General features: G+C 47.6%; 1 protein-coding gene across 1 annotated transcript; it reads left to right on the plus strand.

The window, feature by feature from the left end:
• Nucleotides 1-405: 405 nt before the first annotated feature.
• Nucleotides 406-15465, plus strand: LOC117010282 (serine/threonine-protein kinase PAK 1-like). Its single transcript, XM_033084587.1, has 18 exons — nt 406-443; nt 1402-1521; nt 4479-4617; nt 4774-4967; nt 5891-6018; nt 6217-6383; nt 7192-7263; nt 7539-7661; nt 7932-8054; nt 8638-8800; nt 9662-9725; nt 10515-10563; nt 11048-11157; nt 12101-12218; nt 12974-13073; nt 13499-13695; nt 14041-14175; nt 15349-15465. The coding sequence occupies exons 1-18, from the start codon at nt 406-408 to the stop codon at nt 15391-15393; spliced, it is 2085 nt and encodes a 694-aa protein (XP_032940478.1). The 3' UTR covers nt 15394-15465.
• Nucleotides 15466-62300: the final 46835 nt, after the last annotated feature.

Raw genomic sequence — 62300 nt, forward strand, 5'->3', positions numbered from 1 at the left:
CAGTTTGCACCCTGACAAGGGAGTTTTTTCTTGTTGCCTGCTGTTCTAAAGTGTGTGGGTCTGTCAGGTGTCCTTTTTTCCCTGCAGTGGTACAGCCTGCCGACACGTACCCGTGTTTTTTCTTTTTCTTGTTTTGGTGAACAGTCTGCAGACTTGTGCAGGTGTCTTTTGTTTTTCCCTTTTCCTTGTACAGTCCACACATTACAGCAGGTGTCCTTTTATTTCTGTCTTTTCTTGCACTGTCCGTGGACCGTGCGAGTTTTCTTTTTTCCATCTTTTTATTGCACAGTCTGGGAACTTGTGCAAGTGGGTTTTTTTTCCCAATTTTGTTTCCTGATCTACGATCTTCAGCAGCTCTGCTCAAACAATGGAGAGAGTCTGTGGAGCAGTCCGCGGAGCCATCTCATGTGTGACTTCTCGGAAAGTTTTTCGTCGTTTGACAGGTAAATTGAACTATTTTCCTTGGGGTAGCACGTTGAAATAAAAATCTCATAAAGCTGCCATAAGTTTGGTAAAGCCCTGGCCAACAGCTTCAGCTAAAAAGGCAGTGTCTTCTGCTCAGTAGGGTGTGGAGAACTTCCCAAATGCAGACTGGGAGAGATATTGAGGCATCCTTCTACAAACTGTGCAGTTCTCACAACTACTGAGGGAAAGCCCCTTTTTTTCTGCATTGCATCATTATATGATGTGTCTGTATGACTGCACCCTCTCTGTGTGCTACCAGAGTGATTGGCTTTGTGCTGAAGGTCAAACTGCCGAGCACTTCCTGTGTGTGCTGCTGAACCCGGAGCTGGGCCTGTGCTGTGTCCAAACAGAACCACAAGTTCTAACATGGGTTAGCTGCTTTAGCTGTAGGGTGGACAACGAGCTGCAATGAAGGCACTGACTGCTAAGGAACAATTTGCATTTTCTCGGCCAGGTTTCTTGTTCCTTAGTGGCAAAGCCAAGCAACAGGTAGACGCAGCCCAGGGTATTGCCCTGTAGCCTTGCTGGCTGTGCAAAAGAATTGTTGCTCCTGGAGGGATGGTGTGAAAGGCAAATGCTCTCTGTTTGGGTGGCCTTGTGTTCTGTGGGATTCCTCAGCACAGACAGTTTCTAACAGCACCTGGTTTGTTTTCCCTTTCCCCTGGCAGGTCGTCTCAATCGTGGAAGGAGTCAAGTCCACAGTTTGGTGAGTAGGACAGGCACCCTTAAAAATCCTGGGGTCTGAGAATTGTGGAGCAAGCAGTCCTGTCCAACATTAGTCCCATCATCCCACTTGAATTGTTTTTAACGATTCAGTGTCCTGCTTGTATCCAAATTCATGACTTCTCTTTACGACAGCTAAGGACAGGGCTCAGGAGAAATAAGGTTCTAGATGACAGGTTACTCCCTGTCCCTCACACTGCTGTCTGTCTGCAGAGCGCCATACCAGCAGCAGAACCTCCTCTGGCTGGATCTCTTCCTCCAGAGCCTAAAAGGGAGCCACAGGACAACAAACGTCCACGGGCTGTCAGTCCAGGGCCTGAGCATCCAGAAGCAGTAAGTGGCAGCTTTGGCTGGTCCAGTGCAAAGCTTTGGTGTAGGGCAGAGCTGCACGTCTCTGCTCAGGCAGCTCTTGCCCTTTGTGGCTGAAGATGCTGAGGGCTGGAGTCCTGCTGTGACCTAGCGCTCCAGCACAGCCACTAACACGTGGGATATGGGATCTAAACTTTCACATGCATCATTTTCCTGGCATTCTGACAGGCACTGTGAACTTCCCTTGGTGCTAGATAAGCAGTAGCACGTTGTCCTTGTATGATACTGGTATGAAAGTGAGCCCCTTTGTGCACAGAGTCTGTGCAGAGTCCCTGTTGTCAGCAGAGAGAGCAGTCCCAAGGCACAGTTCACAGCCTTGTGGGGTACAGAGGAGCCATTGCTGCCTGCAGGGAGCTGCCCCTCTCCACACACTGTCTAGGCACCTACACTCAGTGCTTCAATGACACTCTTAAGTCTGACATGACCCAAGTTTGCTGAGAAGAATCCAGTGTAGCTCTGCATGGCAGAGGCAAGGTCTGTCTCTGAAGGGCTGGAATGCTGTTCCTATTGGCTGCTCTCTAAGGCCTGAAATGCTGAGGGGAAGCCAGTTGACCAGAGCTGAGAAGGGAAATGTTCCCTACTTCTATTCACTTAGAGAGTAACTCAAGATTTATTTACTTACTTCCATCAACCTCCCAAACACAGCAGTTTTCACCATCAGGTGTGCTGTATCTCTGCTTGTTGCTTCTGCCAGCTCTCAGGAGCCAACTTCTCTGCTCCTTATTGCATCTTTGTGCTTTTCCCCTGCCCATTCCTTACAGGTCCCAACAAGAGAGCTTCTTCTCAATCACGACTCCTCGGCCCAGGCAGGACAGACAGAGTGGCAGGAGAGCACGGATAGAGCGCTCTGTGCCCGGGAGTTCAGGTGTGTGCTGAGCTTTGTCGCTTTCTCCTGGCAGGGTTGGCCATTGCTGGGCTTTAGGAGGCCCAGCATCAAAGAACAAATTTCACTTTCTCATCATCTGACTCGCTCAGCACAGAGAGGGGAAGGAAGGCAGCCCATGGGCAGGTCTGGTTGCTGACTGAGCCGCAGCAAAGCTACCTCCTGGGTCTCACTTCTCAAACCTTGACAAAAAGCATTCCAAACTGTGCCAGGGTAGAAGCAAGGGAGGCTCAGGCTGGGCCTCAAGAGAAGCACTGCAATAATGCAGCAGAGCAAGATTGTCAGAGAACTTGTGCAGATTCCAGCTCTGGAAATTTGGAAACCCCCGCTGGATAGAGCCTTGAGCAGCCTGGCCAGATGCCATAGTTGATCCCAAGCGCTTGGAGCTGAAGACAGGTCTAGAAGCTTCCTGGGGTCCCTGCCAACATAAATCATCTTGGGATCCTTTGATTATTGGATTGGAGATTTATACCTACCTCCACTAAAAGCTTGCAGGCTCATTCCTTGTTGCACCACAGAAAGCAAGGGTAATTGTGGCAGTACTCATTAAGACTTAGCAGGGGTGTCTTAGCCTAAAAAGAACACTTGCAAGTCCAACATCTGCTGTATCAGAGAGGAGTGTGTTAAGCTGAAAGTACCTGAGCTTTCTGGAAAAGTTTTGTAGCTTCTGGAAACCTGCTTGACTTTCTTACTGGTGACTGTCACCTACACAAAAGACAGAGAGATGCTGGTTTAGGGAAGGAATTCCAGCATTCCCTTGAGGTGGAACTAGAGGGCTGTTGGAAGTTCCTGACACTGCCCTGTGTGGGACATGGTATGTACAGTAAATTCACGAATACAAGCCGCACTGAGTATAAGCCGCATCTCTGGGTGTTGGCAAATATTTCGGTTTTTGTCCATAGATAAGTCGCACCCGAATATAAGCCGCTTTGTCGCTCGCAGCGAGGACCCGCGTGCAATTAGTAACAGAACCGCGGGAGGGCGGGGTTTACTGGCTGAGCTAAGGCTGTGCAGGCTCGGCCCGCTAGGGGCCGCTGACGGGGCCAGGTGGCCCAGCCCGGTGCTGCCGCTCGGGGCCGGCCGCCGCTGCCACTGGGCTCGGTCACCCCGGGTCGGCGCTGCCCCGCGGTGGCAGGCAGGGACGGAGCTTCCCCCGCTCCTACGGCAGCGGCGGCGGGCGGGGACGGAGCTTTCCCGCGCCCGTGGCGCCGGCAGCGGGCGCGGACAAAGCACCCCGCCTCCTCCCCGAGCCGCGGCAATGGTGGCGCGCGCTTCCCGCCCCCCCCCCGAGCCGCGGCAATGGCGGCGTGGGGCTCCCGCCGACTCCCCGAGACACGGCAATGGCGGCGCGCACTTCCCCCCCCTCTCCCCGGGCCGCGGCAATGGCTGCGCAGGGCTCCCGTCGGCTCCCGGAGCCGCGGCAATGGCGGCGCCCCACCCAACGTCGGCTCCCCAGGCCGCGGCAATGGCGGCGCGGCCCCCCCGAGCCGCGGCAATGGCGGCGCCCTCCCCTGTCGGCTCCCCGGAGCCGCGGCAATGGCGGCGTGGCCCCCCCGCGTCCTCCCGGAGCCGCGGCAATGGCGGCGCCCCCCCCCCGTCGGCTCCCCGGGCCGCGGCAATGGCGGCGCCCCCCCCCGTCAGCTCCCCGGGCCGCGGCAATGGCGGCGCCCCCCCCCCCCCCCCCCCCCTCCCCTGGGCTGCGGCAGAGGAGGGAAGAAGAGAGCTCTCCCGCCTCTCTCCCTGCCCCCCGTGCTGCCTGCAGGGAGCCAGGGCAACACGGTAACACTGTAACAATTGCGAAATGCCGGCTTTTACTGGCCGGTGCTTGGCTCTGCACTCTGGCTGGCACGTCTGGGGTTGTAAATGTCAGAAAATTATTAATATATTAGCCGCACCCGACTATTAGCCGCACTTCCGGGTTTCCACCAAAATTTTTGTCAAATTGCTGCGGCTTGCATTCGTGAAATTACTGTAGTCCTGCTTTTGCAAGGAGACTGTGTTGCTATTAATGGTTTACTTGTCTGTCCCCTTGTTGTAGATGGAATGAGTGGACTGGATTTGAGAGGAAGTGGCACTCCTCACTAAAGAGAGCATGTGAAGTGGCAGCAGAAGCAGCAGAGAAATCGCAGCCCCAGAGGGATGCACTAAAGGAAGAGGCTCCTCTGGCAGTGCCAAAGGTTTGTTCACCTTATTCCTAGGCAGCATCTGTGGGAGAGGGAGTTGTCCCAGCAAGACCACCCTGAATGCTGCTTCTGGCAGCAAGCTAAGACCAAGACTGTGTTGCTGTTATTGTTGTTGTTCCTCTTGAAAAATGGTGCCCCCCGTGCTTCCAGGTTTACCACTCGCAGCAGCCAGCACCCAGGGTTCTGGAGAAGCTGCTGCAGGAGCTTTCTCGCCAGGGGCACAAACTGTCCCAGGTGTGCCGAGACAAGGCGGTGCTGGCACAAGAGAACGCTGCCCTGGAAGCTCGACTGGCAGCCACAGAGCGCGACCTACGAGGCCTTTCCGAGCAGCTGGTAGAGGCCAGGTAAAGGCAGGAGGAGACCCTGGGTGGGACATTACTGAAGGTCTGTAATTACAAAGGTGGTAAGCGTTACATCAGGATTTACTCCCCCCTGTGTGCTCTCCAAATGCTTCTCAGAGAGGTGATGAGACATGAGTTAAAACAAAAGGATACTGTGATTGACCTAAATGTTATTGTTGTGACCACTCAAGCTCTCAAGTCTCTTTTGGGGGCTGGCTTGGGACCCTTTCCACATCCCCAAGCCACATGAAAAGCAAGATGCTTTAGTTAGCCTGACATAATATACCAAGTGTTGTTAATGACATTCCAGTAGTTTAATTGGCAAGACACCTTCCCACTAGCAGGATAAGTCTTGTTCAGATAAAAACCTGCAGCTGGTTTCTTACTGATGCTTCTAGAGGGAGGAACTTACATATAAGGTTCAGGGCATTCTTTCAGCGCATACTTCACTTCTACTTAGAGAGCATGTGGCAAACAAAATCTCTCTACCTGCACTATGAATGGCATTAAATATTGACGAGTCAGGCAGGAGAACACTGTGTTCTGTCCACCTGCAGATTGACTTGGAAGTGCTGATGAGCTCAGGGCTGTGAGCAGAGGCTGGGCTTATGCTCATTGGAAGAGACTTTGTGGGTACAGCCCCCCATATCCATGTGGGATATGTCAGGCAAGAGCAATTTGAGCTATGGCTTCTGAGATGATACTCAACTGGGCTTTCTGTGCTGGGTTAGGTGATGAGGAAAGGCTGCCCAATCACCCGGAGGGGCCTGATTTACTATTTGAAGAGGTAGAAATAGTCTTGCTGTATCTGAGTTTCCATGCAAGCCATTTTCCATACTCAGGTGTAGAGATCTCAAGGCACAACCTCATGGAAAACCTGTTCCTGTGTGCCAGGAACAATTTCTCTTCATCTTCATGCCTTTTAGGTCAGAGAAGGAGAGCCTGCAATGCAGCCTGCTGGAAGCTCAGCAGCACGTGTTGGAGCTGGAGATGGCCAGGAACCATCTCGAAGGCCAACTTCACTCAGCCACGCAGGCCAAGGAGTTGATCCTCGGTGAGAGCCTCATGTGCTTTGTTTCTGGTGATTTTCCTGCCTTGTGCAGTTGCTCCAAAGCCAGCTCTCTCCACAGGGCTTCCAAGAAGTAACGGAGTTGGGGGCTGGTCCCTTCTTGCCTGAAACTGAAAGGGCTTGAAGTCACCAGAGTCCTCTGTTAGTGTAGTGTCTGACTTTTTCCATTTGTCATGTTTGCAGAGGATGTGAAGGGCCTTCAGCGTGAGCTGCAAGCGGTAAAATCATCCAGCAAGCAGCAACGCAAGGAAATGTCTGGACAGTTCCACTCGATGGAAAAGCAGTGTACCAAGGCTCTCAGACTGTGGCACTGTGCTCAGGAAGAGGAAAAGAGGAATCTGGGAATACTGGTAGGAAAGAATACATCTCTGAATTTTTCAGGCAAGCTTGGTGGTTTAGCTTAGAAGAAGAGAAGCCTAAATATGTGGCATGGCTGCAAGCCTCTGCTGTAGGCCACGCATTGCTGGGCCAGGCAGCAGAGGCTTCAAGGGCTCCTACTTGAGAAGAGCCTGAGAAGCCCCAGAGGATGATGCTGGGACAGTAAATGCAGCCACAATTTAAGGATGGGCATAAGCCAAGTTGCTCAGGATGCTGGGTGGTCGCCACGCAAAGCATTGCCGCCAAGAGTCTGGATCATGCCCACACCTTCGTGCCATGGAGCAGACTGCTGAGCTTTCTTCCAACTGCAGTCCCAGAGCCTGGTTCCTTGTTTTCTGTCCTTCCACAATGGACAGAGGTCTTCCCTTTAGGTTTGCATATGCCACAGGCCTCATGTTGCTGGTGTTTCAGCTGGTGGCCTGTCGTGGCGCATAGGGCATCAGGGTGCTGGCCTCCTCCTCAGCCTGCAGTCCACCTGCAGCTTTTCCTTGATGAAAGGACATGGGGATGTTGAGCAGAGAGCCTCTGAGAACAGAAATCCTGAGGAAAGAGGGGTCAGCAAACAGGACACCAAGAGTGCAGGGAAGCAAGGTGACATGTCCTTTCCTTTTACTTGCTGACCATACTTCTGAGTTTCTGATTGGGACCAGAGTGCTGGAGGCCACAAATTCACTACTGTGCACTATTCCTGGTGGGGTTAGGGGTGGGAAGAAACGTGAATTTTCATTTTGGGGAGCCTGACTGGGACATAATCTAGAAGTGTCTCCTTCCCCCCCTCAGGAGACCCAGCTTGAACAACAGCGTTTGGAGGCACAGGAGCTGCTGGAGCAACGCGAGAAGTCCCTGGCAGAGGTACAGAGGGAGCAGGAGAAAAGCCTGCTGGAGATGAAGCAGGAAGTTGCCAGCATGCAGCCTAAATAAGAAAAGCTACAAAGCAGAACCAGTCAAGAGGCAAATGGGCACTGCTTGTCTGGACACTGTCTGGGTGGGATTGTCTCTTAGCTGACCCTTTACAAACATGAGAGCGAGTAGAAAATGTGTTTTGAATCTGTGAACACATCAGTCTGGGCTGCCACACAAGTAGTTTGTGGGAAGTTTCAAGCTGTCTTCTCTTCATTTCTGTGCAGCTGCAGAGCCAGAATGTTGAGCTTTTATGCAAGCTGCGCCGGCTGCAGCAAAAGCTCAAGCAAAGCCAGCAGTTTGTAGAGCTCCTGACGCAGGAGCTGAAAGAGGAGCAAGAGAATGGGCAGGTGAGCCTGACGAGCCAGGTAGCAGAGGGAAGGGCAATAAGAGGAGCGTGAACTGTAGATCTCAGGAAAGGGCAGGAAAGGCCTACTGCAGACACTGGAATCACAGAGCCTGGCAGGCTCCAGCGGTGAGAACCAGTAAGAAGAGTTAGGATGGAAGGGTTAGAGCTGGGCAGAGAGGCAGAAAGAAGTGGCTGAATGCAGGTGCTTTGGAGACTGGAAAAGAAGAAAGCTGAGCACAATTGCAGATGACAGTAAGATTTTGCTTGACAGAATATCAGGAACAAGCTACTGGCAGCTCAGAGAAAGATGAAGGCAATGGAGAAAAGGCACCAAAAAGAAATAGAAAGGATGCAAGTGATGCAGCAGCAGCACAGGCTGGCTGAAGAAAAGCAGGTGGGTGAGGGGCAGTAGGCACTGCAGTCATGGAAAAAGTGGTCTCTCCTCTTCCAGTCTTTCCCCTGCATAGCAGCAGGTGGATGGGAGCAACACCTCTGGCTGCCATGCTCTGTGGTCTCCATCGCAGCTGATTGGAAGGACACTTGCTGGGCTGCTGAACCTCAGCTGCTGCCCTGGCCTGGTGCTAGTGATGTGGCCTGTGTCCAACAATCCTCGGAATGTATTTCTGCTGGTCTCTTAGTGCTTGCTTTGTTTTTGGGGTTTATTTTTTATGTCTTTGGTCTGGTGCACATGGTGACCCACGCAGATTCTGAACAAGCTGTCCCTGTCCATTGTGAATGCTGTCCTCAGAATGGGATGAAATTGAAAGTTATTGTTTCCCTTTCACAGTCTCTCATACGGCTGCTTGGGACAAGCTGGAGTCTCTGGCTGCTTAGTGGGGTTTGACTTGAGGTGGAAGAGTTGACAGCACAGCTTACAGCCTAACACAAATGTTTTTCCTAAGGGCTTACCTATGAAATGTGCTCTCTAAGGCATATCTACCAGCCACCTTTCTGTCACAAACAAATTTCTTTCCCAGATGGATGCGGGCCATGCCATTGAAGCTGCCCCAGCAGCAGCATCCTTCAAAGAAGTCTCCTCTCCTCAGCCTGAAAACCTGAGCACCAGCAGCTCTCCCAGCTCAAGCCAGGAATCAGAGCAGCTGCACCAGGAGGGAAAGAAGCAGTGCCTGCAGCTGCTGAGTACGTCCTGTGCATTTCTTGTGCCATCAGGCAGTGTCTTGTGGTTGTGCCTCAGCATGAGCTGTGCCACATGTTCCTCTCCTGACTTTGGTGTCAGACAGACTCAAAACATTTTGGGCTCCCTACAGAAGCTGTTGCTGTGTTGTGTTGCTGAGTCCAGTACTAGTGACTGCTGCACCTCAGGCTAAAGACAAGCAGCGTAATTCTTCACTGAAAGGGGAATGAGCAAAGATGTCTTCAGAACTGAGCCTGCTCATGAATCAAGATGGTCCTAATTCTAATAACCATTGCTCTTGGTTATTGCACGAGCTGCTGTTCTTTAAAAATATCAAGGCAATTTTTAGGCAAACTGCTGAGACGTAGACCCCCTCCTCTCCTGGAAATCCCTTTGCAATATCCTTTCTGCTCTTCAAAAAGCAGCTGGTGATAAAAATCCATTCCAGGTCTCAGGGTGCAATTAATGCTTGGAAATATGAAACCATTTCCTGAACCTCAAAAGGGAGGGTGTATTCCCAAGAAAAGGAAGGCTCATGATTTTTCAGCTCTCCTTCCTGTTTGTACATGACTACCACCTGCCTTGGTGCCTGTTCTTTTCTGATCTCTGTTTGCTCTGATGCTTTCTCCATGGGCTAAGTTTCCTCTCAGGGTAACCCTTCAAAGGAGGGTAGGGAATCTGACTCTGTGCAGGCCACTTGTGCTACAGAGCTGCTTTCTTGCCTGGGCTATTATGGTTGTTGCTGTGGTTGTTAGCCAACTGCCCATAAATTGCTCAGAGTCCCGGAGAGCGGAGATGAGTTTCAGGGCTCCTGGAAGTCAGTGTCTCTGTTTTGAAGGTGGCTTCTTGCATTTTGTTTCTTTCAGGGCGTGTTGTCAGTGTGGGAAATCCAGAAAAGAAATACACTGGATGTGAAATTATTGGCAGTGGGTGAGTGCAGCCATGCTTACTTCTACAGAATCATACAGGGCCAGGTATTTTGCTGCTGTAATATCAAGTGGGAAGTGAGGCAAGCTGCAAGTGTCTTTGGACCGTGGCTGTAAATTTTCCATGCCTCACTACTGATCTCTGGGCATCATCACAGATAACTGAAAGGTCACAATGTCATGCCTGCCTCAAGGAGCAGGACCTGGAAGCCCTCCTATCCTCAAGTGTGTGGTACCAGTTTGTTTACTTTCCTAGGAGACATGGTTTTGTATGGTTCAAATAATACAGCCACAATAATGGAGGGAGAAAAGACTGAGGGGAAGCAGCTTCCCACCTGATAGCTGTCACATTACAGCTCTCAGTAGCATTTCGTTCCAATATTTTGTGGAAAACAGTATATAGCACTCAGAACCATAAGAAAGGGTGTTGTCTGAGTTTTGTAGATAGAATCAAAAGACAGGAGTGAAAGGCCCAACAGGATTGTGTGTTTCAGTGCCTGGAAATGCATGACGCATGCACAGAGAAAAAGCAAATGGCAAAGAATACTCCTGCCTCCATAATATAGTGTGTACAGTAGGGATTTTTAGTAGCCCTTCTTCCTCCTGTTGGGCCCAGCTTATCCCCTGAGCATGCTGCATGCCAGAGGGCTGCTGGGCTGCTGTGCTATTGGCTGAAGAGTAGATGAGCCCTGGTGTTTGAGAGACACTGCAGGCAGCAGAGAGCTCCTGCCTGGGCTGCCGTTTGCTCCTCAGCACTGAACAGCTTCTCTGTTCTTGCCACTTCTGTTTCTAGGAGTTTTGGAACAGTTTATAAGGCTTTTGATGCTGCCACAGGACGAGCGGTAAGTGCCAACAGCCCATGAAGATTTTGCAGCACTTGAGCGCTTTCCCTTGTGATTTTATCTGTGTCCAGAGATTGTAAGTTTATTTTGAGTCATCTTGGAGTTCTTTTTTGGTCACTATTTTCTCCATAATCAGTGTGTATATTCTTAGGCCCGCAATGAAGAATGGCAACAATTTTTTAAACCTGTCAAAGCTAGTAATAATGCTAATTTATTTTCAGCAGTTTGAATTCCTTATCACAACAAATCAAAGAGCGTAATTGAACAAAATAGTGTTTGTCTTGCAAGATGTCTGTAAATAATAATAATATTGATAAACAAAGGCCATTTGAGAAGTGTGTGTGTGCAGAGGGTGTTGTTAGCGCTTTGTGGTTGATGTTTAGAGTCCCTTTTAACTGAGGTCACAAGGCATTCTGGCCCATGAGCTGGAAGAGAAAGAGGCTCTTGTAATGTCTGTCCCTAATGGCTTTCAATGTTGTTGTAGGTGGCCATAAAACAAATTGATCTTCAGCACCAGGGCTGCGAGTATGTATTGAGAGAACTCCTGGTCATGAGGGCAAAGAAGAACCCCAATATTATTACCTACCTGGAAAGGTAAGTAGTTCTGGTCTTTTTCTGGAAATGTTTGTTTCCGTACTTGCAAGGCAGAGCTTTAAAAGCTCTTTACTGACTGACAGAAAATTGGCCTTTCTATTAACATCAATCCACTCCTGTATGAGGCTCAGGGGGAGATTGCATTTTGTCTGCATTCATGGTTCCTGGCAGAGATAGCTTGAGGATCGTTCTCTTGCTAAGCCAGCAGCCTGTATGTTCACTGGCTGCATGTTGTTGTGTTGCTCTGGGGAGTGATTTGTTCCAAGTGTTGGAGGAGGAGTACTGAGAAATATCAGAAAATCAGAGAACCACAGAATGACTAGGTTGGAAGAGACCATCAAGATCATCAAGTCCTATCCATGCCCTAACACCTCCACTAGACCATGGCACCACGTGTCCTCTCCATCTGTTGGTTGCTGCATGGTGAAAGGACATGAGTAAAGAAATGAGTCCTCTTGCACTGTTCCCACTGTTTTCCATTGCCTTGCATGCCAAAAGACTAGGCTAGCAGATACATTATTTGCCACGTTGGAAATCGTTGTTCCCATTTGTGACTGACCTTTATGCAAGCTTTTCCAAAGGGTGTCCACAGTGCTGCACACCCACGTGTCCTGTGTAAAAGCTGTGACAGCTGTGTCTCCTTGCTGCTGAAGATGATGAAGCTGTTGCTTGGATATGTCTGCTTCCAGATTCATCATTTCCATCACAAAACTGACTTTTTTTCCCTGCTTGCCACCTAAGCCATCTCCTTCTATGCAGATGTGCTTTCCTTGTTTAGACAGCACAGATTGCAAGCACTGGGTAGCCTAGGTGGAGAGTGTCTTCATTTTATTCCATCTTCATTTACCAGTGACCTGGAAACAAAACTCAACTCTAGACTTTTCTTTCATACAGCAATTTAACCGTGCACATTCAACCCCACACTGTTGTTTTCATCTTGCAGCTACCTTGTAAATGGGGATGTCTGGCTGGTGCTGGAGTACATGGATGGAGGCTCTTTAGCTAATGTGGTCAGCGAGAAAAGGATGCTTGTAGGACACATAGCAACTGTGTGTCGGGAGGTAAGGTATCTTTCTTGGGCATTGGGTGGCATGGACGGGCTCATTCTGTGAATGTGCTGCTAAGTGAGTGATTCCATGTTCAGGGCTTTCTTTCTGTGCTGCTCTTATGTTTCAGAGAAGAGCGATCATCTGCACTGGACTGCCTGCCAGTGTTCCTGCACTTACTGTAGTCTGTTCTTTACTCTTATCTGCTGTTCTTGAACTCTCTTTTCATTATCTGCCTGTAACTGCAAAGAAGGCAATGCAGAAAGGTTCTGGATGTGTCCCAGTTTTAAACCAACAGCAAAGCCAAAGAGAGACTCATGTGTCACAGGTCTCAGTTTCAAAGGATGGCATGGCACCCACCATGGTGCTTGCTGCTGACAACTAACAGATGAGCTGCTTCAGGCCTTGTCATCCAGTCTCCCACCCAACAGTGGTGCCCTAGGTACCCGACACAGGGACTTTTCCTCATTTGAAATGCCATTGTTTGTCCTCAGGATGGGGAGAGTGCATCTGCTCCAGCAGCGATCATTCTGACTGGCTTTGCAGGGGACAGTCTCCTGAAATGACATGATGTTTCCCCCTCAGAAACTAATTATGCCTTCCCTTGGAAAGATCCTGCTCTTCTAGAGCTACAGTAGCAAGCTCTTCCTCTTGCCAACACTCACTGTTCCTGTGCGATTTGGGAATCTTTTGGAGCAGTTTCCTTTATAGCGTGTGATGAAATCATGTCAGGCTAACTTTTGTCCTCCTGTTTCTTTTTTCTCTCTCAGTGCCTGCAAGGTCTGGCTTTCCTTCATGCCAACAAGGTGATCCACAGAGACATCAAAAGCGACAACATCCTTCTGGGCCGGGATGGCTCCGTCAAGTTGGGTGGGTGTTCTTGCTCAGGCGCCGCGCTCCGGGGAGGTGGTGTGGGGCTGCTGTGGAGGGGCTGCCAGGAGCCCGGCAGTGCTGCTGCTGAGAGTGCACAGGGCACTGCTGCAAGGTCAGGGAGCAGCTGCAAGGTGCTGAGAGGTCTAGAGAGGAAACAAGGTGTGAGGAATAGCTTTGCTTTATGTGTGCTCCTTGCAGAAGGAGGCAGTTCCAGTGGAAACCTTCAGGTGAGTGAGGGAAAGCCATGGTGTGAGTCCTGTTGGGTTGTTAAGTGAACAATTGCCCATGTCCTTGGCTGCAGTCCTGAGGAAAGCGAGCACAGCTGCTTTTGCAGCTCGATTCAGCACTGCTTTCTGAGCCTTAGAGTGAGGGACTCTTTTCCTTGGTTTCCTACTTGAAGCATTGATTGTTTTTCTCCTCAGCTGATTTTGGCCTCTGTGCTGTGCTCACCCCTGAGCGGAGTCAACGCAAGTCGACGATCGGGACCACGTGCTGGATGGCACCCGAAGTTGTCCGAGGAGAGCCATACGGTCCCAAAGTGGACACCTGGTCCCTTGGCATCGTAGGAATAGAAATGGCCAAAGGAAGGTCTCCTTATGTTTGGAAAACCAGGGAAAGGGTAAGGGCCAAATATGCTCAGATACCAATGTCTTTCTGGTCCATCACCATTAGACAAAATCCCATTCCCACAGCTTGAACTGGTTCCACAAGGACCCACTTGTAAAAATGTCCCTGGGGCATTTATCTGAGGGGCCCACATCAAGTTCCAAGGCAAGACCCATTGGAGGATGGAATAGCTGGGGCTTCACTGGGGCTTTTCTCCTTTTGGGAGGGAAGGCTCATCTCTTACCGTCTGCAAGGCAAGAAATCACCACTGCAGGCTGCAGCTTAAATTGTGGCCTCTAGGTGAGCACTTCAGGATATGGAAGGATCACACAGAGTCTTGTGTTTCCTTTTCCTTCAGGCTAAATATCTGATAGCCAAACGAGGGGCACCAGATCTGCACAAGCTCAGGCTCCCCTCTGGCTTGTGTGAATTTCTGGGCTGCTGCCTGCAGATGGATGTGGACAGGCGAGGCTCTGCCCAGGAACTGCTGCAGGTACAATGCAAAGGGGCTGCAGGCCAAACAGCTGCTCTCCGTCAGGCTTTGCTCCTCGGCCAAACTCCAGGGCATCAGATGGGCTCCCCATAGTAATGTCTGCTCTGGGTGCATTTAAATGAAAACCAAGTAGGATCCAATACTGCTTGAGGGTAGAAGGGACCAGTGAAGAGCATTTGGTCCAAACCCCCTGCCTCTGCCATGGACATCTTCAAGTAGATCAGGTTGCTCAGAGCTGCATGCAACATGTCCTTGAATGTTGCCAAGTATGGTGCACATGCCAGCTCTCTGGGAAACCTGTGCCAGTGTTTCAGCATACTTGTGGTAAAGAGTTTCCTCCTTTGAGTCAATCTAAATGAACCCTCTTTTAGCTTAAGACCATTTGCCCTTGTCCTCCTGCAATTGGCCCTGTTCACAGATGTATCTCCATCTTTCTCAGAAGCCCCTTCAAACACTGAAAGGTCACCAAAGGCCTTGCCCTTCTGCAAGCCAAGCAAGCCAATTCTCACAGCCTTTCTGCAGTGGTCAGCTCTCTCCTTGTGGTCCTTTCTGAGGCCCGCTTTTGCTCTTGAGTGGTGTGTTCAGGTTTAGCTAGTAGCAAAGGACCTGAAGTGTTGTAGTGCTGGGGACGAAGGCCTGCAGTGGGGCTTGACGAGCAGAGCAGAAGCAGTCCCTGCCAAGCTGTTCTGGATTGGTGTGTGGGAAGGGAGAGGCAGTGTTGGGCTGACTGTGAGCATCCATGAGCACCCATCTTGTTCCTCCTGTCCCACTCTTAGAGGTTTCTGTCAGCCAAACAGGGACAGCTGAGCAGGATTGCTGCCAGTCCCTGTGCTGCCTGGCCCACTCAAGTCGATGAGAACCACTGCAGGTTTGCTGCCAGGTTTTGTGGCAGACAGGGAGCTGGTGTGCGGGCCACTTCCTTGGCTGCCCCTGCTGTGGAGGAAGATGCCAGCCAGCACAGGAGGGTGGAGGGGCTTGCCAAGGCAGACACTGCTCTTCCTGCAAGCCAGAGCTGAGTCCATCTATGCTCTGCTGCTGTCTGTGTCTCTGTATATTTCTGGGTGCTAGAGGAATACATCCTTCTGGCCCTGTCAGAGGATGAGTTTGGAAAATCATAACTCCTTTTCCTTTGTCTCTTTAAAATTGGTTTCGTTTCTTTTTCCCTTTGGGCAGCATCCATTTCTCAAATTAGCGGAGCCTCTGTCCAGCCTCTTCTGAAGCCAGATTGCTATTATCCGTGCAGCAAAGTAATGCAGGAAGCAGATGAGTTGACCAGGACACTTCAGCACTACTTTCTCCAACATCAGCTCACAGTCAGACTTAGAATAAAAGTCCTAGATATCCCCAAGCCTGTTGTAAGACTCCCTTCCTTATTTTCCCGGGAATACTGAGCTACATTCACTTCTGAATTGGCCATTCTTGCTTAAAGATGGAAAGTCCCTCCTGTGGGTGTTTTGCGTGATTTGAAATTGGGAATGGTCTCTTTCCTTTAGTATAAACTCCAACTTACACTGTATTTTGAACACCGCCCACTGGGCCAGGTTTTCCTAGCCGTGGACTTCTGCACGAGGAAGAAAATGCAATTGCATTTCCAGTCAAAAGGTAATGAAGAATCTCCCTTTTCCCCATTGGCTGAGGAACTTGCAATGCACAGACTTCCCAAATCACCTATTGTTATTGATGACAATAGAATATAAGCTTTTGCATTCACAGATTAGCTTTTTGCATTACAAGTATTTTGAGGTGGTAGAATTTATACTGACTTATAGATGCTTTTGTTCAGTATAATCTGTCAGTTTATATATACAGTGTAGAGTTTATATCAATAGGACAGTGATAAATATATTGTCGGTTTTATCAAAATGTTAAATTAGAGACTAAAATACCTCTATGTAACTACAGTAATTTCACCACTATAAGGCGCACCATTTTGACTAAATTTTTCCTCCGAACCCGGAAGTGTGCCTTATAGTCCGGTGCGCCTTATATAATGGACATAGTTGCGAAATTTGCCAAACTGGAAGTGTGAGCTGCAATGGGAGGCGGTGCCGTGGGAGCGCCGAGTCCTGAGGTGGGGACGGGAGCAGGCGGCCGCGGCCGGCAGGAGCTGCAAGGGGAGAGAGGGAGCTGCCACCGGCCCCGGCCCAGGCGTGGGCAGAACAAGAAGCCAGGCGGCGCCACCTCAGGTGCAGGGGTGGGGTAACGAGAAGCCCGTCGGTGCCAGCCCCGGTCTGGGTGCGGGGAAAATGAGAACCCGGGCAGCCCTGACCCGGGTGCGGGGGCGAATGAGAATTGCGACCCCCATCAGCCCCGAGCAGAGCGAAGCCTCTGCGGCCGCCGAAAAGTGACAACAAGTGGTGCAGCCACGGGGAAGCAGGGAGAAGCGGCGTGGCCACCGCAACCACCACGTGAAAATGGCGAGAAGCGGTAGCCCTGCCGCCGACCGTGAGGTAGCAGCGACAAGTGCCGCCGCTGCTGGCCGGGGGGAAGACAGGAAGCATCGCGGCGGTGTGGTGTGAGCCGGGAGCCATGCCAGCTGGTGCCGGGGGTGGGCAAGAGTGCCGAGACCCGCTGCATAGGGAGGGCACCTGGGGCTACATTTAAAGGCTACACCAATCCTTAAAAAATGTTTGCAAATTGAGCACCTGCCAGTAATTCGTTACTTTGTTGCTCACCGCGTGGCTACTCGCTACAAAAAAAAAGTGTGCGCCTTATAGTCCAGTGCACCTTATATGATCTACAAAGTTGTGAAATTTCCAACTCCCGCAGGGGGTGCGCCTTATAGTCCGGTGCGCCTTATGGTCATGAAATTACTGGAACTTAGAGAATAGCGTAAAGCAATTATTTTTCTTACATCTGCCAACTGCCTCTCCAAGTGATAACAGCGGCAGAAACCAGAGCATAAGCATCCAAGAAGGATTTATCAACTCCTCGCTATCAGGGAGTATGAAACAACAGGGTGGAAACATGGGAAGAAATAAAATATACTGACCTCATATACAGAATTTCACCTACTGTGACAAACAAATCTCACGACTTAGAATTTTAAAATTTTAAGAAGGGATAAAAGCAGGGAGAAACATATCCAGCACTTGAGGTAGTTTTGGCAATTAGCCAAAGAACACACTAAAACATCATTCACTATATTCTGTTACATTTGTGGGGGTACATGCATATTCATGAATTTATACATGATTCAAACATTCCTTTGAGTTTTTGATGTTCCAGGAGTTCTCATTTGATTTTAACCTCTGACCTGTTTGTAGGACATTCTGTAGATTAGGTCAGTAGATTTTATTTCTTCCTGTGTTTCCATCCTGTTGTTTCATACTCCCTGATAGAGAGGAGTCAATACATCTTTCCTGGATGTTTGATATTGTCATCTATAATACCCACTCTCTGCCCCCCTCTAATATGCCTTCCCCTTTTGTTATAGAGAAGAAAGAAAAAAACTATTCATTAGTCTCTTAGGCCTTTGTTCATTCAGGAATTTAATGTGGCTTTGGCTGAGCAGTAGTCCCTGTTGATTAGTAACACCTTTTAGAACTATGACCCTCTTCTGATACTTCTCTATCTATAATTTCCTTGCCCTATCTACATGCAGATTCACATGGTCTCTTTGTAAAAGCACATTCATCTTATTCCTTCCACTTACAATGCAAAGCCCTCCTGCAGCCAACTCTTGTCAATGTAGACTCACCAAGAAGTTCTTGCAATGGAAAGAAACTCCTCAGACTCGGTGTCGGGAGTGGCGGGGGAAGGTTTGTCCTTTGGAGACCTTAGAAATTAACAAAGTTTTGGTTACAATTTCATGAGGACAAAGTCCTCGAAGCAAAAGCAAACCATTTATTATTATGAATCCGCTGAGTTACATGTGCACCTCCCTCCCCCACAGTGGAACACACACCTCCTTCAGCAAAATGGCCACATTTTATATCCTCTCACAGCCTGGCCTCTTTCCCATTTCCTGGGTACCTGGGAACTTACATTCTGTCCTGACCACCTACTTTTCTGTCCCCTCCTCTGTCATCCCACCTCCCTCTCCATCAAGTCTACAATCCTGCCCCTCTCCCAGCTCACAGCAACACCCAACAAACCCACCTGAACAAGTCCAACCCAAACACAAGAACTTTCACAACCAACAACTTTCAGTATTTAACTTAGTAGCTTTTTGGCTTCAGCAAAGTATCACCCATCTCTCACAACCATTTGAAGTCTTGCAGGGCAGCTGCTTGGGCTCTGGGGATGGACACAAATGATGTATATCCAAGCCTTGAAAGTTCATTCATGAGCTTCATGACAGACCAAGGAGACTGAAGGGTCCTTGTGTCAGGGGAGACATTCCCATCTGAGAATATTTTTAAATGCTTTCGTTTCGTTTTTTTTCTTCCACAGAAATATTACCACCATCTTTTGCTTCCAGAGAATCTTTTCCTTCTTTTTGGAGAACTTCCCTCTGCTGCCCTCCCAAATCATGCCGCTTCCCAGGATTTGTTCCCAAACTGAGGAGTAGCCCATGGCCTCCATCCTCCAACTGGAATTTGAGGAAGCACAGAGGTTGCTGTTGCTGGAGAGGAGTTTCTCTTTCCTCCCTGCTTTCCCTTTGCAACAGGTTTACCTGTGTGTTCTTTTGATAAAGGGAGGTTTAAAGACTGAAGGAGTTCTGTTGCAAACTGCTCCATCCTCAAGGTCTTCTGTGGGCGTCCTTCTGTGGACAAAAGCCCTCTTAGTGTGAACTCCCAGTGGGCAGTCTAAGGAAGGAGGTTGATATTTCAGGGTTGCCACTGCTCAATGCAGTTGGTTTCTAGAGGAGCCCAGAGCTGGCAGTGGATACTTTTCTCACCTGCCTGCAGAAAAGGAATGTGGATCATGGCAATTTTGTTCGAGGAGGTGGCGACCAGGCGTGGTCTCCAAGAGTGTTCTCAGGGCTGGCAGAGAAGCAGGGGGTGAGGTTTCTGGCAGGAGCAGCAGCCCCTGGGTCACACTGCAGGGAAGCCCAGCAGGGAGAGGTGTGAGGTGTGAGAAAGGTTGTTTCTTTCTGTGCAAATCAGTGATTTTTTCCTCTTTCAAAGTAAAAAATGGGCAGAATCTCGGGTCTTGTGCTAAACAGCAAACACATGGATAGAGACACCAGCTGAAGGAATAGTGTAAATAACTATAACACAGGAGTGTAAGAAAAAACAGAAAAGGATATGCTAAGCAATGCACCTCATCATTATTACATAAGCCTGTCTCGAATGAATAAGAAAGACACATCATGCAACATCCTCATAATTTGCTCTTCACTCGGATCCACACATCAGCTGGGGGAAGCTGTCCCAGCAAAGCCCTGGACAGCCAGGGCTGGGAGCTGGGAAAGCCTGTGCTGCCTCCACCTTTGCCAGCCACAAGGTTTCCAGTTGCACTGTTTATAATGCTGAATAACCAATCTCACAGAACTTCCAGTGTGGGGACACCTGACTTCATTCTTCTCTTGGTTTTCTCTCAAAGCCTGCCCAGGGCTCCAGCAGAAACCACGGGACTTCTCTTGGATCCTTCACCCACAAACAAGGCCAGGTGGGACTTTCTCCAGATTCTAAATGCTGAAAGGTAAAGACATGTTCTGCCAATGAGTTGATACATAAATCATAATGCTAATAGTACTTATTCAATGAGCGGATGCATAGATCAGATACACATATCATTTGGTGGGAAGGTTTCTCAAGAGGTCAACTTTGGCTCAGGGCCTGGTGTTGAAGCCTCAGTCAGGGCCTGTTGCTCAGGTCTTAATCCTTCAGTGTTTTGTGGTGCAAATTAGCACCATGTAGAACTGGGAACAAACCAGTCCCTTTTTAGCACATTTCAGACAGGGAACAGAATGAGCCCTGCAAGGCCAGGCTAGGCCCAAGTGCATAAGGCCAGCACACTACATTTGCCCACAGGCAGCTGACCAGACATAGAAGGCCACTCCTGCCCAGGGCCTTAGGGGCCTGAAGCTGCCTCCTGGCTGTGCAGCTCTGCAGAGCCCAAGGTGTGCAGGGTCCAGGGCAGCCAGGGCAGCCCAGATGCCTTAGAGCACAAGGAGTGGCCCAGAGAAGCTGCAGCCTTTTCTTTTGTAACGACTTCCCCGAGTCTTGTCATTAATCCATAGCATCTGAAATATTTTGCTTTCCTCTTGAAAATCCAAACACAGCTATTTGAGAAAAGTGACTGACATAAATTCTGCTGGTGCTGCTGCTTTTGTCTGCAGGTCAGGGCAACTTAGCAACCTCCCACGATTCACACCATGGCTTTCCCTCATTCACCTGAAGGTTTCCACTGGAACTGCCTCCTTCTGCAAGGAGCACACATAAAGCAAAGCTACTCCTCACACCTTGTTTCCTCTCTAGACCTCTCAGCACCTTGCAGCTGCTCCCTGACCTTGCAGCAGTGCCCTGTGCACTCTCAGCAGCAGCACTGCCGGGCTCCTGGCAGCCCCTCCACAGCAGCCCCACACCACCTCCCCGGAGCGCGGCGCCTGACCAAGAACACCCACCCAACTTGACAGAGCCATCCCGGCCCAGAAGGATGTTGTCGCTTTTGATGTCTCTGTGGATCACCTGGTTGGCATGAAGGAAAGCCAGGCCTTGCAGGCACTGGGAGAGAAAAAAGAAACAGGAGGACAAAAGTTAGCCTGACATGATTTCATCACACGCTGTAAAGGAAACTGTTTGGAAGATTCCCAAATCTCACAGGAACAGTGAGTGCTTGCAAGAGGAGCAGCTTGCTACTGCAACCCTATGAGAGCAGGATCTTTCCAAGGGAAGGTATAATCATTTCTGAGGGGGAAACATCAGTCATTGCAGGAGACTGTCCCCTGCAAAGCCACTCAGAATGTTGGCTGCTGCAGCAAATGCACTCTCTCCATCCTGAGGAGAAACAACAGCTTTCCAAACAGGAAACGTCCCTGCCTCAAGTACCAAGGGGATCAGTGACGGGTGGGAGACTGAAGGACAAGGGTCAAAGTAGCTCATTTGTCAGTGTCCCCTGGATTGCAGCTGTGCCGGGGCCCAGCGGAGACATCAAAAGGGATGGACCTCGAATGGACACCCAGAAGTTCAGTGAAGACATCGATGTGAACAAATGTGTGGACTACAGTTGGGTCAGGGGACGAGGGACATAGTATAGCCACCTTCGCTGCTGAGTTTTAATATACAGGTCCTAGTTTAGGCTAGGGGCGTCCCAGCATGTAATCCGCCTAAGGTGGGAGAAAAGAAGATGGAGAGTCATATGTCCAAAGTAGAGAAGAACACTTACGATTTATTTTGAGAAAAAACAGCAAAGATTTCTCTAAAAAAGAGCTGAAGCTGCTGGTGAGGTGGATTTGTAGCAACTTCCCTGACACCTCAGTCGATGAAATGGAGGAAATTAAGTTCTGGAATGCGGTGGGGGCTAAGCTCTATCGGCTTTCAGTAAAGAGGGACTCCGATGCACCCTGCGTGTTTCCTGTCTACCACCTTATCCTTGAAACCCTGCATCAATCAAAGTGTCAATTACCTGCTTCGTTGGATTCTTCTAACCCTGCACCTAACCCTGCTTCCAAGCGTTGTCCTGCTCACCCCACTAACAGCACCGCGTACCCCACTGGCTGCCCCGCTGAGAATGGCGGCCATTTGAAATGGAAAGTAACACCCGCTGTGGGAGCTGGAATGTCTCGGGTATCCCCGCCTCTAACTCCCCCCACTGGTCCACCCACTACCCTCAGGGGCCGCCCACTCCTGCCCCTGCCGGAACTGCCACCAAATGCCGCGCCTCCCAGAATGAGACCGCAACTACCCTTGAGGCACTTCCGGAACAGCCCACCTCCAAAATGGCGGCTCCCATCTCCAAAGCCTGCAAGCCTTACCGGCAGCCTAATACTAATTCTGATGCTCCTGTCCCAGGTTACTCCTCTTCCTCTGAAGAGTAGCTCTACTGACTCTGAGGAGTTTCCACCTTGCCTTCTAACTCCCAAAAATCCCTGGGAGAAAATCCGGAAAGCAGCTGTAAAAGAAGGTACTCCAGGCTTTGCTTTTTCATTTCCATCAATCAACAGAGAAGCAGCCTTTCAGGAATTCCATTGGGAAGTCTTGCCACAGGGGATGAAGAACAGCCCCACAATATGTCAATGGTTTGTGGCCAAGATACTAACTCCTGTTTGCAAAGTTCCTTTGAAGGTATTAATTCATCATTATAGGGATGACATCCTCTTAGCTGCTCAAGATGCTACAACACTGGACAGCGCAGTAAAGGACACCATCTCAGCAGTCCAAAGGGCTGGATTAACTCTTTTGGAAGAGAAGATTTAGCAAATGCAGCCCTGGAAGTATTTGGCTTATAAAATCTCATCCCAAACCATAAAGCCACAATTGCTCTGACTGGAGGAGAACCCACAAACTCTGCACGACATGCAAAGGTTACTTGGTGTTATTACCGGGTGAGACCCTTGCTGGGGATTACAAACCAAGGCTTGCAGCTGTTGTTTGATCTCCTGAAAGGAGATTCTGCCCCAAACTCCCTGAGATACCTCACAGAAGAAGCAAGGCACACATTAAACAAGGTGTCTTTTGCTATACAAACTCACCAAGCACACCGGATGGACCCTATGTTACCTTTCTTATTAGTGGTTCTTGGGAGGGGTCCTCAACTTCACGCCTTAATTTTTCAGTGGGATTCTAAATTATCTGATCCTTGATTAATTTTAGAACGGATTTTCCTATCCTACCAACCCAAAAAGACCATCACTACCAAGCCAGAAATAATAGCCCAGTTACTTATTAAGGCTAGAACACGTTTGTTATCTTTATCTGGAAAAGACTTTTCAGTCATATTTTCTGCCTTTGAATTCTTCCTATTTAAATTGGCTTCTGCAACAATTGGAACACCTCCAAATTGCCCTAATAAACTTCTCTGGACAGCTTTTTATCCATTCTCCTAAGAACAGGACAAGTTCTAAGCTCTGATTTCAATTTGTTTTCTAAACTCTTCAAGAGTGATGAGCCACTTAAAGCCCTCACTATATTTATGGATGGGTCAGGAAAATCTCATAAATCTGTCATTATGTGGCAGGACCCTATAACAGGTGAGTGGCTGTCAGATGTTGAAATTGTTGAAGGCTGACCACAGATTGTTGAATTGGCAGCAGTAGTAAGGGCATTCTCTAAATTTGCAGACCCCATTAATATTGGTACTGACTCAGCATATGTTGCAGGAATCATGGAAAGAGCTGAAAATTCGTTGCTGAAAGACATTGCCAATGAACACTTACATTCTTTACTTAAAAATTTGATCTTTCTTCTCTCCCAAAGACAGCACCCTTACTTCATTATGCATATCAGTTCCCACACTACCCTTCCGGCGCCACTGACACAAGGTAACAACCGAGCTGACACACTTGCCACGGTGACACAAGTAACAGAACCTAACACACTTGAACGGGCAAAGCTTAGCCATGCATGTGTTCATCAAAATGCTCCAGCTTGACATAGAATGTTTGATATTACCAAGGAGCAAGCCAAAGCATTTGTAACCATGTGCTCTAGTTGCCAAAAACTTTCCTTACCAGCTATTGGAGCAGGGATCAACCCTAGGGAACTCTACTGTTTACAATTATGGCAAACAGACATCAAACACCACCCTTCATTCGCTCCCTTCAAATACATTCATCTTTCTATAGATACCTTTTCAGGTGCTATCTTTGCCTCCGCTAACACCAAAGAAACAACCGCACATGCTATTAAATATTTTCTTCAAGCATTTGCAATCCTAGGTATCCATCAAGAAATCAAAACCAATAATGGGCCAGCTTACACTTCACATAAAATAGAACAATTTTTCGATCAGTGGGGAGTCATCCATGCCACTGGCATCCCTCACTCCCCCACGGGCCAATCTATAGTTGAAAGAACCCATGGTTCCCTTAAAAGTCTTTTAGATAAACAAAAAGGGAGAGTAGAGATCTTATCTAACACAGAAAGGTTGACTAAATCCTTATATGTCTTCAATTTTTTGAATCATTCATTTATGGAACCGAACCCTCCAATTATCCCTCATTTTTCTAATACAACACAGGCTCAGCTAAAAGAAAGACCACCAGTGTTGGTAAAAGACCCTGAAACAAATCAAACCTTGGGACCATTTCAGTTCATAACTTGGGGGAAGGGATATGGTTGTGTCTCCACAGATGAAGGTCCTTGGTGGATGTCAGCCAAAACCATCAAACCTTACCTACAGCCTTTAAAGGAAGATCCACCAGGAAGTTCCAGTATTCCAACTCCTAACAGCGAGCCTGCAACTACTACTCCTCGTGATTGACCATTTCACAGTTCCTTTCCGCAAGTCATCCTTGGAACCATGACCCCCAAAGGACTCTTAAGTATCGCACTTGCTTTCTTTAATGTCCTGCGCTATGTCAGCAGCAAAATTGTCCAACAGTCAGGACAAAATATCTGGATTACTCACTCTAGCTAACATAACACACCAAGAGACTTCATGTTTATGTGTTGCCACCCCAAATAACCCCTTTTCAACATGCCTGGTAGGTCTACCAACACGAGTGGCCAGTAAATGGAAAGGCCATCAGTAATACGCAAAGTAACAGTCCCAATAGTAAGCTAAAATGCAATCCTGTAGATTTTTGGCACTCGCAGGCTCTCAATCTTCCACATGCGCCATTAGAGCCTCAAGAACTGCAACTATTTGGCTCAGTTAAAATGGATTACTGCATTACCTTTCACTACAAAAAGAGAGTTCAGTCGGTAAGATCTAATGGTGGTAAGCCCCAAATTGTAAAAACAGATGAACCAGCATTGTGGGATGTTTCCCCTCATCATCCAGGGTATAAAAATGAGAGCCTATGGTGCAATTATACCTCACGACATCCATCCAAACCAAGTGATGCCCCTCTGCAGTTACCTCCAGGCTTGTTTCTTGTTTGTGGGGACAGACCATGGCCTGCCATTCCATCTCGCAATAAAGGTAGACCACGTAGCCTTGGTAGGCTTACTTTACTAACTCCCAATGTAACAACACTAATTGGCAATGGTAAAAATAGGAAAAACTGTTTTGCACATCACTTCCAATCTGATTGTAACAGCAAATTAGAATTTTGGAATAGAGGACAAAGGAGAGCTGCCTCTGCTCTTGTACCTTGGGTAGCTGCTGCACAAGCAGTGACCCAGTTGGGAAGATTGGGATGTTGGTTAAGTAAACAAACCAACGCTACTTCTATTGCTCTAAGTGACCTTTTAACAGATGTGGACAGCATAAGACACACAACATTACAAAATAGAGCTGCCATAGATTTCTTGCTGTTGGCACAAGGACACGGATGCCAAGACTTCAAAGGCATGTGTTGCATGAACCTTTCAGACCATAGTGAGTCTATACACAAAATTATTCAAGTCCTTAAAGAAGAAGTCAAAGAGTTACAAATTAATGATGACACATCTGGTTTAATGGACTCTTTAAAAGTTGGGGAATCAAAGGGTGGTTGCTGTCTGTTATGAAGACCGGGGTATTTATCTTCCTAAGTGTTGTTGTTACACTGTTAGTTGTTCCTTGTCTGTTTGGATGTTTTTACAATGTTTCACAGAAATCATTTAGTTGTATTTCTATAATTAAACAAAAAGGGGGGGATATAAGAGTCATTACCAAGGAACACCTGTACCCTACCCGTCGTCCTTGGAAGGCATCAGTTAAAGTTGTAGCAATCCCGATGAAAAAGTTCCAAGGGATTATGGGATTGCCTGTGTTAATGTCTCAAAAATATTCCCGACCCTCATTTCCCAGTTATCATTACCACACCCAGTTTCCAGAATATTCCCCATTCCTTGTTTCCCCATTGGTCCCTACCTTCCCTAACCCCAGCTCTGCATAATTTTCTCCTCTACCCATTGGTCCCTGACCTCGACTCCAACTACTTTCCTGCTTCCCTTTTATACCCTGGACCACCGCACATCTTTTGTCCTCAGCCATTGACCCTTATACAGACATGGTCTGTATAAACATTTGTTTTTGCCATTATAAAAGTTCACGTGTTACTACTCGTGGTTGTTGCACCTGCTCTTCGCTTATTTTCACCACTCCTACCACGATATCACAAAAACCCTGAACCCTAAAAAGAATTGTTGGGGACGACCCTCACCCCCCGAGCGTGGGTGCCATGCCATCCTTTGAAACTGAGACCTGTGACACATGAGTCTTTCTTTGGCTTTGCTGTTGGTTTAAAAGTGGAACTCATCCAGAACCTTTGCCTTCTTTGCACCTAGAGGCAGATAATGAAAAGAGAGTTCAACAATGGCAGATAAGAGTAAAAAAGAGATTGTAGTAAGGGGAGGAACACCGGCAGGTAGTCCAGTGCAGATGATCGCTCTTCTCTGGAGCACAAGAGCAGCACAGAAAGAAAGCTCTGGACATGGAATCACTCACTTAGCAGTGCTTTCACAGAATGAGCCTGTCCATGCCACCCAAAGCACAAGTAGGATCCCTTATCTCCCGACACACAATTGCTATGTGTCCTACAGCCATTCTGTTCTTCCTGACCACCTCAGCTAAAGAGCCTCCATCCATGTACTCCAGCACCAACCAGACATCCCCATTTGCAAGGCAGCAGAAAGATGAAAACAACAGTGTGGGGAAGAATGTGCACATTTAGATTGCCGTATCGACGAAAAGCCTAGAATTGGGTTTTGTTTCCAGGTCACTGGTAAATGAAGATGGAATAAAATGAAGATATGCTGCACAAAGCTTATCCAGCGCTTGCATCTGTGCTGTCTAAATGAGGAAGGCACATCTGCACAGAAGGAGACGCTTAGGTGGCAAGCAGGGGAAAAAGTCAGTTTTGTAATGGCAAGGATAAATCTGGAAGTGGACACATCCCAGCAACTGCTTCATTGTTTTCATACAAAAATTCCATCCACCATTAACTCCAGCAACGAGACGCAGTTTTCACAGTTTTTACCCAGTGCATGTGGGTGTGGAACACACTTTGGAAAACCTTGCATAAAGGTCAGTCAGCAAACGTGAACAACAATTTCAAATCTGGCCAATGACATTTCTCCTAGCCTAGTCTTTTGGCATGCAAGGCAATGGAAAATAGTTGGAGCAGTGCAAAAGGAATCATTTCCCTGATACATTCTCAGCAGTCCTCCTCTGACACGTGGAAAAAATCACTCCCCAAAGCAGCACAGGAACATGCAGCCAGTAAACACACAGGCTGCTGGCTTAGTAAGAGAGTCAGGCTTCTGAGAACAATCCTCAAGCTATCTCTGCCAGGAACCATGAATGTGGATAAAATGCAATCTCTTCCCATTCCTCATACAGGGTGGATTGATGTTAATAGAAAGATCAATATCTGCTCGTGAGTAAAGAGCTTTTAAACCTTGGCTTTGCAAGTATGGAAACAAACATTTCCAGAAAAAGACCAGAACTACTTACCTTTCCAGGTAGGTAATAATATTGGGGTTCTTCTTTGCCCTCATGACCAGAAATTCTTTCAACACCTCCTCGCAGCTCTGGTGCTGAAGAGCAATTTGTTTTATGGCCACCTACAACAACGTTGAAATCCATTAGGGACAGACATTACAAGAACCTCTTTCTGTGTGTGCTTGTGGGGCAGAATGCCTTGTGACCTCGGTTAAAAGGGACTCTAAACATCAACCCCAAAGTACTAATAACACTCCCTGCACACACAGACTTCTCAAATGGCCTTTGTTTATCCCCACTTTTATCATTTACACATGTTTTGCTAACCAAAATCTATTTTGCTCAATGTTGCACAATTTTACTCTTGGTTGTGAAAAGGAATTGTAACAGCTGAAAATAAATTAGCCTTACTAGGGATTTTGATCAGCGCTTCAGAAAATGCTGCCATTCCTGATTGTGTGCCAAAGTAAATACACACATACACTATGGAGAAAATGCTGTCCAAAAAAGAACTCCAAGGTGACTCAAAATAAACTTGCAATCCTAGCACATCCTAACTTCTTCACTTTGGAGTCTGCATCTCTGAACAACATTCTTGAACATGGTTTAGAGTTGTAATTATTTAGTGAGTATATAAATGCAGAATCCTTTCTGTGCTACACTATGGATACACCCCAAGTTATAAGCAGGGTTTAGGGCTTTCGAGCACCTTGTAGGCCTCCCTCCAAGTGCAGCTCCTGAGCACAGCATAGCTGGTGGATAAAAGAACTGCCAGGAAGATGGAGTTGTGTTTGCTGAGAGGCAGAAATGAGAATTAAGGGCTCTGAACTTTTAGCCCCAAAGAGCACTGGGACTCTCCAAGACACCACCATTTGTCCTGTCCAGTACAAACAGCATCTCTGTAAAGGGATGTCATTGACATGGGACGAACACAAGGCTCTAATATTTAAGGCTCGTCATCAGCTTCCTCTCATCAATCTGTGTGTGTTTGTGTGTACTAGGTTCCCTACGACTGAAACGCAAAACTGCACTCCAGACAGAATCTCTCTAGCTTTAGGTCTTGCATTATGTTTCCAACTGAAGCACATGATGGAAAACAATGGGAAATGCTATCTGTGTCTGAACCTGGGATTAAGAGGAATTGGGTCAAAATGTTGGCTTTTTCCAGGAGCTAATCTATGCATATTTCTCTAGTATATCCAAGCAGGCATATCCTTCTCTGAAGGATGGCACTGCCATTCTTTCATTCATCAAGGTAGGTAGGAAGGACAAAGCCTGTCCAAATTGCATTTTGCAGCCCGCCTCTAGGCAGGCTGCTTCTGCAGGACAGCCTTTGCAGCCAAGACAGGCAGCCCAAATCTCTAGCCACAGATATCCTCACATGGGAAAGTGCTCAAGAGCTGCAAAATCTTCATGGGCTGTTGGCACTTACCACTCGTCCTGTGGCAGCCTCAAAAGCCTTATAAACTGTTCCAAAACACCTACAAACAGAAGTGGCAAGAACAGAGAAGCTGGTCAGTGCTGAGGAGCAAAAGGCAGCCCAGGCAGGAGCTCTCTGCTGCCTGCAGTGTCTCTCAAACACCAGGGTTCATCTACTCTTCAGCCAATAGCACAGCAGCCCAGCAGCCCTCTGCCATGCAGCATGCCCAAGGGATAAGCTGGGCCCAAGAAGTCAGTAAAGGGGCTTCTACAAATCTCAACTGTACACACTAGATTATGGAGGCACAGGTTTTGTTGCCTATTCTTTTTGTGTCTGTGATAGTCTCACACCTTTCCAAGCACTGAAACACACAGTCCTGTTGGGGCTTCTCACCACTCTCTTTTGATTCTATAAACCAAACCCAGGCAAAACCACACAGTCATTCGTATGGTCCTGACCACTGAATATTATTTTCCACAAAATATTGGAAAGAAATGCTACTGAGAGCTGTTACCTGACATCTCGGATATCAGGTGGAAAGTCACTCCTCTCTCCGTGTTTTCTTCCTCCGTTAGAGTGGTCATATTTCTTTGAATTGTACAAAACCATGTCTCCCAAGAAAAGAAGCAAACTGCTGCCACGCACTTGAGGGATAGGACGACTTGCAGGTCCTGCTCCTTGAGGCAGGCAAGACATTGTCAGCTTCCAGTTATTTTTGATGATGTCCAGCGATTAGTACTGAGGCAGGGACAATCTACCAGGGCCAGGGTCCGAAGATTCTTGCAGCTGGCCTGACTTCCCACTTGATATTACAGCAGCAAAATACCTGGCCCATGGTTCTGTAGAAGCAAGCGTGGCTGCGCTCACCCACTGCCAATACGTTTCCACCCAGTGTATTCCTTTCCTGGATTTCTCATGCACACATCATGCCCCGAAAGAGACAATATTCAAGAAAAAAATTTAAAACAGCGATTGAGGTCAGGGCTTTGTATTCCAAGAGTATTTACTGGCTGGGTATTTGCTGTGAGAAAGTGCCTGGTACCCGAGGAACATGCAGCAGAGGGCCTGAAGGCTTGTTCCTGGAAATTGCCTGCAGGGCACTTTTATCTGACTGTGCCACATAGATGTGCCTCTGATGCATTTCCTAACCATTCAACTAACATATCAAAGAGGGACGGTAAAAAATTACCCTCTTTTCCTTCTTTTGCTGCATTTGAAAAGACCTCTTCCTCTCTGATTCCTAAGGATTTTTCTAAGAACATAATTTTATAACTTTTATGGCATACTGAAAAGACCCCTTCCTCTGTTATTTACACTCTATTCAAGAAGGCCAGACTAATGTAAACATAGAATTCCTATCCAAATGAACTGCAGAAGGACTTGTAGAAGTACTAACAGTCATTAATCCAGCACCAGCAGGAATGCAGCTTCTCAGTCACTCAATTCCTCTGAAGTATTTTGTGTCCAATGACTGGTGACAAGTCAGGATTTTAGAGGCAATCTAGGAAGCCAGCTCTTCTGGGCATTTTGGCCAGAGTAGCACACACACGTTCACTGGGTCATTTGCTGTGTTGCAGCCTTCTGCTGCTCAGGAAACAATCCCTGCTTTTGCCTTTCCTGCCCAGGGAAGCACAGGCAAAGCCCACCCAGTCCCAGCTGCCCCCAAAGGCAAAAGGAGTGACCCAAGTGATCCGTGGCTGCCTCCAAGAACACGAACAGCTTCTGTTGGGAGCCCAAAATGTCTGTCTGACACCAAAGTCAGAAGGAGGAAAATGTGGCACAGCTCATGCTGAGGCACAGATACAACACACTGCTTGATTGCACAAGAAATGCACAGGACGTACTCAGCAGCTGCAGGTACTGCTTCTTTCCCTCCTGGTGAAGCTGTTCTGCCTCCTGCCTTGAGCTGGCCAATCTGCTGGTGCTCAGATTTTCAGGCTGAGGAGAGGAGGCTTCTTTGGAGGATGCTGCTGATGGGGCACCTTCAATGCCACAGCCCACATTCAGTTGGGACAAAGAAAGGTGGCTGGCAGATATGCCTTAGAAAGCACATTTCAAAGGTAAACCCTTAGGAACAACATTTGCGTTAGACTGCAAGTTGAGCTGTCAACTCTTCCACCTCAAGTCAAACCCCACCAAGCAGCCAGAGACTCCAGTTTGCCACAACCAGCCGTATGAGAGACTGTGAAAGGGAAACAACAACTTTCAATTTCATCCCATTCTGAGGACAGCATGGACCATGGACAGGGACAGCTTGTTCAGAGTCTGCGTGGCTCACCATGTGCACTGTAGGAAAGCCTAAATAAACAAAGCAAGCACTAAGAGGCCAGCAGAAATACATTCCGAGGATATCTGGCTCACCAATAAAAGCAGGAGCCCCACTGGTCAGGCAGCACCTGAGATTCAGAGGCGCAGCAAGTGTCCTTCTGACCAGCTGCAATGGAAACCACAGAGCATGGCAGCCAGAGGCATTGCCCCCACGCACCTGCTACCATGTAGGAGAAAGGTGAGAAGAGGAGAGACCACTTGTTCCATGACTGCAGTGCCTACTGCCACGTCACTCACCTGCTTTTCTTCAGCCAGCCTGTGCTGAAGCTGCAACTCTTGCATCCTTTCTATTTCTTCCATCTGAACTCCTCTTCATGGTGCTCACCAATGGAGCCTGCCAGGCTCTGTGCTTCCACCACCAGCTAAGAGACAATCCCACCCAGACAATGTCCAGATAAGCAGTGCCCATTTGCCTCTTGTCTGGTTCTGCTTTGCACCTTTTCTTATTGAGTCTGCATGCTGGCATTTTCCCACTTCACCTCCAGCAGGCTTTTCTCCTGCTCCCTCTGTACCTCCGCCAGGGACTTTTCCCGTTTCTGCAGCAGTTCCTGTGCCTCCAAACGCTGTTGTTCAAGCTGGCTCTATTGATGAGGAGAAGAAGACACTTCTAGATTAAGACCCAGTCATGCTCCCCAAAGGAAAAAACAGACGTTTGTTCCCTCCACAATCCCCCACCTGAAGAGTGCACAGTAGTGACTTTGTGACTCCAGCACTCCTGTTCTAATCAGAAACTAAGGAGTAGGGTCAGCAGGCGGAAGAAAATGACATGCCATCTTCCTTCCCCTCGCTGTTGGCTGCCTTTTTCCTGGTCCCTCTCTCCTCACGATTTCTGTTCTCAGAGGCTCTCTGCTCAAAGTCCCCATGTCGTTTGATCATGGAAAAGCTGCAGGAGGACTGCAGGCTGAGGAGGAGGCCAGCACCCCAGAGCCATACTTCCAAGACAGGACACAAGCTGAAATGGTAGCAACATGGGATGTCTTGCATCTGCCTCAAGCCCAAAGGGAAGACCTTTGTCCATTGTGGAAGGACAGAAAACAAGGAACCCAGGCGCTGGGACTGCATTTGGCACCAAGCTCAGCAGTCTGCTGCATGGCACGAGGCTGTGGGAAGACCCTGCCCCTTGGCTACCATGCTTTGCGTGGCGACCACACAGCCTCCTGGGCAACTTGGCTTATGCCCACCTTGAAAACATGACTGCATTTACTGTCCCACCATCATCATATGGGGCTTCTCAGGCTCTCAAGTAAGAGCCATTGAAGCCTCTGCTGCCTGGCCCAGAATCGTGTGGCCAACAGCAGAGGCTTGCAGCCATGTCACATACTCAGGCTGCTCTTCTGCTAAGCTAACCCACCAAGCTTGCCTGAAAAATTCAGGGATGTATTCTTTCCTACCAGTATTTCAGATTCCTCTTTTCCTCTTCCTGAGTACAGTGCAACGGTCTGAGAGCCTTGGTACACTGCTCTTCTACCCAGCGGAGCTGTTCAGTCATTTCTTTGCATGTCTGCTTGCTAGAGGATCTCAGAGCATGAAGTTCACGCTTAAGGCCCTTCACATGCTCTGCAAACATGACAAATGGAAACAGTCTGGCACTGCACAAGCAGAGGACTCTGCTGACCTTAAGCCCTTTCAGTTTCAGACAAGGAGGGACTAGGCCCCAGCTCCTTCACTCCTCGGAAGCCCTGCAGACAGAGCTGGCTTTGGAGCAACTGCACAAGGCAGGACAATAACTAAAAACAAAGCACATGAGGCTCTCACCGAGGATCAAATCCTTGGCCGGCATGGCTGAGTGAACTTGGCCTCCCAGACACCTCCTGGCCATCTCCAGCTCCAAGACGTGCTGCTGAGCCTCCAGCAGGCTGCATTGCAGGCTCTCCTTCTGTGACCTACAAGTTGTGAAGAAGAGGAGAAATTGTTGCTGGCACACAGTGGCAGATTTTCCAGAGTTTGTGCCACAAGATTCCCATACCTGAATATGGAATATGGCTTGCACGGAAACTCAGATACAGCAAGACTCTTTCTACCACTTCAAGTAGCAAAGCAGGGCCCTCCAGGTCATCGGGCAGCCTTTCCTCATCACCTTACCCTGCACAGAAAGCCCAGTTGAGTTTGATACGAGCAGAAAAAGCTCAAATTGCTCTTGCCTGACATATCCCACATGGGAGCTGTGCCCGCGAAGTCTCTCCCTGTGAGCAAAAGCCCAGCCTCTGCTCACAGCCCTGAGCTCATCAGCACTTCCAAGTCACTCTGCAGGTGGACAGAACACAGTGTTCTCCTGCCTGACCCATCAATGTTTAATGCCATTCTTAGTGTACATAGATATACTTCATTTGCCAGATGCTCCCTAACTAAATGCAACTGAAGAAATGCACCCAACAAAAAGTGAAATCTCCAGCTTCTAGAAGCATGAGAAAGAAACCAGAATTTGCTTCTTATCTGAACAGGAACTATCCGTGAACAAGTGCAGGTATTGTGCTGTTGAAATCACTGGGAGTTCATCGACACTTGTGTCCTTTATTTATGGGTAACTTAGCCTGCAGTGCCCAAATGTCTTGGTCCTGTTTCAAAATGGACAGGGACCAGCCAAAGGAATGCTGACATGTCACAGAAGTGAGTGGACAAGTGAACAAGAATTAGTGCTCAGCAAGTATCCCCAGAGACTGTCCAGAAGTTACAAGATATTTCCCTTTTGCTCCTGCTGCTGCTGCTTCAACTGTGAGGTGGAAATTTTAATTTGGCAGCCATTTGCCCTGCCCTTGTGCATTTCATTGCTCTGCATAAGGCCTTGGCTGCCAGGGCTCCATGTTTCCTGGACATGCAAGTAAGAACCTCAAATGCCAGAAAGCAAAGGATCATTAGAGTTAAATGTATTCCCTGTGCTTCTCTGTTCCATGTTTTCCTGTGATGGAAAGGATTCTGGACCTTAGAGCGAAGGGGTAGATTGTGCCTTCAGTGCTATTTCTGTATCTTTCTGGGAACCTCAGAATTTTGTCTTCATATCTGAGGAACTCAGCCCAGAAAGTAATACTTCCTTTCTGCTTTTATTGGGGGATTTAAGGTATTTTGTTTCATTGGTTGGTTGGTTGGACTTTGTTGTTTTGGCTTTTTTCTGTCGTGGAAAACATCTCTTTATAACATCAGTGGAGCCTGCCCCCGGCCTGGCTGACCGGATCCTGTGAGCAAAGGCACTGCAGGAAGCCTGGAGAGGAGGCACTGGTGCTTGAAGAGGCTTTGTGCCCTGCCAGCTCAGCGCAGCCCTGGCAATCAAAACTCCCGAAATCCTGCACTCCATGGCAAGATTCCGTTCCTGGCAGCCTGCGCTCAAGCTGGCCATGCCCTGGCTCTGTCCATGCCCTGGCGCTGTGCGCTGCGCACGCACAGGCCCGGCTGTGGCCCCGCGCTCCTTCGCACCTGCCCGAGGCTCTCCCCCATCACAGAGGGGCCCCGCCCCGCCCCCGGCGCCCCCTGGCGGCTGCCGCGCCTCGCCCGCCCCGCGCAGGCGCGTTCCCTTCCCATGGCGCCCCCCAGCGGCAGCCGCCCCTCACTGCGGGCACGGAGCAGGGATCGGGCCCTGCTGCTCCTCCTGTCACTTGGCTCCCTTCTTTTCCACAGCAAAGGAGGCTTCAAAGGAAGCCTTTTCCTACCGTCTCCCTCTGCTTTCCTTTGTGGGGTTCGAAGCTCTGTCCTGCAGGCGGCCCTGCTGTGTCCATAAGTGCTGCCGCAGGAAAAGGCCCCTTCGTTCTCCCACCAGTTGTCATTGCTGGCTCAAAAGCATCGCCCAGCTCTGGTGGCAGGAACAGCCCACGGCACAGTGGGTGCCATCCCTGCCCAGCTGGGGCTCTCTGGCAGACTACCAGCAGCAGCATTTGCCTTGGCTTCGCCTGGGAAGGCCGAGGCCTGTGTAAATCCGCAGGTTTTCAGGCTGCATCAGCTCCTGCTGCTGGGTGAATTCTGCTGGCTTGGACTGCTTCCAAAAGGTTATCAAGGCAGCAGTATGGACATACGCTATACAGAGCAACCACAACACCATCCAAAAATCATGCAAAGCTGTGAGGGTTTGTGTGGCAATATTGGGACTGTCATGCTAATTGTTCCTCCTCCAGTGCTTCTGTGCAATGCCAGTGCTGGGCCATTTTCCTCTGCAAGCAGTCACCCCCAGCTTCATTCCCTGGCTGCTGTTTCCTTTGCAAAGGACACTTACCCAAATTACTGAGTTCCACTACAGAGGATGAAACAGCAGCCCATGCTGTTGCACAGGAAGGAATGGTCTGTTCTCCGCTTCACTGTGCTGGGAGAAACCACTTTTACTAAGACGTAGGACATAGAAAGAAGAGGGAAAAAATGGTTGGAAACTCTTGGGGTGGGTGCAGGCTGCTAGAGCTTTCTGTTCCTTTCCTTTGAGGAAACAGCTGTGGTCTGTGAATGGTGGACACAAAACAGTTAGCGTGGCTCTGGGGACTGTTATGTAAGCTGTGCTTGCTGGAACCTATTCCCCAAACTCTAGCCTAGAGGAAATGAGGGCCACCCACCAACATTTTAAAGCTTCATGAGCATGACACTAGCGAGATGCAAAGGTGGTGTTTGTAGATCCAAATGTGGTGTCTCTAGATCCAGAGACATTCTGATCTAATCAAGCATTCCTTAGAATTGTCCTGACTTTCAGTCTGACACACACAGAGAATTTGCATCAGCACAACATGAAGCCTCCCAGATGTCACCTTTGGAGTCTGACCAGCTGCTCTCTCCACTACACTTTGGGCTGGTGCCAGGGGTGTTCCTGGAGAAAGCCCTTCCAAAACTGCTGCACATGGCTGCAAAACCAGGCAAACATCAAAAGCCCAGATCATTCTCCATCTTTTTTAGTGTTTGACTTGGAAAAGAAACACATGTATGTTTTCCAGGCACTTTCTGTTAGTGCTCCTAAAAGAATTTTTATGAGGGACAAGAAAACCATTTTGAAGGGGAGAGTTGAGGAGGGGGAAGGAAGCTTCTGAACTTTGGAAGGGTTGTGGTTGCTCTGTTTTCCTGAGCCTTCCTTGCTAAGGTGTGCCCACCAGCTGAGCTATTTGGTCTCTGCCTTGTAACTTTCTCTTTTCAGTGGGACTTGCCCATTTTGGTGCACCCGTTTCCTCCTGCCACAACCTTTCAAATTGTCCCACATTGGCTTTTAACATTCTTTTCCTTCTTCCTATGCATGCAGTAGTGTCAGAGCTCTGTGGCTCCCAGATATGTGCCCAGGGAAGCTCCTAGAGGTGAGTCACAGTCCCAAATGCTTTCTTTGAAGTGCCTTAATTCTGCAGCAGCAGTGTGCTTTGTGTGCAGCAGGCTGGTTACTTGGCTTTTTCTCCCCACTTATTTGTCGTTCTTCCCTCAGAGAGGCCTACACTTTGATGGTCGATATTAGCCATGCAGTAAATGGGTGGGAATGAAAGGCATTCCGATTTAGAGAACTCCCTCGGTCATTAGCAGAAGCACAATTTCATCCACAGGAATTTAAGAAACTATTCTTGATTTTAGTCACAAGCAGTGGTGACCTAAGGGCACATTTCCTTTGGTTTCCTCACATCCTTGTTCTTTCTCAGTGTTCATTTTGGCATACAGGGTGAACGAGCTTGGTGCCTGTTTTGTGTGACTCTTGGGTCCTTTGAGCTATGGATTACAGACTGCAAAGGGGTTTTCTTCTGCTTTGGCACAGAGGAGAACTTTCTGGGCTTTGGCGTTAGCTGTGGAGCAGGTTTGGTTGCCATGCATAAATGGAACAGACCAACGCAGAGCGGTGGCTATTGTGATGTCAGCGGAGGGCTGCCACGTCACAGCATTGTCAGCAGCAGGTTGCCCTGAAGCACACAAGGCCTCAGCGTTCAGAGCAGCTCTTGGCGTGCTCGTGGCTGGAGGATCCTCTACTGAGGCGCCTTCAGGCAACAGTTTGCACCGTGAGAAGGCAGTCTTTTCTTATTGCCTGCTGTTCTCAAGTGTGTGGACCTGATCTACGATCTTGAGCTGCGCTGTTGAAACAATGGAGAGAGTCTGTGGAGCAGTCCGCAGAGCCTTTTCTCATGTGACTTCTCAGAAAGCTTTTCGTCGTTTGACAGGTAAATAGGAATATTTTCCTTGGGACAGCACATTGAAACAAAAATCTCATAAAACTGCAATAAGCTTGGTAAAGCCCCGGCCAACAACTTCAACTAAAAAGGCGGTGTCTCCTGCTCAGCAGGGTGTGGAGAATTTCCCAAATGTAGGCATCCTTCTACAAACCGTGTGGTTCTCACAACAACTGAGGGAAAGCACCTTTTTATCTGCATTGCATCATTAAATGATGTGTCTGTATCACTGCACCCTCTCTGTGTGCTACCAGAGTGATTGGCTTTGTGCTGAAGGGCAAACTGCCGAGCACTTTGTGTGTGTGCTGCTGAACCCGGAGCTGGGCCTGTGCTGTGTCCAAACAGAACCACAAGTTCTAACATGGGTTAGCTGCTTTAGCTGTAGGGTGGACAATGAGCTGCAATGAAGGCACTGACTGCTAAGGAACAATTTGCATTTTCTCGGCCAGGTTTCTTGTTCCTTAGTGTCAAAACTGAGCAACAGGTAGACGCAGTCCAGGGTATTGCCCTGTAGTCTTGCTGACTGTGCTAAAGAATTGTTGCTCCTGGCGGGATGCTGTGAAAGGCAAATGCTCTCTGCTTGGGTGGCCTTGTGTTCTGTGGGACTCCTTGGAACAGTTAGTTTCTAACAGCACCTGGTTTGTTTTCCCTTTCCTTTGGCAGGTCGTCTCAATCGTGGAAGGAGTCAAGTCCACGGTTTGGTGAGTGGGATGGGCACCCTTAGAAATCCTGGGGTCTGAGAATTGTGGAGCAAGCTGTGGGCTTGGCCTTTTACATTAGAGTGTCATCCTGACAGGCTTGAAGAAAATCCAGATCAGTGTCTGCATGAGTATTAGAAAAAGGATTCCATTGGTTTCCTCCTTTTCCACTGAAGATGTTTTAATTCATAAAAGTCAACTTTTGCAGGAGAGCTGATGGTAGCCTGGCTAAGATATCACCTTCAGAAGCATACGCAGTCCTGTCCAAAATTAGTCTCATCATCCCACTTGAATTGATTTTAACGATTCAGTGTCCCGCTTGTATCCAAATTCATGACTTCTCTTTACGACAGCTGGGGACAGGGCTCAGGAGAAATAAGGTTCTAGATGACAGGTTACTCCCTGTCCCTCACACTGCTCTCTGTCTGCAGAGCACCACACCAGCAGCAGAACCTCCTCTGGCTGGCTCTCTTCCTCCAGAACCTAAAAGGGAGCCACAGGACAACAAATGTCCATGGGCTGTCAGTCCAGGGCCTGAGCATCCAGAAGCAGTAAGTGGCAGCTTTGGCTGGTCCAGTGCAAAGCTTTGGTGCAGGGCAGAGCTGCAGGTTTCTGCTCAGGCAGCTCTTGCCCTTTGTGGCTAAAGATGCTGAGGGCTGGAGTCCTGCCGTGACCTAGCACTCCAGCACAGCCACTGACACGTGGGAAATGGGATCTAAACTATCACATGCAGGCATCATTTCCCTGGCATTCTGACAGGCACTGTGAACTTCCCTTGGTGCTAGATAAGCAGTAGCACGATGTCCTTGTATGATACTGGTATGAAAGTGAGCCCCTTTGTGCACAGAGTCTGTGCAGAGTCCCTGTTGTCAGCAGAGAGAGCAGTCCCAAGGCACAGTTCACATCCTTGTGGGGTACAGAGGAGCCATTGCTGCCTGAAGGGAGCTGCCCCTCTCCACACACTGTCGAGGCACCTACACTCAGTGCTTCAATGACACTCTTAACTCTGACATGACCCAAGTTTGCTGAGAAGAATCCAGTGCAGCTCTGCATGGCAGAGGCAAGGTCTGTCTCTGAAGGGCTGGAATGCTGTTCCTATTGGCTGCTCTTTAAAGCCTGAAATGCTGAGGGGAAGCCAGTTGACCAGAGCTGAGCAGGGAAATGTACCCTACTAATATTCACTTAGACAGTAACTCAAGAGTTATTTACTTACTGCCATCAACCTCCCACAAAAAGCAGTTTTCACCATCAGGTGAGCTGTATCTCTGCTTGCTGCTTCTGCCAGCTCTCAGGAGCCAACTTCTCTGCTCCTTATTGCATCTTTGTGCTTTTTCCCTGCCCATTCCTTACAGGTCCCAAAAGGAGAGCTTCTTCCTAGTCAGGACTCCTCGGCCCAGGCAGGACAGACAGAGCAGCAGGAGACCACGGATAGAGCGCTCTGTGCCCGAGAGTTCAGGTGTGTGCTGAGCTTTGTCGCTTTCTCCTAGCAGGGTGGAACTAGAGGGCTGTTGGAAGTTCCTGACACAGCCCTGTGTGGGACATGGTATGTAGTCCTGCTTTTGCAAGGAGACTGTGTTGCTAATAATGGTTTGCTCGTCTGTCCCCTTGTTGTAGATGGAATGAGTGGACTGGATTTGAGAGGAAGTGGCACTCCTCACTAAAGAGAGCGTGTGAAGTGGCAGCAGAGCCAGCAGAGAAATCACAACCCCAGAGGGATGCACTAAAGGAAGAGGTTCCTCTGGCAGTGCCAAAGGTTTGCTCAACTTATTCCTAGGCAGCATCTGTGGGAGAGGGAGTTGTCCCAGTAAGACCACCCTGAATGCTGCTTCTGGCAGCAAGCTAAGACCAAGACTGTGTTGCTGTTATTGCTGTTGTTCCTCTTGAAAAATGGTGCCCCCCATGCTTCCAGGTTTGCCGCCCGCAGCAGCCAGCACCCAGGGTTCTGGAGAAGCTGCTGCAGGAGCTCTCTCGCCAGGGGCACAAACTGTCCCAGGTGTGCCGAGACAAGGCGGTGCTGGCACAAGAGAACGCTGCCCTGGAAGCCCGACTGGCAGCCACAGAGCGTGACCTACGAGGCCTTTCCGAGCAGCTGGTAGAGGCCAGGTAAAGGCAGGAGGAGACCCTGGGTGGGACATTACTGAAGGTGTGTAATTACAAAGGTGGTAAACGTTACATCAGGATTTACTGCCTCCTGTGTGCTCTCCAAATGCTTCTCAGAGAGGTGATGAGACATGAGTTAAAACAAAAGGATACTCTGACTGACCTGAATGTTATTGTTTTGACCACTCAAGCTCTCAAGTCTCTTTTGGGGGCTGGCTTGGGACCCTTAGCACATCCTCAAGGCATATGAAATGCAAGGTGGCTTAGTTAGCCTTACATAATGTATCAAGTGTTGTTAATGACATTCCAGTAGTTTAATTGGCAGGATACCTGTCCCACTAGCAGGATAGGTCTTGTTCAGATAAAAACCTGCAGCTGGTTTCTTACTCATGCTTTTGGATGGAGGATCTTACGTATAAGGTTCAGGGCATTCTTTCAGCGCATACTTTACTTTTACTTAGAGATCATGTGGCAAATGAAATATCTCTACCTTCATTATGAATGGTATTAAATATTGATGACTCAGGCAGGAGAACACTGTGTTCTGTCCACCTGCAGAGTGACTTGGAAGTGCTGATGAGCACAGGGCTGTGAGCAGAGGCTGGGCTTTTGCTCATTGGCAGAGACTTTGCACAGCAACCCATGTGGGATATGTCAGGCAAGAGCAATTTGAGCTTTGGCTTCTGACATGAAACTCAACCGGACTTTCTGTGCTGGGTTAGGTGATGAGGAAAGGCTGCCCAATGACCTGGAGGGGCCTGCTTTGCTATTTGAAGAGGTAGAAATAGTCTTGCTGTATCTGAGTTTCCTTGCAAGCCATTTTCCATACTCAGGTGTAGAGATCTCAAGGCACAACCTCATGGAAAACCTGTCCCTGTGTGCCAGGAACAATTTCTCTTCATCTTCATGCCTTGTAGGTCAGAGAAGGAGAGCCTGCAATGCAGCCTGCTGGAGGCTCAGCAGCATGTCTTGGAGCTGGAGATGGCCAGGAGGTGTCTGGAAGGCCAAGTTCACTCAGCCATGCAGGCCAAGGAGTTGATCCTCGGTGAGAGCCTCATGTGCTTTGTTTTTAGTTATTGTCCTGCTTGTGCAGTTTCTCCAAAGCCAGCTCTATCTGCTGGGCTTCCGAGAAGTGAAGGAGTTGGGGACTGGTCCCTTCTTATCTGAAACTGAAAGGGCTTGAAGTCACCAGAGTGCTTTGTTAGTGTAGTGTCTGACTTTTTCCATTTGTCATGTTTGCAGAGGATGTGAAGGGCCTTCAGCGTGAGCTGCAAGCTGTAAAATCTTCCAACAAACAGCAACGCAAGGAAATGTCTGGTCAGCTCCGCTGGTTGGAAGAGCAGTTTACCAAGGCTCTCAGACTGTGGCACTGTGCTCAGGAAGAGGAAAAGAGGAAGCTGAAAACACTGGTAGGAAAGAATACATCCCTGAAATTTTCAGGCAAGCTTGGTGGTTTAGCTTAGAAGAAGAGAAGCCTAAATATGTGGCATGGCTGCAAGCCTCTGCTGTAGGCCACACGATTCTGGGCAGGCAGCAGAGGCTTCAAGGGCTCGTACTTGAGAGCCTGAGAAACCCCAGAGGATGATGCTGGGACAGTAAATGCAGCCACAATTTGAGGATGGGCATAAGCCAAGTTGCCCTGGAGGCTGGGTGGTCGCCACACAAAGCATTGCAGCCAAGAGTCTGGATCATGTCCACACCTTTGTGCCATGCAGCAGACTGCTGACCTTGCTTCCATTTGCAGTCCCAGAGCCTGGTTCCTTGTTATCTGTCCTTCCACAATGGACAGAGTTCTTCCCTTTGGGTTTGCATATGCCACAGGCCTCATGTTGCTGATGTTTCAGCTGGTGGCCTGTCGTGGCACATAGGGCATCAGGGTGCTGGCCTCCTCCTCAGCCTGCAGTCCACCTGCACCTTTTCCTTGATGAAAGGACGTGGGGACGTTGAGCAGAGAGCCTCTGAGAACAGAAATCCTGAGGAAAGAGGGGCCAGCAAGCAGGACACCAAGAGTGTGGTGAAGGAAGGTGACATGTCCTTTCCTTTCACTTGCTGACCATCCTTCTTAGTTTCTGACTGGGACCAGAGTGCTGGAGGCCACAAAGTCACTACTGTGCACTATTCCTGGTGGGGTTAGGGGTTGGAAGAAACGTCCATTTTCTGTTTCGGGAGCCTGACTGGGACTTTATCCGGAAGTGTCTCCTTCCCCTCAGGAGACCCAGCTTGAACAACAGCGTTTGGAGGCACAGGAGCTGCTGGAGCAACGCGAGAAGTCCCTGGCAGAGGTACAGAGGGAGCAGGAGAAAAGCCTGCTGGAGATGAAGCAGGAAGTTGCCAGCATGCAGCCTAAATAAGAAAAGCTACAAAGCAGAACCAGTCAAGAGGCAAATGGGCACTGCTTGTCTGGACACTGTCTGGGTGGGATTGTCTCTTAGCTGACTCTTTACAAACATGAGAGCGAGAAGAAAATGTGCTTTGAAACTGTGAGCACATCAGTCTTGGCTGCCACACAAGTAGTTTGTGGGAAATTTCAAGCTGTCTTCTCTTCATTTCTGTGCAGCTGCAGAGCCAGAATGTTGAGCTTTTATGCAAGCTGCGCCGGCTGCAGCAAAAGCTCAAGCAAAGCCAGCAGTTTGTAGAGCTCCTGACGCAGGAGCTGAAAGAGGAGCAAGAGAATGGGCAGGTGAGCCTGACGAGCCAGGTAGCAGAGGGAAGGGCAATAAGAGTAGTGTGAACTGTAGATCTCAGGAAAGAGCAGGAAAGGCCTACTGCAGACACTGGAAGCACAGAGCCTGGCAGGCTCCAGCGGTGAGAACCAGGAAGGAGGGTTAGGATGGAAGGGTTAGAGCTGGGCAGAGACGCAGAAAGAAGTGGCTGAATGCAGGTGCTTTGGAGACTGGAAAAGAAGAAAGCTGAGCATAATTGCAGATGACAGTAAGATTTTGCTTGACAGAATATGAGGAACAAGCTGCTGGCAGCTCAGAGAAAGATGAAGGCAATGGAGAAGAGGCACCAAAAAGAAATAGAAAGGATGCAAGAGATGCAGCTGCAGCACAGGCTGGCTGAAGAAAAGCAGGTGAGTGAGGGGCAGTAGGCACTGCAATCATTTAACAAGTGGTCTCTCCTCTTCCAGACTTTCCCCTGCATAGCAGCAGGTGGATGGGAGCAACACCTCTGGCTGCCATGCTCTGTGGTCTCCATCGCAGCTGATTGGAAGGACACTTGCTGGGCTGCTGAACCTCAGCTGCTGCCCTGGCCTGGTGCTAGTGCTGTGGCCCGTGTCCAGCAATCCTCGGAATGTATTTCTGCTGACCTCTTAGTGCTTGCTTTGTTTTTGGGGTTTATTTTTTATGTCTTTGGTCTGGTGCACATGGTGACCCACGCAGATTCTGAACAAGCTGTCCCTGTCCATTGTGAATGCTGTCCTCAGAATGGATGAAATTGAAAGTTGTTGTTTCCCTTTTAAAGACTCTCATAGGGCTGGTTGTGACAAGGTGGAGTCTCTGGCTGCTTAGTGGGGTTTGACTTGAGGTGGAAGAGTTGACAGCACAGCTTGCAGCCTAACACAAATGTTGCTCCTAAGGGCTTACCTATGAAATGTGCTCTCTAAGGCATATCTGCCAGCCACCTTTCTGTCACAAACAAATTTCTTTCCCAGATGGATGCGGGCCATGCCATTGAAGCTCCCCCAGCAGCAGCATCCTTCAAAGAAGCCTCCTCTCCTCAACCTGAAAACCTGAGCACCAGCAGCTCTCCCAGCTCAAGCCAGGAATCAGAGCAGCGGCACCAGGAGGGAAAGAAGCAGTGCCTGCAGCTGCTGAGTACGTCCTGTGCATTTCTTGTGCCATCAGGCAGTGTCTTGTGGCTGTGCCTCAGCATGAGCTGTGCCACATGTTCCTCTCCTGACTTTGGTGTCAGACAGATGCAAAACATTTTGGGCTCCCTACAGAAGCTGTTGCTGTTTTGTTGTGTTGCCGAGTCCAGTACTAGTGACTGCTGCACCTCAGGCTAGAGACAAGCAGTGTAATTCTTCACTGAAAGGGGAATGAGCAAAGATGTCTTCAGAACTGAGCCTGCTCGTGAATCAAGAGGGTCCTAATTCTAATAGCCATTGCTCTTGGTTATTGCACGAGCTGCTGTTCTTTAAAAATATCAAGGCAATTTTTAGGCAAACTGCTGAGAGGTAGACCCCCTCCTCTTCCGGAAATCCCTTTGCAATATCCTTTCTGCTCTTCAAAAAGCAACTGGTGATAAAAATCCATTCCAGGTCTCAGGGTGCAATTAATGCTTGGAAATATGAAACCATTTCCTGAACATCAAAAGGGAGGGTGTATTCCCAAGAAAAGGAAGGCTCATGATTTTTCAGCTCTCCTTCCTGTTTGTACATGACTACCACCTGCCTTGGTGCCTGTTCTTTTCTGATCTCTGTTTGCTCTGATGCTTTCTCCATGGGCTAAGTTTCCTCTCAGGGTAACCCTTCAAAGGAGGGTGGGGAATCTGACTCTGTGCAGGCCACTTGTGCTACAGATCTGCTTTCTTGCCTGGGCTATTATGGTTGTTGCTGTGGTTGTTAGCCAACTGCCCATAAATTGCTCAGAGTCCCGGAGAGCGGAGATGAGTTTCAGGGCTCCTGGAAGTCAGTGTCTCTGTTTTGAAGGTGGCTTCTTGCATTTTGTTTCTTTCAGGGCGTGTTGTCAGTGTGGGAAATCCAGAAAAGAAATACACTGGATGTGAAATTATTGGCAGTGGGTGAGTGCAGCCATGCTTACTTCTACAGAATCATACAGGGCCAGGTATTTTGCTGCTGTAATATCAAGTAGGAAGTCAGGCAAGCTGCAAGTATCTTTGGACCATGGCTGTAAATTTTCCATGCCTCACTACTGATGTCTGGGCATCATCAAAGATAACTGAAAGGTCATGCCTGCCTCAAGGAGCAGGACCTGGAAGCCCTCCTATCCCTCAAGTGTGTGGTAGCAGTTTGTTTACTTTCCTAGGAGACATGGTTTTGTATGGTTCAAATAATACAGTCACAATAATGGAGGGAGAAAAGACTGAGGGGGAGCAGCTTCCCACCTGATAGCTGTCACATAACAGCTCTCAGTAGCATTTCTTTCCAATATTTTGTGGAAAACAATATTTAGCACTCAGGACCATAAGAAAGGGTGTTGTCTGTGTTTTGTAGAAAGAATCAAAAGACAGGAGTGAAAGGCCCAACGGGATTGTGTGTTTCAGTGCCTGGAAATGCATGACACATGCACAGACAAAAAGCAAATGGCAAAGAATACTCCTGCGTCCATAATGTAATGTGTAGAGTAGAGATTTGTAGTAGCCCTTCTTCCTCCTGTTGGGCCCAGCTTATTCCTTGGGCATGTTGCATGGCAGAGGGCTGCTGGGCTGCTGTGCTATTGGCTGAAGAGCAGATGAACCCTGGTGTTTGAGAGACACTGCAGGCAGCAGAGAGCTCCTGCCTGGGCTGCCTTTTGCTCCTCAGCACTGAACAGCTTCTCTGTTCTTGCCACTTTTGTTTCTAGGAGTTTTGGAACAGTTTATAAGGCTTTTGATACTGCCACAGGACGAGCGGTAAGTGCCAACAGCCCATGAAGATTTTGCAGCACTTGAGCGCTTTCCCTTGTGATTTTATGTGTGGCCTGAGTTTGTAAGTTTATTTTGAGTCATCTTGGAGTTCTTTTCTGGGCATAATTTTCTCCATAATCAATGTTTATATTCTTAGGCCCACAATGAAAAATGGCAACAGTTTTTGAAACCTGTCAAAGCTACTAGTAATGCTAATTTATTTTCAGAAATTTGAATTCCTTATCACAACAAATCAAAGAGCGTAATTGAACAAAATAGTGTTTGTCTTGCAAGATGTGTGTAAATAATAATAGTATTGATAAACAAAGGCCATTTGAGAAGTGTGTGTGTGCAGAGGGTGTTGTTAGCGCTTTGTGGTTGATGTTTAGAGTCCCTTTTAATGGGGTCACAAGGTATTCTGGCCCATGAGCTGGAAGAGAAAGAGGCTCTTGTAAGGTCTGTCCCTAATGGCTTTCAACGTCGTTGTAGGTGGCCATAAAACAAATTGATCTTCAGCACCAGGGCTGCGAGTATGTATTGAGAGAACTCCTGGTCATGAGGGCAAAGAAGAACCCCAATATTATTACCTACCTGGAAAGGTAAGTAGTTCTGGTCTTTTTCTGGAAATGTTTGTTTCCATACTCGCAAGGCAGAGCTTTAAAAGCTCTTTACTGACTGACAGAAAATTGGCCTTTCTATTAACATCAATCCACTCCTGTAAGAGGCTCAGGGGGAGATCGCATTTTGTCTGCATTCATGGTTCCTGGCAGAGATAGCTTGAGGATCGTTCTCTTGCTAAGCCAGCAGCCTGTATGTTCACTGGCTGCATGTTGTTGTGTTGCTCTGGGGAGTGATTTGTTCCAAGTGTCGGAGGAGGAGTGCTGAGAAATATCAGAAAATCAGAGAACCGCAGAATGACTAGGTTGGAAGAGACCTTCAAGATCATCAAGTCCAAATCATGCCCTAACATCTCCACTAGACCATGGCACCAAGTGTCCTCTCCATCTGTTGGTTGCTGCTTGATGAAAGGACATGAGAAAAGAAATGAGTCCTCTTGCACTGTTCCCACTGTTTTCCATTGCCTTGCATGCCAAAAGACTAGGCTAGCAGATACATTATTTGCCAGGTTGAAAATTGTTGTTCCCATTTGTGACTGACCTTTATGCAAGATTTTCCAAAGGGTGTCCACAGTGCTGCACACCCACGTGTCGTGTGTAAAAGCTGTGACAGCTGTGTCTCCTTGCTGCTGAAGATGATGAAGCGGTTGCTTGGATGTGTCTGCTTCCAGATTCATCATTTCCATCACAAAACTGACTTTTTCCCCTGCTTGCCACCTAAGCCATCTCCTTCTATGCAGATGTGCTTTCCTCATTTAGACAGCACAGATTTCAAGCACTGGATAGCCTAGGTGGAGAGTGTCTTCATTTTATTCCATCTTCATTTATCAGTGGCCTGGAAACAAAACTCAGCTCTAGACTTTTCTTTCGTACAGCAATTTAACTGTGCACATTCAACCCCACACTGTTGTTTTCATCTTGCAGCTACCTTGTAAATGGGGATGTCTGGCTGGTGCTGGAGTACATGGATGGAGGCTCTTTAGCTGAGGTGGTCAGCCGGAAAAGGATGGCTACAGGACACATAGCAACTGTGTGTCGGGAGGTAAGGGATCCTTCTTGGGCATTGGGTGGCATGGACAGGCTCATTCTGTAAAAGCGCTGCTAAGTGCGTGATTCCATGTCCAGAGCTTTCTTTCTGTGCTGTTCTTGTGCTTCAGAGAAGAGCGATCATCTGCACTGGACTGCCTGCCAGTGTTTCTGCCCTTACTGTAGTCAGTCCTTTACTCTTATCTGCTGTTCTTGAACTCTCTTTTCATTATCTGCCTGTAAGTGCAAACAAGTCAATGCAGAAAGGTTCTGGATGTGTCCCAGTTTTAAACCAACAGCAAAGCCAAAGAGAGACTCATGTGTCACAGGTCTCAGTTTCAAAGGATGGCATGGCACCCACCATGGTGCTTGCTGCTGACAATTAACAGATGAGCTACGTCAGCCCTTGTCATCCAGTCTCCCACCCAAAAGTGGTGCCCTAGGTACCCGACACAGGGACTTTTCCTATTTTGAAAAGCCGTTGTTTGTCCTCAGGATGGGGAGAGTGCATCCGCTGCAGCAGCGATCATTCTGACTGGCTTTGAAGGGGACAGGCTCCTGAAACGACTGATGTTTCCCCCTCAGAAACGATTATGCCTTCCCTTGGACAGATCCTGCTCTTCTAGGGTTACAGCAGCAAGCTCCTCCTCTTGCCAGCACACACTGTTCCTGTGCGATTTGGGAATCTTCCAGAGCGGTTTCTTTGAGAGCGTGTCATGAAATCATGTCAGGCTAATTTTTGTCCTCCTGTTTCTTTTTTCTCTCCCAGTGCCTCCAAGGCCTGGCTTTCCTTCATGCCAATAAGGTGATCCACAGAGACATCAAAAGCGACAACATCCTTCTGGGCCGGGATGGCTCCGTCAAGTTGGGTGGGTGTTCTTGCTCAGGTGCCGCGCTCCGGGGAGGCAGTGTGGGGCTGCTGTGGAGGGGCTGCCAGGAGCTCGGCAGTGCTGCTGCTGAGAGTGCACAGGGCACTGCTGCAAGCTCAGGGAGCAGCTGCAAGGTGCTGAGAGGTCTAGAGAGGAAATAAAGTGTGAGGAGTAGCTTTGCTTTGTGTGTGCTCCTTGCAGAAGGAGGCAGTTCCAGTGGAAACCTTCAGGTGAGTGAGGGAAAGCCGTGGTGTGAGTTCTGTTGGGTTGTTAAGTGAGCAATTGCCCATGTCCTTGGCTGCAGTCCTGAGGAAAGTGAGCACAGCTGCTTTTGCAGCTTGATTCAGCCCTGCTTTCTGAGCCTTAGAGTGAGGGACTCTTTTCCTTGGTTTCCTACTTGAAGCAGTGTTTGTTTTTCTCCTCAGCTGATTTTGGCCTCTGTGCTGTGCTCACCCCTGAGCGGAGTCAACGGAAGTCGACGATTGGGACCACGTGCTGGATGGCACCTGAAGTTGTCCGAGGAGAGCCATACGGTCCCAAAGTGGACACCTGGTCCCTTGGCATCGTAGGAATAGAAATGGCCAAAGGAAGGCCTCCTTATGTTTGGAAAACCAGGGAAAGGGTAAGGGTCAAATATGCTCAGATATCAGTATCATTTTGGTCCATCAGAATTAGACAAAATCCCATTCCCACAGCTTGAACTGGTTCCACAAGGACCCACTTGTAAAAATGTCCCTGGGGCATTTATCTGGGGGGCACACATCAAGTTCCAAGGCAAGACCCATTGGAGGATGGAATAGCTGGGGCTTCACTGGGGCTTTTCTCCTTTTGGGAGGGAAGGCTCATCTCTTACCGTCTGCAAGGCAAGAAATCACCACTGCAGACTGCAGCTTAAATTGTGGCCTCTAGGTGAGCACTTCAGGACATGGAAAAAATCACACAGAGTCTCGTGTTTCCTATTCCTTCAGGCTAAATATCTGATAGCCAAACGAGGGGCACCAGATCTGCACAAGCTCAGGCTCCCCTCCGGCTTGTGTGAATTTCTGGGCTGCTGCCTGCAGATGGATGTGGACAGGCGAGGCTCTGCCCAGGAACTGCTGCAGGTACAATGCAAAGGGGCTGCAGGCCAAATAGCTGCTCTCCGTCAGGCTTTGCTCCTTGGCCAAACTCCAGGGCATCAGATGGGCTCCCCATAGTAATGTCTGCTCTGGGTACATTTAAATGAAAACCCAGTAGGATCCAATACTTGTTGAGGGTAGAAGGGACCAGTGAAGAGCATTTGGTCCAAACCTCCTGCCTCTGCCAAGGACATCTTCAAGTAGATCAGGTTGCTCAGGGCCGCATCCAACATGTCCTTGAATGTTGTCAAGTATGGTGCACATGCCAGCTCTCTGGGAAACCTGTGCCAGTGTTTCAGCACTCTCCTGGTAAAGAGTTTCTTCCTTCGTGCCAATTTGAATCTACTCTCTTTTACCTTAAGACCATTTGCCCTTGTCCTCCTCCAATTGGCCCTACTCACAGATGTATCCCCATCTTTCTCAGAAGCCCCTTCAAACACTGAAAGGTCACCAAAGGCCTTGCCCTTCTGCAAGCCAAGCAAGACAATTCGCACAGCCTTTCTGCAGTGGTCAGCTCTCTCCTTGTGGTCCTTTCTGAGGCCCGCTTTTGCTCTTGAGTGGTGTGTTCAGGTTTAGCTAGTAGCAAAGGATCTGAAGTGTTGTAGTGCTGGGGACGAAGGCCTGCAGTGGGGCTTGACGAGCAGAGCAGAAGCAGTCCCTGCCAAGCTGTTCTGGATTGGTATGTTGGAAGGGGGAGGCAGTGTTGGGCTGACTGTGAGCATCCATGAGCAGCCAGCTTGTCCCTCCTGCCCCACTCCTAGAGGTTTCTGCCAGCCAAACAGGGACAGCTGAGCAGGATTGCTGCCAGCCCCTGTGCTGCGTGGCCCACTCAAGTCAATGAGAACCACTGCAGGTTTGCTGCCAGGTTTTGTGGCAGACAGGGAGCTGGTGAGCGGGCCACTTCCTTGGCTGCTCCTGCTGTGGAGGAAGATGCCAGGCGGCACAGGAGGGTTGAGGGGCATGCCAAGGCAGACACTGCTCTTCCTGCAAGCCAGAACTGAGTCCCTCTGTGCTCTGCTGCTTGTGTCTGTGTTTTTCTGGGTGCTAGAGGAATGCATCCTTCTGACCCTGTCAGAAGCTCAGTTTGAAAAACGATGGTTCCTTTTCCCTTTCTCTCTTTTAAATTGGTTTCTTTTGCTTCTTTTTCCCTTTGGGCAGCATCCATTTCTCAAATTAGTGGAGCCTCTGTCCAGCCTCTTCTGAAAGCTAGATTGCTGTTATCCGTGCAGCAAAGTAATGCAGGAAGCAGAGAACATGACCAGGAGCACTTCAGTACTACTTTCTGCAACATCAGCTCGCAGCCAGACATAGAATAAAAGTCCTAGATATCCCCAAGCCTGTTGTAAGATTTCCATCCTTGTCACCCCGGGAATGCTGTTCTACGTTCCTTTCTGAATTGTCCATCCTTTCTTAAAGATGGAAAGTCCCTGTTGTGGATGTTCTGGTAAGGTTTGAAATTGGGAATGGTCTATTTAATATAAACTCCAACCTACACTGCCCTTGGAATACTGTCCACTGGCCAGGTTTTTCCTAGCTGTGGACTTCTGCATGTGGAAGAAAGTGCAATTGCATTTCCAGCCAAAAGTTAAGGAAGAGCACAGCAGCCAAAACATCCTTGGACATACAGGCTTTCAGCTGTGCACATAGAGGCTTTTGATTCCTGCCTGGTGCAGTGGGCACGTCTGCTCTGTGGCTGCTCCTACTTCCCAGGTGGCCATGGCTAACAGGTACGAGTTCCTGCAAATGGAACCAAAGAAGGTGAGCACATCTGCTGGCTCTACAGGAGAGTGGAGAGGAAAGTGCCTGGTAGGTGCCTGGCCAACGAGGGAAGGCACCTGCTGGAGCTGCTCTTTGTCAGCAGACAATGACTGGTGGGTGACACCACGCTTGGGGACAGTCTGGGGCTCAGCAATCATGAAAAGTCTCTGGGCTTGACTGGCTTTGTCCCTCCTTCTGTGCCTTCTCTTGTCCCTGTGGTTGGTGGCTGCTCCCCAGGGCTGTGTAGCTGCGTGGCACAGCTCAAGTGCAGCAGAGCCTCATTTGTCTGCCCTTAGAGCTGGCTGCTCACCGCAGCCTTCTCAATCTGAAAGCTCAGTCTGGAGGATGAGTTCCCCCTGTGGCTGGTCTTGGCGGCCAGGGCCTGTCATCTGCTGTCCCAGGTGGCATTGAGGGCTGCGTGGTGCCTCAGGCTGGTGTGACCCTACTGCAAACAACAGGAGGCAGTGACAGGTGGTTGTTTCCAAAGTCACGTCCTTCAGGGGCGGTGTGCTCTGTGTGTGTCCTTTGTTCAGCCTAGATCCAGAGCCAGGGATCAGATGCAGGCACTGCTTCTGCTGCTGCAATCTGTGAGGATTTGGTGGGCAGCTTCCATCCCTGCAGAACCGGTCACTGATGAAGCCGCGTGCTGATGGTGTCCTGCTGGTCTCTGGGCTGCGTGGGTGTGAGGGAGCTGTCCCTTGTTGTTATTCTCCACCAGGGAAAGCTGAGTTTGCCAGGCATGCTGCAACACAACAAACAGGAAGTACCGTGTGCGAAAATTCCTGCTTTGTCTGCTGAGAGTTTTGACCTTTGAGATGATGTGGTAAAAGGTCACTTTTTGCAGGTCCCCTTTCTGTATATCCATGTTAGGTAATACTGCTAAATCAGCCTGCAGCACAGCAGCAGAGGAAAAAGCTTCTCAGCTCTGCAGGTGTGATAGGTTGCCACTGATCCTGTCTGTAAATAATGTTTGTTTACAAAGGAGGCAAGAACCTGTTACAAAGTGAGACAACAGGGAATGATCGTTCCCACGATTTAAACAGTTGTGTTTTCAGTGCTTTCCTAAGCCTGTAGACTTCCTGTAGCCTGTCCACCTGGTCTCTGCCTCATAGCTCCCTTTTCTGATGGGGCTTATCTGTTTTGAATGAATGGTTTCTTAGCAGCACCATCTACTGAGTTATTACCAAGTGTGTGGCTCTGCTGCTTTCCCAAATCTGCGGTTTCCTTGCCAACCTTGGCGGCAGCTGGGGATCTGCTGAGCATGGCTGGAGATGTTCGTGGTCAAAATCCTCCAACTCCATCTTATCTACATCTGCTAATCGCTCTGGATAACACAAATACGCACTTCTTTCCGTTGAAACATTTGATTTATTGCAGATTGATACACTTGCACTTCTAATGTAGAAATACATACTAATCAACTTCAGCTTCAAAATCAAATTTCTTAGAAATTGTTACACATAGAGTGCCTACGCGTAAGGATACAAATGTTAATGTAAATTTTAAAAACTAATTTATTGTTATAACATTCTTATGTAAATACAGGGAAATATAAAATTCATTTTAAGAAATTAAATTATTTCAGACCTTTGATCCACTCATACACAAAGATCAATTGAAGTTTAGTGATTTACACCATATTACTGAGACTTTAAAGCCTATATACAAACACAGAAATATCACCATCCCTCTCTAATTAAACCTAGGGCAAAATCCAAATAACTAGAATGACAGAAGTATAGAACTCCATACATATTTGAATAGAAATATATACATATACACCCATAACAATATACACTGCAAACATGTAGTAAGTTTTTCTTATTACATATAGCAAGACATAGAAAAATACATAACAAAACATCATATAAACACACCAATGTCACTGTACTAACATAAAAATTCATACAGCTCAATCAGTAGAATTATACAAATACACAATGTATGGATGCCAAGAGAACTAAAAACAGATACGAGTATAACAACATACATCTAGAGATAGAACTATATACATATAACTAGATGCATATATGTGTAGACCTGCACACATATATACACGTTATCTACATAACATCATATATATATATATATATCTTAAATATGACTAAATGCTTCTATGACTATATCTATAAACATATCAATCTACATATGTAAATATGCCTTTTCTTGTGACTATCTCAGTGCAACACTACACATCTATAAATAGAACTAAATCAGGAGGGATTCCAACTACGGATGTTCGGAGGCTCTTCCCCAGTCTCTTCCTCCCCTGCTGTGAAGCCCTCCTGGACAGGGACAGCAGAAGGAACATTGGACAAGCAGAAGGAACACTGATGCAATATTGGGACGTTTCTCTTTGCAGCACCTGCACACCCATCAGGGAAGAGATAAACTCAGAACCTGCCCAGGACACTTAGAAACAAATCCAGGCTGACCGAGCAAGGATTTGGTGAGAGCAGCCCTGGTGGGACTGTCCAGAAGCCCCTGGCAACCTGCCACAGCCAGCATGGCTCCCAAACCGTGCTGGAACAGCTGCCTTGCCCAAGGACAGCCCCAGTGACAGCCTGGGCAGCTGAACTGAGCAGCCCCAGCTCGGCCGGGCCAGCTCCAGCCTGGCCGGGCAGTGCCCACGGCCAAAGCCCACATCACTCTCACCCCCACCCTGCCTCACCTGTGACCTCACCCAGGTTCTTGGGCAGCAGCAGCAGCAGGTCCCCATTTCCTGCTGCCCTAATCCCACAACAGGCTACCAGCTGCAATGTGGAGCCTGTTGCATATGGTTCAGGCCCAAAGGGAAGACCTCAGTCCACTTTACAAGGACAGAAAACAAGGAACCCAGGTGCTGGGACTGCAGCTGGCACCAATCTCAGCAGTCTGCTGCATGGCACGAGGCTGTGGGAAGACCCTGCCCCTTGGCTGCCATGCTTTGGGTGGCAACCACCCAGCCTCCTGAGCAACTTGGTGTATGCCCATCCTCAAACTGTGGCTGCATTTACTGTCCCAGCATCATCCTCTGGGGCTTCTCAGGCTCTCAAGCAGGAGCCCTTGAGGCCTTGTGCTGCTTGGCCCAGCAACGTGTGGAGTACAGTAACGTCTTGCAGCCATGTCACATATTTAGGCTGCTCTTCTGCTAAGCTAACCCACCAAGCTTGCCTGAAAAATTCAGGGATTTATTCTTTCCTACCAGTTTTCACAGCAGCTTCCTGAGCACAATGCCAGTGTGAGAGCCTTGATGCACTGCTCTTCTGCCCAGCAGAGCTGTTCAGCCATTTCTTTGCGTTGCTGCTTGCTGGAGGATCTTACAGCTTGCAGCTCACGCTGAAGGCCCTTCACATACTCTGCAAACATGACAAATGGCAACAGTCAGACACTACACAAGCAGAGGACTCTGCTGACCTTAAGCCCTTTCAGTTTCAGGCAAGGAGGGACCAGGCCCCAGCTCCTTCACTTCTCGGAAGCCCTGCAGACAGAGCTGGGTTTGGAGCAACTGCACAAAGCAGGAAAATCACCAGAAACAAAGCACATGAGATTCTCACCGAGGATCAACTCCTTGGCCTGCGTGGCTGAGTGAACTTGGCCTTCCAGATGGTTCCTGGCCATCTCCAGCTCCAACACGTGCTGCTGGGCTTCCAGCAGTCTGCATTGCAGGCTCTCCTCCTCAGACCTACAAGTTGTGAAGAAGAAGAGAAATTATTCCTGGCACACAGGAAGGTGTGACTTGAGGTCTCTACACCTGAGTATGGAAAACAACTTGCATGGAAACTCAGATACAGCAAGACTATTTCTACCACTTCAAATAGCAAAGCAGGCCCCTCCAGGTGATTGGGCAGCCTTTCCTCATCACCTAGCCCAGCACAGAAAGCCCAGTTGAGTTTGATCTCAGCAGCTGCTGCTCGTAAGCAACTCTAGGTCCTGCACCAGACTTAACAAGATTTAGCTCAGAAGGGTCTCAAGATTTTCAGCATGACGCTCCAGCTTCACCCGAAGCATCGGCATCCTACTCTCTACATTCACATGTAAGAGCCTTGAATCTTAAAATCCCACATCAAACTATTTGGTGAGAAAAGACTGATGCCCCAAAGGAGAAACCAAAAGCAGAGGGAAACTTGTGGTTTCAGCAAACATCTGTATGATTTCCCTGGTACTAAATGCAGTGCCAAGTTGGCTTGCTTTGCATTTGCTATGGGAATGTGCAAAGGGTCCCAAGCCAGCCCCCAAAAGAACTTTGAGACCTTGAGTGGTCACAACAATAACATTCAGGTCAGTCACAGTATCCTTTTGTTTTAACTCATGTCTCATCACCTCTCTGAGAAACATTTAGAGAGCACACAGGAGGCAGTAAATCCTGATGTAACGCTTACCACCTTTGTAATTACACACCTTCAGTAATGTCCCACCCAGGGTCTCCTCCTGCCTTTACCTGGCCTCTACCAGCTGCTCGGAAAGGCCTCGTAGGTCGCGCTCTGTGGCTGCCAGTCGAGCTTCCAGGGCAGCGTTCTCTTGTGCCAGCACCGCCTTGTCTCGGCACACCTGGGACACTTTGTGCCCTTGGCGAGAGAGCTCCTGCAGCAGCTTCTCCAGAACCCTGGGTGGTGGCTGCTGCGGGCGGCAAACCTGGAAGCACGGGATGCACCATTTTTCAAGAGGAGCAACAACAACAACATGGTTTTCATCTTAGCTTGCTGCCAGAAACATCATTCAGGGTGGTCTTGCTGGGACAACTCCCTCTCCCACAAAGGCTGCCTACAAATAAGGGGAACATACCTTTGGCACTGCCAGAGGAAAACCAAAAATTTCATTAGAAAGAGTTGATTTTGGTACACTTTCTATTTATGAATAGCAATCAGAATTTGAAATTGTTGAAGTGTCTTCCTCTGAATTCAAGTGAAATGCTTTTTTATTCTCTTAAATGTGTTGTTATTGACATGGTGAAATGGATCTACAATAAAAATTAATAAAGACTCACTTGAAGGGAAATGTTCCAAATTAGTTTTTCTTCACTTGGGCAAGTCTACTTCACTATATTTTCTGCTTTAAAATAATTTCTTCATTTTTTAACTTTTAATGGTGGTTTTAGACAAATATTTTTGAACATAGAATAATAGTTCAGATCAGAGCAGATCCTTTTTCTCTACTGCCATAATCTACATTCTGTCATTCCTGTCTGAAGTAAGGATTCTGTGCGTCACAACTGATGTCATCACTAATACATCACGCTAACTCAGCAGAGCTTCCATTTTGATATTCAAAACTTATTTTCCTACACGTTCATGTTATTTTGCACTTTTACAATATACCTAATTTAAACTTTTCTTTTGTATGAGGGATGGAAAACTGCCCAAGGATTGCTACTCTTGTGTCACGCCATCAATACCTGCCAATAGGTGGGTTTATTTAGGTTCCTATGTGCAGCAGACTACATCCAATGACTTTGTAGAGATGAATTCAGATAAACTTACAGCTATCAGTTTCCTCAGGAATGAGATGAAAGGAAATTCTAACTATATTGGAGTCTAGCAAGATATTATTGTGGACCTGAACTCCACTAACAGGTGTCTTCCCTCAGCATCAGAACAGTAAAAAACCATGCAATTAAACTATTATCTAAGACACCACACTACAGGAACAGAAGAAAACTTAATCCAAAACCTAACCAGATTAGATGCCAGAGATTCAAATTTGCCTTTTATGATAACGCAGTTTGCCTCACACAGTTGATTGTGCCACCCATTTTCATGGGCTATATGTGGTCCAGTGGAAGAAAGTTCTGCCCTTCGTAAACTAGTCTCTTTCATATTTTCATAGTGGTTTCCCAAGGACAGGAGAAGGACATGTTCATCACATGGTAGAATTCATACTATCTTCTGCTGCACAACCAGCAGAAAAGCATGAGTGCAGAAAAACCATTTCCAAAGTTTCTGTTCTTCTTAAATGTCAGTGTAGCCCTGTATGGAGTGTGCTGCCCTGGCATCAGCACTGTTCATTAGACAAATCTTATAAAGACACACATTTCAGATGTATGAATCATTTTGTAGTGATTTCTTTTTTAAAAAAAAATTGTCTTTGTAAAATTATGAAGGATTCACAGCTTTTTTTTTATCTTGGAAAATTCTTTACTCATATTTCTCCAGCAAAATTTGATATTTGTCTGGGAAATCAGAGCTGCAGAATGGAGTGCAGTGTTTTTCTGTTTTTATTTCTTCCAGTGTGCAGCTGATGGTCACTGAGGCAGCAATAGTTTGTCAAAGGTACTCACTATAAGCTAGAAGTGTCTTGGGAAGGACCATCCCAAGATCTGGGATTGGGCATGGTTAAGATACCTGACTGATGATTCTCACTGTGGAAAACAGTGGGTCTTAAGACAAATTCTTCTAGTACTTCCTGTGCAAAACACTCCTGGAAAAGAGGGCAGATTAAACAAAGACACATGACTTCAAAGAGGTTTTGATCTGTTGGTTACCGTGACAGAAAACCCCAAAGGAGGTAAACGTGCCCATTTATCATCAGCATGCCACAGAAATCTTGCTGCCAGTTTCAGCACTGTCTGGACTCTCAGTACTCATCATCTTTCAAAGCACAGTGCTGAAGTGAGTTACCTTCCTTTCAATTTGTTCATTGGGAAGCATTATGCATACACAGATTATGTGAATTCCTTTGTTTTCTCTTGAATCCTGAGTAATGACCAGCTCTTGAATCTATTTAATAAATCAAAGTCAGAACTTCCATATGCAACCTGGCACATAGTGGAACAACAAGTGTAAAGAAGTAAAAGTATCATATCATGGTCCTCTAGAGATTGTGCCTAATAAAGACACAATGGAAGAAATCTAGAGTGTGGTAGAAAAGTAATGCAGTTGTCACCATGGGAAAATTAAAATGCCCAAACTAATTCTTCCAGTTCAGTTTATGGCATATTTTTCAATCTCACCTGCAAGCAGATCTTGTGTATCAGGTTGGAAGCAGATTGCTGTGATTTTCTTATCTAGTCCTAATTCTTATGGACAAATTTTAGAAATAATTTTTTCAGGTGTGTATTGTGCAATGTGGTGTATTTTCATCCCAAAATAGCACAATGGTAAGGTGATGGAAACCAATTGTTATCCATATAAATATTTCCAAATTTACAGCTGACTAGGGCTCCTGTATTTTAGAGTGCTAACCACCAAATCAAGTTGAAGACAAAACCACAAATTATTTCCCCTTTCCCCATCAGAAGAAGTGCTGGGTCAGCTGTTGTGCTTTTCGTTCATTCTACTAGAACAAAGGGAAAAAATAAAGGAACTGTAGTAACTATGAAATTTTCTGCATTAAGATATGGTAAAATCACACCTGCTGGTGGTATTCTGATCCTTGACTGAAGATTTCTTTCACAGGAGCTTCTCCTTTCAAGGTGGAAGTATCCCTCTCCATACTGTTGCATCCTACACACCAAGAGCTGCACTACTATTTTCTGCTGTTTAGGTCCCTGGAATTTCCAGGGGATTGATGGGTCAACAATGCAAAACACAGCATCTACAGCATTAGGCAAGATACTGCTTTCCTAAAATATAAAAATATAAAAATATAAAAATATAAATATATAAAAATATAAATATATGTAATGATTTATGATATAATCATCTGATATATGATTCAGTTACCTTCAGCAAAATTTTCCAGGTTTGCCTTGCGTCAATAGAGCAAACCAGAAACAGGGTAAAGTAACTGGTTGATGTCCGATACCAGAATAAACACCACCAAACTGCACCATCTTGGCAAAAATGTACAACCAGGAATGAGTAGGAAGTTTGGCATGTTTACTATAAAAATGAACATCTGTACTTCTTCTGGACAGAAACACTAACTTCTTTATTGCATCCTGTGGTAGCATGAAGCTGAAGTCTTGCCACCTTTCACACAGGAGTAGGCTGATGAAAACACGTCGTAAATCCCACATTCTAAAATTAGGATGTCAGTAAATGACCGGCTATTGTGCTGTTCTCCTATTCTTCTCCTAGGCAGTACACTGCAGCTTGCTTGCATACACACTGACTAGGAGTCCTGTATTAAAATTGCATTCTGTCACCTCAGATACATTTTCTTCTTCATGCCCCTGAATGACTTACAGAGTGACCCACAGCTGTCTTATACACAATGCTGAAACCCTTTCTACTCATAATGCTTTGTTTGTATGAGGGGAAGTCTATAATGGTGCTTCTCAGTACATACACTTGTGCGTATTTTGTATGGTGCATATACTTTCTTGTCTTGATAGCTGAGAACCCTGAACTTTAAGAAAGGTAGTCCTGATAGCTAGTACAGGTGAAATGTTTGCCTTAGAACAAATATATAAAAATCTACTGGGAATTGTTCACCCACATGCATAGCACATAGAATTTTCCCCTCAGAAAGCAAAAGAAAAATGTGTCCCAGGAGCAAGATCCCAAGCAGAAATGATTGCAATTTGCAGTTATATACAGATTTAAGGTGCAACCATGATAACTGAAAAAAAGGCAATAAATTCACCTTTCTGAAAAGGCAAATCATTAATCTCACAGCTAGCCTTTATCAAAATCAAAGGATAAAAAGAGAGTCTGGTTACCCCCAGAGACATGAGTTAAATCTAGTTCTCTGTTGCAAAATTTATATGTCTTTGTTCCTCAAGTTCCCATGGCCTTGCAAGAGGATAACAGTAATAATGATAATGATAATAATAATAATAATAATAATAATAATAATAATAATGTTATTTTTATTATTATTATTATTAGTGTATTATAAGTCCATTAAATTATGCAATAAAGGTGCAGATGCTTAGATAATCAGGTAGTATTTGCAATCCATGAGCTATAGGTTCTGTACCATTTTTTGGGGGTTGGGAAAGTTTTTTACTCTTTCCCTCAGTGAAGAGAATTTTTCCCATTAGCATGTCAAAGTAACCTGGCCGGGCAACTGTCTGGTTTCTAATTGCTCAAGACATAATAGGGGGTGGGAATGAATAGCTTTAAGTTTCTTTGTCCTTGGGATGAGACACTCGCACTCGCCGGCCTGAACGCAAAGGAGAGAACTTCTTTCTTTCTCCATGGTGCGACCAGGCCCTGCACTCCGGCACTGCTACACCTTCCTGCTTCTGAAAACAACGCTGAGAACCGGGACACAAACGGTGAGAGAAGGCTTCTTTTCCTTCACCCGTCTTCCACCCGGGACGGCTCTGTCGCCACCGCCTGCCTGCTCCTGCAGTTCCCGCGACTGAGAAAAAAAAAGCCACTCCGTCCCTGCTCCACCGAGACTGTGTGGCCTGACCGGACAAAAGGACTGAGACTGAGTTTCATTCTGTTTTTTCACTGATCTGTTCATTGCTGATGTTGTTCTTGTTTGTCTTGTAGATATATCAGTAAAGAACTGTCATTCCTAAAACCCATATCTCTTGCCTGAGAGTTTCTTAATTTCCAAATTATAGTAAACTGGGAGGGAGGGAATTTTTCAATATCCATTTTAGGAAAAAACTCTCGCCTTTTTCTTTTCTGGCAATACTATCCCCTAAACCAAGACAACCATGTTTGGAGGAACTATAACAACAATGCTCCTTTTAACTGACATACAGAATGAAGTTTGAGTATTGTACTGATTAACTCTGCAAACTTATGTTGCAACAGTGGAAAAACCGTTTTGTTTAGAATGTGAAACTTTGAAAGAAAAAGATATTTTGCCATTCTATTTTTAGAATAAAATTATTCTGGCTCAAAATTCTTCTCAAAATAGTATATTAGGCAATATAATAGTGTCCATTTTGATGTATAAAAATTCAAAAGTCAGCTCCATTGCAACAACATATTCACTCAAATACTGGTTTTGGGAATGTTACTGCCTTAGTGAAGCATACAAAACCATGTTAGTTAAAAGTCTACTGATAAACAAATTCAGCTTTGAATTATCTTACAACTGCTGTTGTACAATTCCAGCAAGATTTTCTTTTTCTCCCATTCTGCTACTTTTTTCTGACACTTGCTTTAGGACTCTTTGCTATAGCAGGATATTGATGGCAGCTTCTAGGATTTCTCTACCTGGCCTGCCTAGGCTTTCACAAAAAGCTATGCTTTTAAGTCCTGCGTGGGCCACTACTTTGCCAACAAAATCTAGTTTAAACATCATTGACAGGTCCAAATATGTGCTTATTCATTGGTTCCTATGCACAGTTTTTTACTGCCCCTCCTGGAGCATATGTATACACAGGGCTCAAGATGTATGTGTGCAGGATATACCCGTGACTTCAGTGAGGCAGTTCCAGCATTGGCAGATAGGAAGTATGGGTCTATCACTGTGCTGAGGAAGGGGAAGAATGCCAGACCTTATGGCTCGGTTGCTCAAAAACATATGGCCCAACCATATTTGTTAGGGAGAAAGCAAATTGGGAGTGGAGGAGTAACAGGAGCTTTTGCACCTTGATTTATTTCAATCTAATCTCCAGGAAATATCTCCAGAAATATCCAGGAAAAGTGCACTTGCTTAAACTCTGTGACAAGTGAAACAGTTGAACCAATGGGAGACAGGCATGGTTGAGGAAATCTTACAGCATTTGACCTGGAGGAGCATTCTTGTTGACTTTAATGCCAATGAATTTGCATATGCTATCCATACTTTATAGAAGCCTCCTATGTGGCCAATAGCAGTACCTGCATTAGGTCCCCTTTTGAAATAAGTTAATATTAAGTTAACAGCTGAAATCTGTCATAGTCTCTGGGAAAGCGTGAAATACCAGACTGCAAGCATTCAGTTAATTCACATGCACACTGATCTCTGCATTGTTGAGGAAACAAGATCATGAAAACCAGGAATGCCCATTGACTAAAAACCAGAAGTACAAAGAAATAACAGGTCAGATTTTAATAGGGATAATAACTACAGTAATTTCATTACTATAAGGAGCACCCTTTTGACTAAAATTTTCCCCCAAACCCAGAGATGTGCCTTATAGTCTGGTGCGCCTTATATGATGTACAAAGTTGCGACATTTGCCAGCCCAGAAGTGTGAGCCGTGAGCTGCGGCGGGAGTTGGCAGTGCCGCGGCAGCGCCGCGGCATCCAGGTGGAGGCGGGCCCAGGGGCCCGCAGCACCACCCCT

The sequence above is a fragment of the Catharus ustulatus genome, chromosome Z (genome assembly GCF_009819885.2).
Source record: "Catharus ustulatus isolate bCatUst1 chromosome Z, bCatUst1.pri.v2, whole genome shotgun sequence".
Taxonomy (NCBI): Eukaryota; Metazoa; Chordata; class Aves; order Passeriformes; family Turdidae; genus Catharus; species Catharus ustulatus.

What these genes read in the sequence shown, in the direction of transcription:
- LOC117010282 (XM_033084587.1), top strand. Translation starts at nt 406, where the DNA reads ATGTGTGACTTCTCGGAAAGTTTTTCGTCGTTTGACAG. An exon ending in TAGCAACTGTGTGTCGGGAG is followed by an intron (nt 12,219 to 12,973) that starts GTAAGGTATCTT and finishes TTTCTCTCTCAG; the next exon opens with TGCCTGCAAGGTCTGGCTTT. An exon ending in CTGCCCAGGAACTGCTGCAG is followed by an intron (nt 14,176 to 15,348) that starts GTACAATGCAAA and finishes CCCTTTGGGCAG; the next exon opens with CATCCATTTCTCAAATTAGC.